General features: G+C 46.8%; 1 protein-coding gene across 5 annotated transcripts; it reads left to right on the top strand.

Moving 5' to 3' along the window:
* The first annotated feature begins 15,925 nt into the window (after positions 1-15,925).
* Positions 15,926-70,573, top strand: LOC141171901 (uncharacterized). 5 transcript variants are annotated; one of them, XM_073655540.1, is made up of 9 exons: positions 15,936-16,007; positions 32,131-32,201; positions 52,545-52,674; positions 58,580-58,729; positions 58,859-59,038; positions 59,123-59,246; positions 59,330-59,427; positions 59,626-59,716; positions 63,446-70,573. In XM_073655540.1, exons 4-9 carry the CDS (start codon positions 58,652-58,654, stop codon positions 64,816-64,818), a joined length of 1,944 nt encoding a protein of 647 aa, XP_073511641.1. In that variant the 5' UTR covers positions 15,936-16,007; positions 32,131-32,201; positions 52,545-52,674; positions 58,580-58,651; the 3' UTR covers positions 64,819-70,573. The 5 variants fall into 5 exon arrangements, with proteins under 5 accessions (XP_073511640.1, XP_073511638.1, XP_073511639.1 ...); XM_073655539.1 differs by lacking the exon at positions 52,545-52,674 and having other exon boundaries at positions 15,926-16,007; XM_073655537.1 differs by lacking the exon at positions 52,545-52,674 and having other exon boundaries at positions 15,926-16,007; positions 32,131-32,217.
* The last annotated feature ends 1,516 nt before the right edge of the window (positions 70,574-72,089 follow it).

Below are 72,089 nucleotides of genomic sequence, written 5' to 3'. Positions count from 1 at the left end.
GTCCATTCGCTACCAGGTAGCACCCCGAAGGGTTCTGGAGACAACTGGAGGTCCTCCGCCTGGTCGGAGGAGTGTAGAGACTCGGGGGTAACTACCGCTTTAAGGTACCCATTGTCAAGCTCACAGGACAGAGCGGACGAAGTATTGGGTACCGGGTGTAGGGAAGTCTCTCTCCATTTGTCATCAAGTGGTATCCCGGAGGATTCAGGAGGTAACAGGGGGTCCTCCGCCAGGTAGAAGAGGTGCACAGACTCGGAGGTAATCACTGCTTCGGAGCACCCTTGGACAGGCTCACCGGTTAAAGTGGGTGAAGCATCAGATACCGGGTGCAGGCAGTCCTCCTGTGTGGATTCTGGGTGGGCAGTAGTCTCTTCGGGCAGGAGAACTGGTGCGCTACCCCCGCACATTACCCGTCGGGGCTGCTTCGGGATACCGGAAAATGAAGCTTCAGCAGGAACCTCAAGGTTGGGATCAGGAGGTCTTTGGAAGGACAGACCCTGGCGTGACTGCTTGCCTCTACGCCTAGCACGTCTGGACTGCCTCTTGAGGTTGGGAGAAGTATTCCGGAGAGCGTAGTCATCCTGTGTGGATTCTGGGTGGGCAGTAGTCTCTTCGGGCAGGAGGACTAGTGCGCTACCCACACACATTACCCATCGGGGCTGCTCCGGGATTTTGGGAAGTGAAGCTTCAGCAGGGGTCTCCGGGTTAGGGTAATCGAAGACCATTAGAAAGGCCACTAGGAAGGCCTGAAGGTCCAGGAGGATAGGATCCTGTGTTTCCCATAGGGGGTTGATCCATTCCAAGGCATCACCCGCTAGGTTAGACATAATGAATCCCACCTTAACCCGATCAGTGGGAAAACAAAGAGGGTAGAACTTGAAGTGTAGCAAGCATTGCTCCACAAATGCACGGCTTTGTTTTGGATCCCCATAATACCGTGGCGGATCCGCAGGAACGAGTGCTGATAGATCCATCTGGACGGTTGCGTAATTCGCCTGGAACTCAGCTGGTAGCAAAAAAAAAAAAAAAATTTCCTCTAGATGCACGTATTCGCTGGAAAAAGTCTCAGAGCGAAGGCTGTGGGGCTCAACGGGAACCATGGCCTGAGCATGCAGTAATGCACACGCCCGGGCTGAGTGGCGTGTGCGTGTGTATGTAGTGATTCCACTGTGCCATGAACCAGAGAGTGCCTGGAGGGGCGTAACTAAGCATCTGCCCGATCCGACCAAGGTCGCACGACGGCATACGACGCCAGTGCACCAGGGAGGAACCGGGCAGAGGGACCAGGTGCTACTCCAGGTCAGACCCCGGACACGGCTGTTGACCCACACAGGGGAATACTGGAACAGGCAGGTTAGGCTGGCACACCGACTGGTGAGTATAGGCAGACACGGCTGGAATACAGACGGGTGGATGCTGGTAAGCACGACTGGTATGCAGGCAGGGAGGTACTGGCAGGTACGACAGGTTGGAGCACCGAGTGGATAGGACCCAGTACAGACTGGGACTCAGGAACAGAACCGCAGACGCGGTGGGCAAACAGCAGAGTGAGGCCGCCCAGAGCGGCGAGCAAGAGCAGAACAAGACGAGGCCGCCTGGAGCGGCGAGCGAGAGAAGAGCAGGACAAGGCCGCTTGGAGCGGTGAGCGAGAGAGGAGCAGGATGAGACTGCCGAAGCAGCGAGCAAAGGGTCGGAGCAGAGCGAGACTGCCGGAGCAGCGAGCAAAGGGTCGGAGCAGAGCGAGACTGCCGGAGCAGCGAGCAAAGGGTCAGAGCGGAGCGAGACTGCCAGAGCAGCGAGCAAAGGGTCAGAGCGGAGCGAGACTGCCGGAGCAGCGAGCAAAGGGTCAGAGCGGAGCGAGACTGCCGAGGCAGCGAGCAAAGGGTCAGAGCGGAGCGAGACTGCCGGAGCAGCGAGCAAAGGGTCAGAGCGGAGCGAGACTGCCGGAGCAGCGAGCAAAGGGTCAGAGCGGAGCGAGACTGCCGGAGCAGTGAGCAAAGGGTCAGAGTGGAGCGAGACTGCCGGAGCAGCGAGCAAAGGGTCAGAGCGGAGCGAGACTGCCGGAGCAGCGAGCAAAGGGTCAGAGCGGAGCGAGACTGCCGGAGCAGTGAGCAAGGCAGAGCAGGCTAGAACCGCCGGAGCGGTGAGCAAGGCAGAGTAGGAGGGACAGGGCTCTGTTCACACAGAACAGACAGGAAGGGAAAGGCAGAACCAGATACCCACAGGGTTCTTGCAGTGAAGTAGCGAGTGGACCACAAACTCATAAACGGAAGTACAGTGACAATGAGCAGTAGTTAGGTAAGAGTTCAGACTCTGCAGAAAAAGGGAAGGTACGGACATAGAGAAAAATAGGAAACAGGCTAGGAGAGTATTCAGACAAGAACAGACACAGCAGCAAGATACAGGAGCGGGTCTAGGTATGCGGCCCCTAGAAGGCGGAACGAACTGGCTAGGAGCGTGTTCAGACAGGAACAGGCAAGATACAGGAACGGGTCTAGGTATGCGGCCCCTAGAAGGTGGAAAGAACAGGCTAGGAGCGTATTCACACAGGCCTGGAAATACAGCCTCCAGGATAGGCAGAAGACAACAGGCTAGAAGATAATACAGACAGGACACAGTTCAGACACGGGAACTGATACCGAAGGCAGGAAACGACCTGGCATATCAGTGACCAGAAGCCAACTGACAGAACACAATGCTCAGGCAGGGTTTCTTGGGAGGAGCTGGGTTAAATACCAGATGACAGACAGCAATAGGCTGAGGACGCACAAGGGGTGTGTCTGCAGCAGGTACAAGAAACAGGAAGTGATCGGGTGCTGCCCTTAAGCAGCAGAAACAGAGGCAAACAGACAGCATGGAGGGAAGCCAGGCTAGCAGACTGGACTGGAGATCAAGTGCGCGCTCTTGCACAGTGGGAGATGGACCACTATGCAAGGACGCCGCCAGGTATGTTACATCCCCTATTTATAGGCAGTTACTGGCCCTATATTTGGATAAATATCCTTTCATAGTTAAGACAAAATGGGAGGAGGATGTGGGTCCCTTTTCTGAGGAGCAATGGGGGGAAATACTGGATTTCACACGTAAATTTTCCATGTCGAAGTCACAAAGATTGTCCCAAATTCTTCTCATTCATAGGGTATATTATATAGATCCCCAAGTATTTTATTTCAAATTGGAATACAAACAGATAACACAGACCCTAGATGTGGTCAAAATGACCCCCACCTGATGCATATGATGTGGGAATATGTGAATATTGACGACTACTGGAAGGGAGTGATCGCTCTTGTACTATCTGTATTTGGGATACAACTTAAGTTGGAACCTAAAATCTGTATCCTAGAAGTCCTGGGAGAGGACGTAGACCAGACTCCCATATGGCAATAGTTAACTCCAGAATATTATTCTAGCCAGATAGTTGTTGGCACTACATTGGATATAGAATTCTCCCCCAACAATAACAGAACTAAAATCCAGGATAAATGTCGCTCTATGCTTCGAAAAGGGAAGCTTATATATAAAGCAACGCTCTCAAGAAATTCATACACATATGGGAACAATGGTTAATTATCCCAGGTATGGCTTCAGAAAACCTTCTCAGAAATACTATACTGGACCGTTTGTCCATTTCCTTACAGTAACCCAGGAATGTATATCCTTATACCCAAGGTGTCAGCAAATAATAATTGTCTCAGTCCACATAATTGTCCCTTCTTAGATATATTCTTTTTCTTTTGATGTCCCAATAGGGAAAAAAATAAGCAGTCAGGAATATTTCAGATATTTACGTAGAAATGTAAAATTACTATACCAAAACATTTTACTATAGAGCAAAATTGGGATTTATATCATTGTAAACCGGTTGTTGTATTGTTACTGGTTTTTCTTTTTTATTGCTTTTCTCACAATGCTTGTATCAGAAAAAACAAAATGTTAGTATTTTTTGTTTTGTTCAATAAAAATGATCTGCTTGAAAATAGAAAAGAGCGAAGGTCTTTAATAGATCAAACGTGTATAAAATACCAAGATCGCATGTGAAGGTACTGATACAAATTGGCAGACAAATGAGGCCGCTCATTGTCATGGAGGTTACATCCATGCATGCAAATAACATACCTATCCAAAATAAAAGGGGAACCTTGGGCCAGAAATTCATAACCCCACTGACATAGAGGAAGCATTTCATTGCTGTTATAGCTCACTATATAATATTCATGGACAATACCATGACGTGTCGCCTAATATTCTTGAAACAAAACTTGACAAACATATTAATGACGCTGCCTTTTTTTTCTTACAGACGCCTGAGCAGGAGCTGCTAGACAAAGCTTTCACTGAACACGAGATAGGGAATGATTTATTGGCTTCTCCTATTGGGAAGAGCCCTGGGCCAGGTGGATTCAATAATAGATTTTATAAGATGTTTGTACCCCAGTTATTACCATTTTAGCCAAAGTGTTCAATAATATCTCAGAAGACTCCCCCTTTGCCCCCCAATCACTTGAGGCTCATATAATGGTTTTATCAAAGCCAGGAAAAGAACCAAATGCCTGCCCTAACTTTAATCCCATATCATTAATTAATGTAGATGTCAAACTATTCTCTGAAATGGTTACAGCATGGCTCTCCCACTACCTACCCTCAATTGTTAGCAATGATCAGGTTGGCTTTGTTAGGGTAGAGAAGCTCATGAAAATACAAATAAAACGTTAAATTTCACATGCAAAAAATGGGATCCCAATGTGCCTTGTTTCTGTCGACACTGAAAAAGCGTTCAACAGAGTGCATTGGACTTTCTTGAAGAGTACCCTATGACAAATTGGGTTGGGCTCTTTCTTGTTATCTAAAATTGTATCCTTATACACTGAAAACTATAGTTAGGGTAAACGGCCTTCTGTCTGACACATTATCTGTTAAAAATGAGATGAGGCAAGGGTGTCCCTTATCACCTCAACTATACATATTGTTGATAGAACATTTACTGTTAGCATTACATAAAAATCCAGATATTAGTGGAATTACTATAGGCTCACTTCACTATTAACTAGCTCTATACGCAGATGACCTGTTGTTCTATGTTTCAAACCCAATGATTTAATTTCCCTCTATATTAAAGGAATTTGAAGAATTTGGCCATGTAAGCAGTTTTAAAGTAAACTACACTAAAACAGAAGCCATGAACATAACTATTAACACTGAACTGACACAACAACTAATTCTAACTTTCCCTTTAAGTTGCAGAAAGACTCAATTACCTGGGTACATAAATTTCAGGGTACTTGGATGATCTGTATCATGTAAATTATATCCTTGTCCTGGTTTTGTCTTATTAATGTCATCAAAATGGCCATTTTGCCAAAACTTCTTTATATATTCCAGACCATTGCTCAGACTTTTTTCTCCCATATCCACAAGATTGTTAACAAGTTTGTATGGGGAACGTCACGGGCTATGGTACTGTGGAGACATGTGGGTCAGTAGGTGCTTTTGTCCGTGGGGCTGGCTGTCTTTAAATAGACTGCATGGATCAGGGCTCATCCCACTGAATGCTCGTACTCCTTCCCCATGGCCATAATACTACTCACACAACAGAGGATGAGGGTAACGTACTGTGGATTAGAACATCTGCGACTTTGGAGCTTCCAGGGCCGACTACCTCAACCAGTGGCACACCATTTTGACGTGCACCCACAGAGAAGAGGTAGCGACAAGCTTGGGACGCTGACCGAGTACAGCGAGGTATGTGGCCAGTTGACCTGACTGTCCCAATCTGGGTTCTCCAAACATCTCCGTGGGTTTAGTGATGGACAGTAGAGCAAATCTGTATTCCTCCAGCTGGAGCCATGGTGCCTTGGCTGTTGTCCTGTAGAGTCTCCCTGGAGAAGGAGAGAGGTCCCTTTTATACCCACAGCTGTCATTGAGGGTATTATCCACAGGTTTGGGGGAAAGTGGAAAGAGATAATCCCTCATTGTTCGAGTGTTCAATTAACCTGCATATTTTGTTCTCCAAGGTTTGTAGAATAACAAACTGCAAGGGCCGATACAATAGGTAGTCAGCAGGCATTCAGCAAATTAACAAACATCAATTGTTTTAATTAACCTGCGTCTTTGTCCTCCAGGGTTTGTAGAATAACAGACTGCAAGGCCTGATATAATAGGTCATCAGCAGGCATTCAACAAATCAATATACAACAAGTCAACCTGCAACAAGAGCCAATGTACAGGCTCATAAGAACGATGGCTCGTGTCCTTGGACCTACTGAATAATACGTCTGGCATAACTAAGAATAAATGCGGTATCATCACAGATACGTTTTAAAATATTGTGTTGTCCCAACAATAAAGGGGGTACTAGTTTGCCCGATCTAAAAAAATACCAGCAATCTGCGATTCTTATAAGATTTGTGGACTGCTTCAGGTCTGTGGAATATAAGAAATGGGTGAAACTGGAAGGAGACCTCTCTCTCTTTAGATACTCACATTTCTACCTTGGTTCGACAAAATATATTTACAAACTAAATAATTATCAATACTCGCTCAACACTTTTTGTAAACGTGGTAGCAAGTGTTAATCTCATCATCTATATCACGTAGGTTGATTCAAGGCTGGAACAAGGGGTAGGCAGGGTAGGTACCCGCCTAGGGCGCTGTCTCATGCCTCACCAAGGGGGGTGGAATTTGGGGAGAAAAAAAAGTGACATGGCTGAATGCCTGCGGGCACACAGGGGAGCAGTGTCAGTCACTGATAACGCTCACCCCTCTCTGTCCTGCACCCCGGCTGTCGCTCCCTCCTTGCACTCAATTGTATTCAAGTTTGTCAGATGCGAATACAACTGATGCGAGTGCTGTGCCACCCGGGACAGGAGAAGAGGAGCTGTAATCAGCTCCCATCTCTACCGGGAACTCCAGCAGAATGCAGGCCACTTCCGGAGACGGCACAGGCAGGGGACGTCGGGTGGCGTGATATGGTGACATCATGCCATCCAGCGTCAATTGCTGTACAGGAAGCAATACGAGACGGCAACCGCTGGTGAGCAGGGATTAGGTGAGTATGCCTTTTTTTCCCCTGATGTTCTGCCAATGAATGGGAGACATAAGACTGGCTGGCTGTAGGAGCTATCCCAAGAGGGGCTGGCTGTGGGGGACATCATATTATATCAGAGACTGTGGGGGACATTATACTATAATGATGTTGGAGCATCATTATATAGGGGGCTGTGAGGGGGACTCCTACTGTATAGGGGGCTGTGGGGGACATCATACTGTATGTTGGGAGTTGTGGTGGACATCATAGTGTATATTGGAAGGATGTTGTGGATATCACACTGTATGGACGGCTGTGGTGTCCCATCATACTATGTAACTGAACAGTGTGAGGGGGGATACGGTTTAAAGAGGACAACGTGGTGGGCAGTATGAGGGTATAGTGTGAAAAGGGGCATAGAATGGATATTGAGAGGGAGCAGTGTAAAAAGGCACAGTATGGGGAGAGGTTAGCATGGTGGGAGGGCAGTGAGGAGATATAGAGAGTCTAAGGGAAAACTAGAGAAGAGACAGCCATGGTATAGGCCATGGTTCATAAGGGCGGATGGTGTGGCGGTTATAGCTGATAATGGCAGACAATGTGGTGCCTATAGCTCATTAAGGTGGACAGTGTGGAGGCCTTATACTATAGGACAGTGATGGCGAGCCTTTTACGGACCGAGTGCCCAAACTGCAATCCAAAACCCACTTATTTATCGCCAAGTGCCAACACTGCAAATTAACCTGAATACTGAGGTTTTAGTTTAAAAAAACAACTCGTACAGAGAGCAGACAAGGGCAGACTAGAGCAGCCACAGATAGTAGTAGGAGTATGAGACCGCAGAAATAAAGAATGTGCTCACCCCCATCTTGTTATATGCCCCCATCCATGTATATATGTCTGCCCTCCCCCAATCCATGTATACATGTCTGCCCTCCCCCAATCCATGTATATATGGCTGCCCTCCCCCAATCCATGTATATATGCTGTTTCCCCACATTCCATGTATATATGCTGTTTCCCCCCCATTCCATGTATATATGCTGTTTCCTGTTTCCCCCCCATTCCATGTATATATGCTGTCCCCCCCCATTCCATGTATATATGCTTTTTCCCTTCCCCCTCCCATTCCATGTATATATGTTCTTTCCTTTCCCCCTCCCATTCCATGTATATATGCTCTTTCCCTTCCCCCTCCCATTCCATATATATATATTACAGACCAAAAGTTTGGACACACCTTCTCATTTAAAGATTTTTCTGTATTTTCATGACTATGAAAATTGTACATTTACATTGACGGCATCAAAACTATGAATTAACACATGTGGAATTATATACGTAACAAAAAAGTGTGAAACAACTGAAAATATGTCTTATATTCTAGGTTCTTCAAAGTAGCCACCTTTTGCTTTGATGACTGCTTTGCACACTCTTGGCATTCTGCTATGCTGTTTCCCTCCCCCCTCCCACTCCATGTATATATGCTGTTTCCCTCCCCCCTCCCATTCTATATATATATATATATATATATATATATATATATATATATATATATATATATATATATATATATATATGCTGTTTCCCTCCCATTCCATATATATATGCTGTTTCCCTCCCCCCTCCCACTCCATGTATATGTGCTCCCCCCCTCCCGTGTATATATGCTCTTTCCCTTACCCCTCCCACTCCATGTATATATGCTGTTTCCCTCCCCCCTCCCATTCCATGTATATATACTCTTTCCCTCCCCCCCTCCCATTCCATGTATATGTGCTCTTCGCCCCCTCCATTCCATGTATATATGCTCTTTCCCTCCCATTCCATGTATATATGCTCTTTCCCCCCCTCCCATTCCATATATATATGCTCTTTCCCCTCCCTCCCATTCCATGTATATATGCTCTTTCCCTCCCCCCTCCCATTCCATGTATATATGCTCTTTTCCTCCCCCCTCCCATTCCATGTATATATGGCTCTTCCCCCCCCTCCCATTCCATGTATATATGCTCTTTCCCTCCCCCCTCCCATTCCATGTATATATGCTCTTCCCCCCCCCCTCCCATTCCATGTATATATGCTCTTTCCCTCCCCCCTCCCATTCCATGTATATATGCTCTTTTCCTCCCCCCTCCCATTCCATGTATATATGGCTCTTCCCCCCCCTCCCATTCCATGTATATATGCTCTTTCCCTCCCCCCTCCCATTCCATGTATATATGCTCTTTCCCTCCCCCTCCCATTCCATGTATATATGCTCTTTCCCTCCCCCCTCCCATTGCATGTATACATGCTCTTTCCCTCCCCCCTCCCATTCCATGTATATATGCTCTTTCCCTCCCCCCTCCCATTCCATGTATATATGCTCTTTCCCTCCCCCCTCCCATTCCATGTATATATGCTCTTTCCCTCCCCCCTCCCATTCCATGTATATATGCTCTTTCCCTCCCCCCTCCCATTCCATGTATATATGCTCTTTCCCTCCCCCCTCCCATTCTATGTATATATGCTCTTTCCCTCCCCCCTCCCATTGCATGTATATATGCTCTTTCCCTCCCCCCTCCCATTGCATGTATATATGCTCTTTCCCTCCTCCCTCCCATTCCATGTATATATGCTCTTTCCCTCCCCCCTCCCATTCCATGTATACATGCTCTTTCCCTCCCCCCTCCCATTCCATGTATATATGCTCTTTCCCTCCTCCCTCCCATTCCATGTATATATGCTCTTTCCCTCCCCCCTCCCATTCCATGTATATATGCTCTTTCCCTCCCCTCTCCCATTCCATGTATATATGCTCTTTCCCTCCCCCCTCCCATTCCATGTATATATGCTCTTTCCCTCACTTCCCCCATTCCATGTATATATTGCTGTTCCCCCCTGCCGCCCCCCATTCCATTTATATATTGCTGTTCCCCCCTCCCATTCCCCATTCCATGTATATATTGCTGTTCCCCCCTCTCGTTCGTTCCCCATTCCATGTATATATTGCTGTCGTCCGCCCCCATTCCCTCCCACTGGCACCGCTGTTCATATATTAAAAAAAAACATAATAAACACTCCTACTCACCTTCCTTCCTCTCCCGCGCCGCATCCTCTCCTGTAGCCAGCAGCTGACTCCAGGGTCCTAGCGACGGGACGCATGACGTCACTGCCATGCGCCCGGCCGCCTGTACGCTGACATCAGCTGCCTCTGATTGGCCAGCAGCGTGTATTGCGGCGCACGGGCCTGGCAACTCATGCGCTGCAATACACTTCAGCTAGATGTGTGTCAGAGAACGCACATCTAGCTGAAGTGGGGACTGGCGTCGGCGGGCTCCGAGTACTCACCTGCCGGGCCAGGTCCTGGTCCAGTAGCGCTAGTGCTGCGGCGATGGCGAGTGTGCCCTTAGCGAGGGCTCTGCGTGCCCCCTCTGGCACGCGTGCCATAGGTTCGCCAGCACTGCCATAGGAGGCTTATTTAGGTCATAGTATGGAAAGATATTTTTATGCAGAGGGAATTTTAATAACACTGTTATTTTTAAAGGGCACCATGTTAAGATTTGCTCCAGAAGATCGGAGAAGAGGGAATATGGAGAGGCGAGCTGTAGATGTGAAAAGTCATCATGGCATCTGGACAAGATGGAGACGAAAAGAGAGAAAAGACTAACCAGAGAAGAGGTCACCTATAAGGTACCTGGATGTAAGTGTTTACTTGTTGATACAGACTGCTTCTCTCCAGAACTGTGGTTTCCATATGGTCCGCAGTCTGATAAAGACTCCCAGCGTCTCCTTACCATTGTTAAGGACATACTGGGAGTTGTAGGTTCATGAGATACAAATGTATATGGGCCTGACTTAGACTTATGACTTAGAAGGATTCAGATAGTCAGTTTTTAATCACGTGATGTTGTAGACATAATGGAAAAGGGAAGAATTAACTGGGTAGAAAGGCAAAATGAGCTAATGTAAGTACACAGTGCGTTATCATATGATGACTGCAATATATTAAGAGAATGAAAATTTTGGTGGGAGAGCTTCTTAAAAAAAAAAAATCATACGTATCCGTATTCCTTTATCCATTTGACAGATTCCCTAATGGAAACTAAATCGACCTCTATTAGACGTTTAGCAATAGCCACTCCCAGCTCCCGCTGCGCTCCACGAGACCCTGCAGCTCTGAATAGCGGTGACGTTATCAACTATACCGCTCATCAGAGTTGCCGGGTCATGCTGCCCTCTGTGAGACCCGGAAACTCTGATGAGTGGTATAGTTGCTGACATTGCCGTTGATAAGAGCCGCAAGGTATCGCGAAGTACAGCGAGAGCCGGGAGTAACTGCTGCTAAAAACCTATGGAGACTCAGAAACGAATCTCCATAGGCTTTTATCACTGGATTTGGGGAACTTTGTGGGAAGCTATGGACTACGTCGGACCTGCGAACCAGGAATAAGTGTCTTGTTTTTGTTTCTCTCTTTTTATGTTTTTTCAGGTATCCATTTGTGGGCCAAGTCAGATTCAGTTGACTACGTTGGACCTGCATGTTTTTTTTGTTTTTTTTTAAAGAAATTGGTGAACCAGGAAAAGTGTCGAGGGGTGTTTATTCAAATAAAGTATTTTTTTGTGTGTGTGCTTTAAATTTTTGATTACTGCGTCAGTAATAGGGGTGTCTGATAGACACCTCTCCATTACTAACACCAGTGCTTGATGCCAGCTGTGATTTTTGACAAATCATAGCTGACATCAACCCCAAGACCCGTTTAAACCGATTGTCAATGCACCAGGGCAATCGCGAAGGCAAAGCGCCATAATTGGTGCATCTGATGTGATGCGCCACTTCTGGGGCTGGTATTTTTAGGCTGGGAAGGGCCCATTAACGAATATCAGCTCTCCGCTGTCTGCTTTACCTTTGCTGGTTACAAAAACTGGGGGAACCCCAAGCCGTTTTATTGAATTATTTATTAGGTTAAACAAGGCTAAACACCCTTTAGCGCCACATGAAAGGCTCTAAAGGGTGCAAATTTATAATATGTAGGGGATTTGGGATGTTATACACTGTGTTCCAAATTATTATGCAAATAATATTTTCTCAGATTTTCCCAAATTACCTATATGAATTGCAGTCATTGTAATTTTCCAGTCAAATAACTATTAGAGTACAATTGAAAGGTTTTTGTACAAACTGCCTATGATAACAGTATATTTTTAAAAAAATAAAACACTCAAACTGCACTCAAAATGCATGTTCCAAATTATTATGCACCGCAGAGTTTTCAACCTTTTCATTTTAATAAAGAACAAAAAAATGGTCACTTTTGAAATTATAAGCATTAGCAGGTTATTACTAACTGAAATCAAACAGTTTTCAACTCAAAACTTTATTCTAGGTGATGTTACATTTGCACATAGGACCCCTTGTTCGAAAGGAGCTTCTGAACTCTCTCGTCCATTGAATTTGTCAGGTTTTGGATGGTTTCTGCTTCAATTGTTTTGCATGAGGACAGAATACCCTCCCAGAGCTGTTGCTTAGATGTAAACTGCCTCCCGCCATCATAGACACTCCTTTTGATGATGCTCCAGAGGTTCTCAATGGGGTTGAGGTCAGGGGAGCATGGGGGCCACACCATAAGTTTGTCCCCTTTTATGCCCATAGCAGCCAGAGATGCAGATGTGTTATGTGCAGCATGAGACTGGGCATTATCATGCATGAAAATGATCTTACTGCGGAATGCACGGTTCTTCTTCTTGAACCATGGAAGGAAGTGCTGTTTGAGAAACTCAACATACATTATGGAGTTCATCTTTACCTCTTCAGGGATCGTAAAGGGGCCGACAATCTCTCTCCCCATGATTCCAGCCCAAAACATTACTTCACCTCCTCCTTGTTAGCGCCGTAGCCGTGTTTGCATGGGGTGTCCATCAACCAGCCATCCTCCACTCCATCCATCTGAACCATCGAGATCATTTCATGCATGATAATGCCCCGTCTCATGCTGCACATAACACATCTGCATCTCTGGCTGCTATTGGCATAAAAGGGGACAAAATTATGGTGTGGCCCCCATGCTCCCCTGACCTCAACCCCATTGAGAACCTCTGGAGCATCATAAAAAGGAGTGTCTATGATGGCGGGAGGCAGTTCACATCTAAGCAACAGCTCTGGGACAGTATTCTGTCCTCATGCAAAACAATTGAAGCAGAAACCATCCAAAACCTGACAAATTCAATGGACGAGAGAGTTCAGAAGCTCCTTTCGAACAAGGGGTCCTATGTGCAAATGTAACATCACCTGTGGGGTCCAATTTTTGGTGTTACCTCGTGCAAAAGTGAGAAATTGTTGGCTAAAGCGAGTTTTTCTTTTTTTTAAAAATGAACTTTTTCATTATGAAGATTTAATGTTATCAAATTCTGTGTCGTACCTGTGGGTTCAAAATGTTCACTATACCCCTGGATAAACTTCTTGAGGGGCGTAGTTTCCAAAATGGGGTCACTTGTGAGGGTTTTCCAATGTAGTTTCCAAACCCAACATCGTGTCTGCTCTCGATTTCAGACAATTTTGTGTTCAGAAAGTCAAACGGTGCTCTTTCCATTCCGAGCCCTGGCGTGCGCCCAAACAGTGGTTTTCCCCCACTTATGGGGTATGGGCATACTCAGGAGAAATGACACAAAAATTGTTGGGGTCCATTATCTCTTATTACCCTTGTGAAAATTAAAAAAAAATGGAGTCTGAAGTAAAATTTTTATGAAAAAAAGTTAAATGTTAATTTTTTCCTTCCACGTTGCTTCAGTTTGCGAGAAGCACATGAAAGGTTAATAAAAATATTGAATGTGGTTTTGAGCACCTTGAGGGGAGCAGTTTTTAGAATGGTGTCACTTTTGGATATTTTCTGTCATATAGGTCCCTCATAGTCACTTCAAATAAAAAAAAAAATGGTTTTGTAAATTTTGTTTGAAAAATGAGAAATCGCTGGTCACATGCTAACCCTTATAACTTCCTAACAAAAAAAAGTTCTTTCAGATATTGTGCTGATGGAAAGTAGACATGTGGGAAATGTTATGTCACACAAAATAGTTAATAAATAGCTCTCTGACTTATGGGCATAAATATTACAATTTTTCATCTGCAAAATTTTTACCAAATTTCCATTTTTTTCACAAATAAACACAAGTGATATCGAAGAAATTTACCACTATCATGAAGTACAATATGTCACGAAAAAACAGTCTCAGAATCAGGGGGATCCGTTGAAGCGTTCCAGAGTAATTACCTCATAAAGTGACAGTGGTCAGAATTATAAAAATTGGCCAGGTCATTAAGAACAATATTGGCTCCGTCACTAAGGGGTTAAAAACGCATTGTATACGGATGCAGGCGAGAAAAAGATCGCACACTCGCATGACAATCATCTGACTTTTCAGGATGAACATCGGAGCGATTTATAATCTACTGATGTGAACGGACCCTTATCCGGACTCTGAATATAGTCTATCAAGGGCGCCCTCCCTGGAAGGGGTTAAACAGACGAGATTTCGGCATTTTAGCTCCTGGTATGGAGTGGATAGCACAATCATATGCCGCCATATAGTAGACGTCCGGGAACTGGTGATAATCACCTCGTGTCGTCCCACGTTACATCCTCACATAAAACTGTAGAAAAGGCGGCGCGGGGTAATTGTGCCAGAAGTGAGGGGCAAATAATGGCGGAAATGTCCCTGACTGCGGAGACGTCGCCATGTAGCGTCTTCACCCCGGATATCACTACAGGAGCCGCGCAGTTCACACTGTGCATCCACTGAGGCCCCACTGAGACCACACGGCTCCGCTCCGTACACCTCGTACACGCGCGGCTCCGCTCCGTACACCTCGTACACGCGCGGCTCCGCTCCGTACACCTCGTACACGCGCGGCTCCGCTCCGTACACCTCGTACACGCGCGGCTCCGCTCCGTACACCTCGTACACGCGCGGCTCCGCTCCGTACACCTCGTACACGCGCGGCTCCGCTCCGTACACCTCGTACACGCGCGGCTCCGCTCCGTACACCTCGTACACGCGCGGCTCCGCTCCGTACACCTCGTACACGCGCGGCTCAGCTCCGTACACCTCGTACACGCGCGGCTCCGCTCCGTCCACCTCGTACACGCGCGGCTCCGCTCCGTCCACCTCGTACACGCGCGGCTCCGCTCCGTACACCTCGTACACGCGCGGCTCCGCTCCGTACACCTCGTACACGCGCGGCTCCGCTCCGTACACCTCGTACACGCGCGGCTCCGCTCCGTACACCTTGTACACACAGGGCTATGCTCCGTACACCTCGTACACGCGCGGCTCCGTACACCTTGTACACACAGGGCTATGCTCCGTACGCCTCGTACACGCGGGGCTGCGCTCCGTACACCTCGTACACGCGCGGCTCCGCTCCGTACACCTCGTACACGCGCGGCTCCGCTCCGTACACCTCGTACACGCGCGGCTCAGCTCCGTACACCTCGTACACGCGCGGCTCTGCTCCGTACACCTCGTACACGCGCGGCTCCGCTCCGTACACCTCGTACACGCGCGGCTCTGCTCCGTACACCTCGTACACGCGCGGCTCCGCTCCGTACACCTCGTACACGCGCGGCTCCGCTCCGTACACCTCGTACACGCGCGGCTCTGCTCCGTACACGCGCGGCTCCGCTCCGTACACCTCGTACACGCGCGGCTCTGCTCCGTACACCTCGTACACGCGTGGCTCCGCTCCGTACACCTCGTACACACACGGCTCCGCTCCGTACACCTCGTCACACGCGGCTCTGCTACATCCACACTGTAAACCCCTCCTGACCCCACACATAAACTTCAGCTCATCCAGCACCATGACAACCAGCACAGCAGAGTCCTGCATCCACTGAGGCCCCTGATCATGTGACCCCTGACTCCTCCCCTCCTGTGACCTCATCACAGGTCCTGTGCGCACACAACAGCCATATATGTGGTGGCGGCTCTGCAGGTGGAGGTATGTGGAGACCCCATTACTGGGTGCAGGGGGCATTAACCCCTTCAGCACGGAGGCTCTTTTGGGGTCTTGTGTTGCCCCTTTATAAGAATCATAAGGTTTCTGTCCTGTTTCCTGTAATAGATACATACGACCCAACTATGGAGACAGGAAGGGAGGAAACGTATTGTTCTCAGAGTACAGGACCCCCCACAGTGTAATGCCCCCATTATGCCCCTTATACAGGATGTATGATGCCCCCCACACACTGTAATGCCCCATTATGCCCCTTATGCTGTATGTATGATGCCCCCACACAGTGTAATGCCCCCATTATGCCCCTTATGCAGGATGTATGATGCCCACCACACAGTGTAATGCCCCCATTATGCCCCTTATGCAGGATGTATGATGCCCCCACACAGTGTAATGCCCCCTTTATGCCCCTTATGCAGAATGTATGATGCCCCCACACAGTGTAATGCCCCCATTATGCCCCTTATGCAGGATGTATGATGCCCCCACAGTGTAATGCCCCCTTTATGCCCCTTATGCAGAATGTATGATGCCCCCACACAGTGTAATGCCCCCATTATGCCCCTTATGCAGGATGTATGATGCCCCCACACAGTGTAATGCCCCCTTTATGCCCCTTATGCAGAATGTATGATTCCCCCACACAGTGTAATGCCCACATTATGCCCCTTATGCAGTATGTATGATGCCCCCATTATGCTTCTTATACAGTATGTATGATGCCCCCACACAGCGTAATGCCCCCATTATGCCCCTTATGCAGTATGTATGATGCTCCTGACGCGCCCCTGGGCCTGTGTCGCGCTGCGTTGCGCACGCGGGAGCTTACCCGGAGCCGGATCTCTTGAGGGTTGTAGTCTCGTGGCGGTGACCCGGTCCGTGCCCAGGGAGTCAAACTGAGCGGCGATGTAACAGCGGTAGATGCAGGACGACTACGCCACCCGTTGAATGCAGCTATGGAGCTGCCGCTGCAGGACAGTCCGCTGAGGCCGGTGGATGGATGGTGCAGCGTAGATGGTATAACCCCCAACGGGAGGGGTATGGCCTCAGGGCAGCAGATGTGGATGATGGGGGTAGCAGGAACCACTCAGAGACGGTGCGGTGTAATTCAGGGTCTTTACTGGTAACAACGATAGACCCTCCCGGAGTACTTGCTAGTGAACGGGGCCTGGTCAGTCCTTGAGCAGATGGGATCTCCCCTGGCCAGGCGGAGTTGTAGGCCTCCCAAACTGACTGTACTCTTCTGGCTACCTTGCTAGAAGCGGATATAAGTAGCCCACGTCCCTGAGTGTACCGTGTGGTGCTCACCCGTATGGCCGGTGACTCGGGGCCTTCTAATGGCTTCCGCTCCACGATGGCGGTGCTGGTCCCACGCGTGTGACCGTGCCTTCGGGTTTCTGGGCCTGAGGACCTGAAATCCCCTGCCGGTCGGCTTCTGCTGCTGGGTAAGAGTTAGTCCCCACAGCCTCGGACGCCGGGTCCGGTAAGAAAGCTTCTCAGTCAGGGCGAGCTCTGCAGCTGCCAGCCCCTGACTCGTAGTAATATTGCTCCCAATGAGCTTCTGCTGTTTCTTCCTATGCTGCTTCTCTGTCTCTACTCTCCTTGACTGCTCACCCTGCTTCAGCCCCGGGTTTATATAGGGGAAGTTCTTCCCCTCCCAAGACTGGGCAGGAGGTGTGGCATGCACAGGATCCCTGACCAAAGGACCTCCCACCTGCTCTCAGACGTAATATCTCTATCACTGTGGCAACCAGACCCCTGGGGTGTCACATTCCCCCCTAGTGAAATTTAGTACTCCGGGACTAAACATATTTTTTAGAAAAACATAACAAGGTATAACAATAACAATACAATAAGAAAAACACATAAGATGGTTGCGGCGTGTCCGCAACCGGGTGCAGTCTTTGAAGAAAGCAAGGTGTCCATTTCACCAAAACAGGGAGACGTAACCAGGTAGGGGTCTGTCCTACCCCGAGTCCTTAACAGTCTCTAGTCCATCCTGGGTTACGCTCCAACTATGTACAAGGATTCCCGGTAAATCCACCAAGGACTCCTAAAAATAACTAGAAACACAAAATTATACACAAGCAACAATACACAGATAAACATAAATAAAACAATTTATACACTTCAAATCCTCCAGCGTGCGGGTAACTGGCCTCTAGTGGCCCTAGTGGACCTACGGAGCTGACTGTCTGGCCCTGAACTACAGGGTGTAGGAGCTGTCAAGGGTAAACTGGGCAGCTGTCTACCGGCTCTTTGTCTCACTAGGGGTACGGCAGGCTCACTATAAGCAGAGGGTTGATCCTCCTGTTCTGCTTGTGTGGAGTCTTCTGCCTCCTGGACCGGCTGTTCTTCCAGCTCTACCTGTTGCTCCGTAGGTGCTTGGGATGCTGGTTGGAGGAAGGTGAGTACGGGTACCACAACTGCACCATTGACTTGAGTCCAAGACCGAGGGAAGTCCCCGAGCACAGTACTAACCATATCTTCCCTTTCCTCTACGGGTCGATGGTCTTCTTGTTCCTCTTCAGGGTTCCTCAGTTGTTCGGGACACTTCTTCAGGTGGTCCCGGGATACAATAGCTGTGGTTTCCCCTCCGTCTTTACTGATGGTACAAACCTTCGGGTTCTCGTGGCTTGAGGGCAGTACGGTGTACGGGTCCTTTTCCCACTGGTCGTCCAACTTGTGGAGCCGTCTCTTCCTCTTCAAGACCTGCTCTCCGGGTACCAGGGGAACAGCGGGAGCATACTGGTTGTAAGTTTTCTCTTGTCTTTCCCTAGCCTGACAGAGACTTCGCTCCACGCTCTCCTGTACTCTCCGGTACTGCTGCTGCCTCTCTGTGTCCCAGTCTGCTTCTGGTGAAGTGTCCTCGGGTGTCAGGACTCCCATTTCCAGGTCAACAGGTAACTTACCAGGTCTTGCCCTCATTAGGTAAGCCGGGGTACAGTTGGTGGAACCTACCGGGATGTGGTTGTATAGGTCCACCAGATCGGGCAACTTCTCAGGCCACAGACTGCGTTCTTCCAGGGGCAACGTTTTTAGAAGATCCATTACCACCTGGTTCATTTTCTCACAAAGTCCATTAGTTTGCGGATGGTAGGGTGTCGTCCTTATCTTCCGGCAGCCATACAGATTGCAGAATTCCTGGAAGACCTCCGCTTCAAAGGCAGGTCCCTGGTCCGTCAGCACTTGGTCCGGGTACCCGTGTGGACGGCAAAAGTGCTGCTGGAAGGCTCTAGCTGCTGTTTGAGCCGTTAAGTCCTTGACGGGGACGACAACCAGAAACCGGGAGTAATGATCCACGATGGTTAACGCGTAGACGTAGCCACTTCTGCTTGGGGTCAGTTTTACATGATCCAAGGCTACCAGTTCCAACGGTTGCCGGGTGACGATGGACTGCAGGGGAGTCTTCTGGCTGGCACGGTCCTTCCTTCTCAGGTTGCACGGGCCACAGTCTCTGCACCACTTCTCGATGGTTCCCCTCATGCCTACCCAGTGGAACCGCTCGCGCAGCAGGAACCCCAGCTTCTTCCACCCGAAGTGTCCAGCTCCGTCGTGGTATGCCTCCATCACCATGGCTGCGTCTCTTCGTGGCACCACTACTTGCCAGAGTAATTCATGCGTCCGGGAGTTAACCATTCTGCGGCACAACTTCCCTTTGTAAAGGAACAGTCGACTCTTCTCTGCCCATAGTTGTTTGGCTTCCTCCGGAGCGTCTGGTTCAAGGCGAGCCTCCGGCCGAGTCAGCATCTCCTTCACCAGTCGGACGGCAGGGTCGCTGTCTTGCGTTTCCGCCCAGTTGTAGTGGGGTAAGGGGTTCAACGTAGCAGCCTGCTTACTCCTTACCCGGTGGGAATACTGGATAGTCCCATGACGGTGGAACGCAGGGAGTTCAACTTCTTCCAGTCCCTCCGGATCTTCTCCTCCGTCCGGCAGGTTGGGCATCCTGGACAGGGCGTCCGCGTTGGTATTGGAGCGTCCTGCCCGGTATTTGATTGTGAACTCGTAGTTGGACAGACGGGCCATCCACCTCTGCTCCAGGGCACCAAGTCTTGCCGTGTCCAGGTGTGTCAACGGGTTGTTATCCGTGTACACGGTGAACCGGGAAGAAGCGAGGTAATGCTTAAAGCGCTCGGTGACTGCCCATACTACGGCCAGGAACTCTAACTTAAATGAGCTGTAATTCTCGGGGTTCCTTTCGGTGGGTCGCAGTTTTCGGCTGGCGTAGGCGATTACTCGTTCCTTCCCCTGCTGGATCTGGGACAGTACGGCTCCTAGCCCGATGTTACTGGCGTCGGTGTAGAGGATAAAGGGCTGGCTATAATCCGGGTACGCCAGGATTTCGTCCCCCGTGAGGGCCATCTTCAGCTGGCGGAAGGACTCTTCTTCCAGCTCCTCCCATTTGAAGGGCGGCTTCTGGTTCTTGGCCTTCCGGGACTGGCCTATCAGGAGGTCCTGCATAGGTGCTGCCTTTTTGGTGAAACCGGGAATAAACCTTCGGTAGTAGCCTACCAACCCGAGGAACTGCCGCACTTCTTTTACGCTGGAGGGGCTTGGCCATTCCTTAATTGCGGTGATCTTATCAGGGTCGGGAGCCACTCCGTCAGCGCTCACCACGTGTCCCAGGTACTGCACCTTTGGTTTCAGGAGGTGACACTTGGAGGGTTTCACCTTTAGGCCGTAACTTGCCAGAGCTTCGAACACTTCCGCCAGGTGTTTCAGGTGGTCCTCATACGTCTTGGAATATACGATGACATCGTCCAGGTACAACAGGACCGTCTCGAAGTTTCTGTGGCCCAGACAACACTCCATTAGTCGTTGGAAGGTTCCCGGTGCGTTGCAGAGTCCGAACGGCATGCAGGTGAACTCGCTAAGTCCCATCGGGGTGGTGAATGCGGTCTTCTCCCGGTCCGCCTCTGCTACAGGAACCTGCCAGTACCCGCTAGTGAGATCCAAGGTAGAGAAGAAGTTAGCAGATCTTAAAGCAGCCAATGACTCCTCTATCCTTGGTAAGGGGTACGCATCCTTGTGTGTGATACGATTGATTTTCCGGTAATCTACACACATCCTCATGGTGTTGTCTTTCTTTCGGACTAAGACTAGTGGAGCTGCCCAGGGGCTACAGCTATCCCTGATCACCCCAGCCTCCTTCATGTCTCTAAGCATCCCCTTGGCGTGTTGGTAGTGTGCAGGGGGTACGGGTCGATACCTCTCTTTTATAGGAGGATGATCTCCCGTGGGGATGTGGTGTTCTACCCCCTTGACTCGCCCGAAGTCTAACGGGTGTTTACTAAACACTCTCTCGTACTCTTGAACCACCCGATAGACTCCCTGTTTCTGATGTGAGGGAGTGGAGTCAGTACCCAAATGTAGTTGCTGACACCAGTCCTCCTTTGTTTTCTTTGAGCCGTTACCTTCCTCCGGGTGAGATGGAGGCAAGGGTTCCACAGATTGTATAGCATTTTGGTTAATGGTATATAATTTGGCTAGCGTGGCATACCGGGGCAGGTACACTTCCCTCTTCCCGATATTGATTATGCGAACGGGCACCCTCCCATGGCGTACATTAACCACCCCCCGTGCTGTCAAGATGGTGGGCCTACTGTCTGAGTAAACTGGTTCTACCATTGCCTGGTAATCTCTACCTCTCAGACCAATAGCTGCCCGGCACCAAATCATCATTTCACTTTTTGGGGGCATGGCAATAGGAAAAGGGTCACACATTCTTACGCTACCAATCTCACCGCCGGAGAGTTCCACCTGTTGCCGTCGCATCAGTGCCCGGATCTCTTTCTGGAGCACCCGCTGCTCGCCGGAACTGGCGTTCTTGGCAACCTGCTGTAGAAGGAAAATCACCTCTGCAAGACAATTTTCAATTACATTAGTTCCTAGAGTTATTTTTGGGTGACTCTCATGTTTGTCAATATCTACAATGATCAGTCCCTGTGCTGCCAGTTCGACTCTACCGATTTTGATGGTCACCTCTTTAAATCCGATCTGTGGCACGGGCTGGCCATTGCTGGCGATGATACTCAAGTCGTCGTCAGGGTAGCGGGTAATATCCGAGTCATTCCAGTACTGCTTAAAGAGCACGTACGGGATGGTGGTGACCTGTGACCCGGTGTCCAGTAGGGCACTCATGGGAATGCCATCCAGTACCACAGGCAAGACTGGACGTCCTCCCACATATCTGTCGCGCCAGTTCGATGGGCCTGGTGATCTTTTTCCTGGGGGTTGGCCCTCTACCCCAGGTTGTGCCCGTTTAAAGAACAGTACCTTGCCATATGTCCAGGTTGATTGCAGCGGCGGCAGATGGGTCGTCCGTCTTCGCTGTATCGGTCACTGGGTCTTCCTCTGGCCGGTGGGGTCCTCCTTGGTCGACGCCACGGGATGTCCTCCGGTCCGGATGCCAGCTGGATCTTCCCTGGGGTGGAAGCCTGTAAAGACTGCACAGTTCGGGTTAGCGCAGCAACGCTCTTAGCTAGCTCTTGGACCTGATGGTGTAGGTCTGGAGCCGGGTCATTGTCCAAAGCCTGCGCATCAGCTCCCACAGGCCCTGCCGACAAGGGCGCCGCCTCCTGGTGGTAAGTGGTAGTGGGGCGCCTGTGGGTCATAACGCCACCTGGTGCCGGTTCTCGGAGCACCCGGATGGCTCTGTCCTTGAACTGTGCAAAGCCCAGATGGGGATCCTGTAAGGCCATTGCCCGCAACTGGGTTCGGTGGGTATTACAATACAGTCCCTCTATAAACTGTTCGGTCAACAGCCTGTCCTCGTTTCCCACTCCATCAGGGTCGGTCTGCTTAATGGCCCTCAGGGCCTCTTGTAGGTTTAGTGCATAGTCCCTTATACTCTCATGCACTCGCTGCTTGCACCCGTAGAATCTAAGCTTAATCTCGGCTGAGGTGCGGGTATCAAAGGTGTCCTTCAGCCGGGTTAGTATCCCTGCGACAGTCTTCCTCCCAGGTGGCCAGGATTTTACTTCCCTTTTGGCTGCCCCGGTTAGTTGGGCCACCAGGATGCTCACTTTTTGCTCTTCTGTGAGGGGGTACACCTGGAAGAGGCTATCCAGCTTTTCTCTAAAGTCATGCAGGGTATGTGACTCCCCTGAGTACTGGGGTAGCCAAGCTGCTCCCGGGATATAGGGCATGGTGAAGGGCATAACTGCAGCAGCGGTAGCGCTGGCGGGGGTTGAGGCAGTGAAGCTCTCCTCCGTATCCGACATCTTCCTCCCCCCTAGTGGACCGTGGCCTACCTTGCGATGATCCTCTTCCGTAGGCCGCGGCTCCGCAGTGGATCGTCAGGGTTGAGGACCTTCCGTCGCGCTCCTGTGACGTCGGCGTCTGCTGGGCTCCTTCCAGGACCTTACGCAACGTCCGGACGTGGGGCGGGGCTTCAGTTCTCGCGCGCTTTCGGAGTCCACGCCCCTCTTCTTCCCGCGCGGCGTCCTCAAGATGGCGTCCAATGGCGGGAAAACTCCACGGATGGCGGGAAGAAGGCAGAAGATGGCGCCGGATGGCGGGAAACTTCACCGATGGCGGGAAGAAGGCTGAAGATGGCGCCGGATGGCGGGAATCTTCACCACAGGTAAGTTTGAAAAGTCTCTTTTTCAGGCACGCAGTACCCGGTGGTTGCGGGCACGAAATCCTGCCGACTACGCCAAAGTTGACGCGCCCCTGGGCCTGTGTCGCGCTGCGTTGCGCACGCGGGAGCTTACCCGGAGCCGGATGTCTTGAGGGTTGTAGTCTCGTGGCGGTGACCCGGTCCGTGCCCAGGGAGTCAAACTGAGCGGCGATGTAACAGCGGTAGATGCAGGACGACTACGCCACCCGTTGAATGCAGCTATGGAGCTGCCGCTGCAGGACAGTCCGCTGAGGCCGGTGGATGGATGGTGCAGCGTAGATGGTATAACCCCCAACGGGAGGGGTATGGCCTCAGGGCAGCAGATGTGGATGATGGGGGTAGCAGGAACCACTCAGAGACGGTGCGGTGTAATTCAGGGTCTTTACTGGTAACAACGATAGACCCTCCCGGAGTACTTGCTAGTGAACGGGGCCTGGTCAGTCCTTGAGCAGATGGGATCTCCCCTGGCCAGGCGGAGTTGTAGGCCTCCCAAACTGACTGTACTCTTCTGGCTACCTTGCTAGAAGCGGATATAAGTAGCCCACGTCCCTGAGTGTACCGTGTGGTGCTCACCCGTATGGCCGGTGACTCGGGGCCTTCTAATGGCTTCCGCTCCACGATGGCGGTGCTGGTCCCACGCGTGTGACCGTGCCTTCGGGTTTCTGGGCCTGAGGACCTGAAATCCCCTGCCGGTCGGCTTCTGCTGCTGGGTAAGAGTTAGTCCCCACAGCCTCGGACGCCGGGTCCGGTAAGAAAGCTTCTCAGTCAGGGCGAGCTCTGCAGCTGCCAGCCCCTGACTCGTAGTAATATTGCTCCCAATGAGCTTCTGCTGTTTCTTCCTATGCTGCTTCTCTGTCTCTACTCTCCTTGACTGCTCACCCTGCTTCAGCCCCGGGTTTATATAGGGGAAGTTCTTCCCCTCCCAAGACTGGGCAGGAGGTGTGGCATGCACAGGATCCCTGACCAAAGGACCTCCCACCTGCTCTCAGACGTAATATCTCTATCACTGTGGCAACCAGACCCCTGGGGTGTCACACTCCCACACAGTGTAATGCCCCCATTATGCCCCTTATGCAGGATGTATGATGCCCCCACACAGTGTAATCCCCCATTATGCCCCTTATGCAGGATGTATGATGCCTCCACACAGTGTAATGCCCCCATTATGCCCCTTTTGCAGTATGTATGATGCCCCCATTATGCTTCTTATACAGTATGTATGATGCCCCCACACAGCGTAATGCCCCCATTATGCCCCTTATGCAGTATGTATGATGCCCCCACACAGTGTAATGCCCCCATTATGCCCCTTATGCAGGATGTATGATGCCCCCACACAGTGTAATCCCCCATTATGCCCCTTATGCAGGATGTATGATGCCTCCACACAGTGTAATGCCCCAATTATGCCCCTTATACAGGATGTATGATGCCCCCATTATGCCCCTTATGCAGGATGTGTAATGCCCCCATTTTGCCCCTTATGCAGTATGTATGATGCCCCCCACACAGTGTAATTCCCCCATTATGCCCCTATAATCAGGTGACCGGATACAAAGCACAGACAAACACAAGGCCAATGTAACCAATATAATTATTTATGTCCCTGATATGGGGGAATTGTGATAACTATAGGAACAGTGAATAATGCAGAACAGGGAAATTACAAGGTGAAATCTACAATATCAGATGTACAATAAATTCTCTGGCTCACTAACTGTAATAACCGCCTTAACCATATGTTACTTCATCCACTGACAAGGGTGATGGTCCCGACACATACAACATTATCTCTTCTGTGAACACAGGACCTACAGGAGGTCTCTGGTACTTCTCGCAAGGCCATAAAGCCCCCGTCTCACATAGCGAGATCGCTGCTGTGTCACGGTTTTGGTGACGCAACAGCGACCTCACCAGCGATGTCGCTATGTGTGACACTTTGCAACGATCAGGCCCCTGCTGTGAGGTCGCTGATTGCTGCAAAGTGTCCTGAACCATTTTTTGGTCGTTGCTCTCCCGCTGGTCAGCACACATCGCTGTGTGTGACCAGCGGGAGCAGCGATCAGGCTGGTAACTATGGTAAACATCGGGTTACTAGTGGCACACGCGCACCTAGTAACCCGTTGTTTATCATGGTTACGAGCCTGCTAAAGTGAGCGGTAACCTCCCGCTCACTGTAGCAGAGTGGTATCCATGATAAACAACGGGTTACTAGGAGCGCGTGTGCCCCTAGTAACCCGATGTTTACCATAGTTACCAGCCTGCTCCTGCTTCAGCAGGCTCGTAACCAGGAGCAGGACATCGTGGAAAGATTCTTTCCACGATGTCGCTGCTCCCCTGATCGTTGGTGAGCCTGCCTGTTTGACAGCTCACCAGCGACCACATAGCGACGCAGCAACGATCCCTGACAGGTCTTATCGTTGTCGGGATCGTTGCAGCGTCGCTAAGTGTGACGGGGCCTTTAGTCCTTAGGCTGAACTCCTGAGATATATCTGGTGCCACCTGGGTTCTGCTTCCCGGCAAGCCACAACCTGTTTCCTTGGGTGCTTTACCATGGTCTTGTACTTGGGCCTCAGATTCTTCCACAGCACACATCCTTTCCTTGGCACCAAATCTGTTCCCTTTTTGGGGCGCTGGTCTTTTATATCAGGAGACTGCGTCATTAAGGTCACCTGACCTGATTTACTTTCTAAACCCTTCCTGAAACTCTCCCTCTTCTCATTGATTCCACAGGGTCCCACCTAGACGGCAGATGGCAGTCTTGTACAAATGCCGCACAACACTGAGAATTCTCGCTTCTTATGGCACACCTTTTTACATCTCTTATGCAGTATGTATGATGCCCCTAACACAGTATAATGTTCCCACAGTATTGGCATCTCTCACACAAAAGATATTTCCACCAAACCACCATTCCCCCGACACAGTATAATGTTCCCACAGTACCATGATCCCCCGACACACAGTATAATGTTCCCACAGTACCATCATCCTACCACACACAATATAATGTTCCCACAGTACTGCCATTCCATCACGCACAGTATAATGCTCCCACAGTACTGTTATTCCTTCCCCACAGTACATTGTTTCCATAGTACTGCTCTCCTGCCACATACAGTATAATGTTCCCACAGTACCACCATCCCCTTCATACTTAGCGGGGGTCCTTATTTTGTGTAGCAGCTTGTGGTGGCCATAATACTGTCTGAGGTGCTGTGGAGGCCATCATACTGTGTGGGTACTGTGTGGGCCATCATACTATGTGGGAGTCCTCATTCTGAGCTTCATGTGTACACAGGAGAAAAATTTTCTGCTGATGAGTCAGATAGCGATAAGTAAGTGAGAAATACACTTGGTCTATCTGGTTGCAGATCTGAATTGATATGGTATCGTTTGTCAGGAGGTAGATATCAGCTAGTATGTTATGAACAAAAGCAAAGATACTGTATAATGGCAGTGGGAATCCGGATTCCAGTCAGGGAGCATAGCAAAGACAAAGAGCAGGGCAAGGTCCTTAGCTCAGGCCAGGAGGCCTACTTAGATGGTTCAGAACTTTGCCTTGAGTGGGCAGAAGGCCTAATTAATGGAGATTAAGTTATGAAAGGATTACTTATTTTAGACAAACAGGATTTAAGCAAACAGTTGTCTATACTAGAGCGAAAGCTACAGTGTCACCAAACTGGAACACAAGTTCTCTTACATAGAGCTGAAGATGCAGTGCCACAGCAAGAAGTGTGTGGACCTCATCGAATGGACTTTGAGAGTACTAGTGAGGAGTCGTACCGATGCACCTCAGTCAGTGAGGTCCTCACAAATCAACTGGGAGCTGAAAGCAGCTCTTAGGGGCTATTGCTGTGGGATTTGTGATTTCTATGTACTCCACTGTGTATAGGATGTGTATAGGATAATAAAGTATAAAAAAGTTGTTATGGGTGTGACTTACCGAACATTGTGTAGTGAGTCTGTTTTCCCTATAGTGATGGATATTTCTTGTTGCTAAAACCTTTTTTTTTTCACATTTTTTAAACAATTCTCTTTAGTGTGGTCATACAACATACAAGCCTCTGATTGCTCAGGTGAAGCATTTTTTGAAGACTCCAATCTTTCTCCTTCTGTAACATACAGGTACATCTCACAAAATTAGAATATCATCCTAAAGTTAATTTATTTCAATTCTTCAATACAAAAAGTGAAACTCTTATATTATATAGAGTCATTACAAACAGAGTGATCTATTTCACGTGTTTATTTCTGTTAATGTTGATGATTAGATTATGGCTTACAGCCATTGAAAACACAAAAGCCATCTCAGTAAATTTAAATAATTAACAAAAAACACCTGCAAAGGCTTCCTATGCATTTAAAAAGGTCCCTTGGTCTGTTTCAGTAGACTCCACAGTCATGGGGAAGACTGCTGACTTGACAGATGTCCAGAAGGCAGTCATTGATACTAAGTAAATGCAAAGGAAATTCAGCTTGAAAAATGTTTTTAAAATCCGAAAAGTTGTCCTACTGAAATGTATGTTCAGTAAATGCACTCAGTACTTGGTCGGGGCTCCTTGTGCATCAATTACTGCATCAATGCGGCAATGTGGCATCGAGGCGATAAGCCTGTGGCACTGCTGAGGTGTTACGGAAGCCCAGGTGGCTTTGATAGCAGCCTTCAGCTCTTTTGCATTGTTGGGTCTGGTGTCTCTCATATTTCTTTTGACAATACCCCATAGATTCTCTATGGGGTTAAGGTCAGGCGAGTTTGCTGCCAATCAAGCACAGTGATACTGTTGTGTGTGGTACTTTTGGCAGTGAGGACAGGTGCCAAGTCCAGCTGGAGAATGACATTTCCATCTCCATAAAGCTCGTCGGCAGAGGGAAGCATGAAGTGCTCTAAAATATCCTGGTTGTAGTATCGGCGTCTCTGCCCCCTGATAGGCAGAGATGCCGTCCCTCTTACCGCCGCGCTCCCGGCCCGGCGTCTTCCGGCCCTCCTGCTGCTGCCGGCACGCGCAGCTTCCCAGGCACTGTGCTTAGGGCGCGTGCTCCCTCCCTTTTAAAGGGGCCGCGCGCTCCGTCCTAAGGAGTCCCCGGCCAATGGCCGGAGAACCTCTCATATAAACGGCACCTCCTCCAAAATGGAGGTGCCCGTGCGAGGTTGTAGCTTTGTGTCCTCAACTCTGCTCCAGCCCTCAGGTCCCGCTGCTAGCCTGACTATCTGTCCAGTCCGCCAGCCTGACTATGTGTCCAGTCCGCCAGCCTGACTACCAGTCCAGTCCACCCGCCTGACTACAAGTCCAGTCCGTCAGCCTGACTACCAGTCCAGTCCGTCAGCCTGACTACCAGTCCAGTCCGCCAGCCTGACTACCAGTCCAGTCCGCCAGCCTGACTACCAGTCCAGTCCGCCAGCCTGACTACCAGTCCGCCAGCCTGATTACCAGTCCTGTCCACCAGCCTGACTACCTGTCTCCGCCTGCCAAGTGTACTCTCCAGCCCGACGGTCTGCCTATGATCCAAACCCGCCAGTCTGTCTATGGGTCTGGCTTGCCTGCCTACCCGGAGAACGTACCAGTTACCTGCCAGCCTACCTGGAGGCTCCTGTCTGTTACCTGCCGTGCCTACCCGGAGGCTCCTGCCAGTTACCCATGGGAGTCACCTGCTCTCATACAAGGACAGGCCCAGAGTAGCACCTGGTCCCTCTGCTCGGTCCTTCCCTGGTTCACGGAGTCGATTGAGCCGCCATGCGACCTTGGTCAGTCCGAGTTGATACCTAGTTACGCCCCTCTGGTCCCTCCTTGCACCACAGCACAGAGGTTCCACCACCCGGATCCATAACACTGGTAGACGGCTGCGCTGACTTTGGTCATGATAAAACACAGTGGACCTACACCAGCAGATGACATGGCTCCCCAAACTATCATTGATTGTGGAAACTTCACACTAGACCTCAAGCAGCTTGGATTGTGGCCTCTCCACTCTTCCTCCAGACTCTGGGACCTTGATTTCCAAATGAAATGCAAAATTTCCTTTGCATTTACTTAGTATCAATGACTGCCTTCTGGACATCTGTCAAGTCAGCAGTCTTCCCCATGACTGTGGAGCCTACTGAAACAGACCAAGGGACCTTTTTAAACACATAGGAAGCCTTTGCAGGTGTTTTTTGTTAATTATTTCAATTTACTGAGATGACTTTTATGTTTTTAATGGCTGTAAGCCAAAATCATCAACATTAACAGAAATAAACACTTGAAATAGATCACTCTGTTTGTAATGACTCTATATAATATTTAATTTTCACTTTTTGTATTGAAAAGCTGAAATAAATTAACTTTTTGATGATATTCTAATTTTTTGAGATGCACCTGTATGTAGCCATAAGGAGTTGCTTTGTGGGTCATCTTGGACACTGATTCCCTCCTGATCCTTTAAACATGACTTTGGGTTTCTGGTTACTAACTGTACAACTGTAGTGCGGTGTATCATCACTGACTGTCAGTGTAATAGTAATGGCCCCATACACATAAAATAAGTGTTGGCTGAACGGTCATTTGGCAGACGCTATCTCTCCCGACACCCCCATACGCACACATATTCCAGCTATTTTGTGGTCTTTATGAGAGAGTCGCCTCCAGACTCCTCTAGCGGAGGATTATCTACCGGAAGAACAAACGGATTAACCTCTGAAATTCAGGATGCCAGATCCTTCTCTGCCCTGACATCATCTGTCGGGAGGCCCCCAAATGCATCATATAGTCGACCAAACCCCCCGAAATCAATGCTTTCATATAACTTTAGTCTAATGTGTATGGGGGCGTTAAAAGGTAACTTATTGGACGCGGCCTCTGGCCCGTCCTAATAGACCTTCGTACAGTGTCGGACTGGGGTGTCTGGAGCTCAAAGGAGGAATTGATCCTCGGGGCCCACCCTACAGCTATATGCAAATACCTGTTAGCCGATATCCCCGTTATAGTGGAGCATAGCCTGTAAATCACAGGCATCTCCTGCACATCTACTGTGCACATACTATAACTGGGATGTACAATTACGGTAGTTTGCATTAAAGGGGTTCTATGGTTAAAACAAGTTATCACCGATCCATGGGCTCTACAGGATAGGTGATAACTTATTGATCGTTTGGGTCCGAACATAGGTGCGTTTTACAATCGGAAGAATGGGGAAGTTTAATCCCTGACAGGACACATCCCCATTTTAAAATGCAGCGGCAGGTGGGACGTCTGACCGCAGCTCCATTCATTCTCTTTGAGGCTGCCAGAAAAAAAACAAGAACAGCCATTGAGGGAATGAATGGATCAGTGGTCAAGTCGCACATGAGCTCCAGTCTAATGGGAATAAAAACTCCACAGTCTACCAATCGGTGCTAGTTCCTGCATTCAGACCCCCACTAATCAATATTTATCACTTATCCTGTGGAGAGGTGATTACTTTTTCTCCCCAGAGAACCCCTGTAAGTGCATCTTGCTCCAAGTATTTAATCACTAATGGAAAAAAAGAATGTTCTCATTATTATCAGAGAGAACAAATGACCGCCATACACAACACAATCCACTATACCAACACCAATAGTACCACATACAAGGGAGAAATACTGCCACACCATGACTGGACTACATATTGCCACCACATAGTGACCGGATAATACTACATGCAAGGGAGAAATACCACTACACCATGACCAGACCACATATTACCACCACATAGTAACTGAATAATACTACATACAAGGGAGAAATACCACTACACTGTGGCCAGATCAGATATTAACAGCATATAGTGTCCAAATAATTCCCCGTCATTTCTCTCCTCCATCTTCATCATTGCTCTCCCCCCACCTTATCTATCATTGCTCCCTCCCATCCCCATTATTGCTCTCCCCCACCTTCTCCATCATTGTCATATTTCCCCCACCTTCTCCATCATTGTCATATCTCCCCCAGCTCCGCCATCATTGCCATATCTCCCCCACCTCCTCCATCATCATTGCCATATCTCCCCCCCCACCACCTCCTCCATCATCATTGCCATATCTCCCCCCCTACCTCCTCCATCTTCATTGCCAAATATCCCCCCACCATCATTGCCATATCTCTCCCCACCTTATCAGCTGAACTGCAAGGGCCCTCCTCCACCTCCGGGCCCTTGCAGTGCGGAGCACTAGCGGCCATGTTAACCAGGGGCCCCGTGCATCCTGCTCTGTGTCTGCTGAGGACCCGGGCCCACCGTAGTATTCTCCGGTGTCCTGGTGCCCCAGTCCGACCCTGCCTTCGTACAATGCAGGCCCAGACACCATTATTAGGCATTTAAGTATCGTAATAACTAGGCTGCCCCATACTATCGAGTACTTGAGGGAGAAGGGGCATTGAGCCGAACTCTGTCAAACCTTCTTAGATGCCATGTTTGCTTTTCACAGCAACAAGTGTCTTGTGTTGCCACTTTATAAGAATCGTAACGTTTTTGTTCTGTTTCCTGTAATAGATTCTGTGGTAGATCTGCTCACTTGGTTGCACATGGAGGTAGATACGTGTAAAGATCCGAGGTCCTGGGTTGTAAGTAATCACTTAGGCAAGTTACCGATGCAACAATATTTTATTATTCACATCCATGGTAATATGGCAATTCCAGGTAAACTGCCAAAATACAGTTCTCTCAGTCCTTAAGTTCCCAACCTGGGATCAATAGTTCCACTGGCTTTGTATCAGGCCGTACTCACTGTCTCCCAACTTTAGGTTGGCCCACAGATTTCGTATCTCCAGCCAGTATAGTCTGTAGCCACAGTCCACGATCCTCCAAACGACAAATAAAATGATGAAAGCACAGGTATCCAGTAGCAACAGTCCTTCAAGAAAGTTTATATCCAACGACGTATCCAAAACTGTAGCATACTTATCCAGCCCAGGCGGTACTGATCTCCATATCCCATCAATCGATTCTTCATCCAAAACCTCAGTTTCGCTCCCATTCCTTCGATGTCCTTCCACACAACTCCGCTAAACATGTCTCTTCTGTCCTCTGGGCTCAGCCCCTTCCCAGGTCAGCAGTGATGACCCCCTCCCCCTTAAGCATTTCAGCTTTTAACTGAAACAATGAAGAATATTCCAGGAGTCTTCACGTGAGACTGCATGTAAGACCCCCTGTGGTGACGACTCCTCTGTGTCCACAATCAACACTCACACAATGAGCCCAGTCACTGTTTGGACAATGACCTAAGGCTCCTGAGATACTGATGAGATTACTGAAATTCTGGACAATTTACAAGCAAAACTAGTGGACATAACTGACTAGCAAGCAGAGCATTAATAAAACACAGCCAGCAAATCTCCAATAAAACACAATAATAATATTGACGAAAATGGTGCTCCGTGCTGAAAAAATGTCTCTTAGTCTTTAGTAAGTGGGCAGTTCCTTACAATACAGAACACTGTCTCTTTAAATTTTCAGTTGGTTTATTAAGCGGCATAAACCAATGCAAAGTTTATAAAAATGAACCCAGCCCATCTGGCATAACGGCAAAACAAAATAAGGAAATGTCCAGCTAAGTCCTTGCACCGACCTGGGTCCGGCCACTCAGCATTTAGTAAAAAACACACGGTTCAGGTTAGCGCAAAATAAACACAACTCCTCTCTCACTGGAGCCGGCCTCAAGTACTGAACAACACCTGAGTGAAAAAGCTGTCTGGTTAAAGCCCAGACCACACCCTGGAGTGGAGATATGGTCAATGGCCTCCCGCCCGCACTTTGTGAATGGCCAATCAAATATGCCCTTTTAAATATGGCTGCTTAACCCTCTCTGCACCTACCATGCAGGAGAAGACTTCCATGTTTCACATCACTGAAGCTAACAGCCTCAGTGAAACTTATCTCCCCTTCAGTATTCTGCCAGTGACTTTGTCACAATACATACGACCCAACTATGGAAGACAGGAAGTGAGGAAACGTATTGTTCTCTTGTTCTCATATTACATGGCCCCTTTCTTGGCCTCACACAGTGTAATGTTACCACAGTACCAACTGAGGTCCTGCAGTTGGAATAAGGCTATGTTCCCACGATCAGGAATCAGCAGCGCTTTGGAAGCAGCGTATTTTCGCTGCTCCTAAAGCTCTGCGTTCTAATCACGCAAGTTAATCCCCATACGTTCATTGAACTATGCGGATTTACCGCATCCTATACATTCAATTGTGTAAATTTCTGTTGCGAAGACTAGCGTCTCTGCAAAAGAAGTTGACATGCTGTGCTCGTAAAGCCGTGCCGCCAGTGAGTTTACACGGCGTCAAATAGAAGCACAGTCGGCAATGTATTTCTATAAATCCCATCCACTGTACTTCTACTGTACAATGCAGCGGTTTGGATGCTGCACAGGTGAGCTGCGTCCAAACTGATGCCATTACGGATCATGGGCACTTACACTAAGTCCTGAGATTTTACAGTTGGAATAATTCCTCTGGAAATGGTTTTCCCTTTTCCTGCTCCCCTCCATGTATACCCTCGAGCATGTATACATGCATGTAGGGGAGCAGCCGGCCTTACTAGATATCAAGGCTTTTACAGTAACATACCAAATGAGGATGGTATCAGAGAAGTAAGACATTTCTTTAAATCGAGATCAATAAAGTGTAGTAGACATAATGACTTCATGGAGGATCTTCTAAAATTTACTCTTACTCATAACTTACTTCTTTTTGACAGGCAGTACTTCCTCCAGCTCAGGGGTACTGCGAAGGGGAGCCGCTGTGCCCCCTCATATGCTAACCAATTCCTGGGCTGGTGGGAGGAAAACACAATATTCAGGGAATCCTTATATTGGGGTATGGTATAGAGTTATTGACAGCATTTTTTTCATCTGGTCAGGGAAGAGTGAACTATTTCTTGAATTTGTGAGAGAACTCAACATCAATAGAGTGGGCCGTAGATTTAAATTGGAGTTTAATTATGATCAGTTGCCTTCTCTGGATGTACTAATCTAAAAAGAACAAGATTGGACTATAGGGACGCTCATCTTCCATAAACCTACAAGCACTAATAAACTATTGAAGTGGGATAGCCACCACCCCATCCCCCTAAAAACAGAAATACAAAAGGACCAATTTTTACGGTTGAGAACTAAGTGTTCTAAAGTCACAGATTTTAATATACAGGCAATAGACATGAACACCAGATTAAGAGAAAAGGGGTACCCACAGTACATTTTGCATTCTGCTCAATCGTTTGCAGAAAAACAGGAGAGACAGATACTCCTACATACCTAATCAAGAGACCAAGAAAAAGATAGGATAACTTGAGTAATAGGAACTTACGACAATCAGTGACAGTATCTTTAATATCCTCAGAAAACACTGGGATGTACTTGTGGCCGACCCAGACCTGAGGGTGTTGTGGGATCTACTCTCACAATAACTTTCAGGGTTGGTCAATTAGGGACTGTTGAGTGCAGAGTTTCTATAAAAAAATCTGCACCCAAGGGGACTTTGCTAATAGAAGAATCAGTGCTTTCTTTAGAGGTGGAGAATGTTGTACATGTAATTGGATGAGACCATGTAAATCTTTCTTGAGTTCCTCCATTGGTTAAACCTTTTTCCAGGGGATTTTTCCAACTGTAAAACCTCAAGACTTGTATATGTGGCCACATGCACCTGCCCCTTAGAATATATAGGCATTACCAAGAGGGAGTCTAGAAGTAGGGTGAGGTAACATTGTACATCGAGGTGAAACTGGAGACATCTCACTTTGTATCTTTGAGGTGGTTAAACCCAATGTGAGAGGAGGTGATCACAATTCAGGGTTGTGGAGTCGGTAAGCCAAACCTTCGGCTCCTCAATTTCCCTGATTTCCGACTCCACAGCACTGCCTCATTACTGAGTGTAACATCCCTGGCGGCGTTCTGGCATGGCTTACCACCTCCCACCATGCAAGACCGCCATCTTACCTATCAGTCCAGGCTGCACACTTTGCTCCAGTACCTGCTGTGTGCATGTCTCTTGTCTGATCGCTTAGGGCGGTGGCGCGGTTACTGCCTGATTCTTATAGTTACTGTGTGCGCACTCCTAATGCGTCCCAAGCCTATTGCTGTGAGTCACTGGATACTTAAACCCTCTCCACCCAGTAGGAGGTGCCTGAGCAACACTATCTTTCAGTGTGTTCCTTGCAACTGAGTTGTCAGGTCCTGTCCTGTAGCTTGTCTGTTTCTGCCACCCTGGGGGCTGTATACCCAGGCCTGTTACCTGTACCTGTGACTTCTAGTCTGTTTCCGCCACCCTGGGGGCTGAGTTCCCAGGCTTGTTCCTGTATCTTGTTCCTGGTTCAGTTCCTGTCTGAACAGTGTTCTATCCCGTTACTTGTTTGTCTCCATGCCCGTATCTTCCCTTTTCCTGCAGTATCTAAACCTGCACCTAACTCCAACTCGTTGTCTCTGTACTTCTGTTTGTGAGTTTAGTGTCCACTCTCTACATCATTGTAAGTACCTTGTGTGTATCTGCTCTGCTTGTCCACCGCACCTGCGGGTTTTACTCTGCTCTGCTTATCCACCGCACCTGCGGGTGTTGCTCTGCTCTGCTTGTCTACCGCACCTGCGGGTTTTGCTCTGCTCTGCTTGTCTACCGCATCTGCGGGTTTTGCTCTGCTCTGCTCGTCCACCGCACCTGCGGGTTTTGCTCTGCTCGTCCACCGCACCTGCGGGTTTTGCTCTGCTCGTCTACCGCACTTGCGGGTTTTGCTCTGCTCGTCTACCGCACCTGCGGCTCTGTTCCTGTAACCCAGTCTGTACTGGTCCCTATCCTGCCTGCGTTCCTACCTGCCAGTACCCACCTGTCTGCACACCAGCCGTGCCTGCCAGTACCCACCTGTCTGCATTCCAGCCGTGCCTGCCAGTACCCACCTGTCTATGCCAGCCTAACCTGCCGGTTCCTGCATTCCCCGGTGTGGGTCAACAGCTGTGACCGGAGTCTGACCTGGAGTGGCACCTGGTTCCTCCCTGGTTCACGGAATAGACTGAGCCGCCGTGCGACCTTGGTCGGACCGAGTTGATACTTAGTCACGCCCCTCCAGGCACTCCTTGGTTCATGGTCTATTGGGATCACTAACCTCGCTCACGCCAGTCAGTCTGGGCGTGTGCGTAACAGTTTGCTCAGGCCATGGTCCCCGTTGAGCCCCACGGCCCTTCGCTCTCGGAGACATTTGAATCCTTGTCTGGTGAATACGTGCACCAAGGAAAAAAATTTTCTCAAGCTGAAGTCCAAGCGATTTACGCACCAGCCCAAATGGAACTATCAGCACTCGTTCCTGCGGATCCACCACGGTACTATGGGGATCCAAAATAAAACCGTGCATTTGTGGAGCAATGCCTGCTGCATTTCAAATTCTATGCTCACTATTTTCCCACTGATCGGGTTAAAGTAGCATTTCTGATGTCCTACCTAGCGGGTGATGCCTTGAATTGGATCACCACCCTATGGGAAGCATGGGATCCTATCGTTTCTGACCTGCAGGCCTTCCTGGTGGCCTTTCTAATGGTCTTCGATGACCCTAACCCTGAAGCTTCTGCTAAAGCTTCCCTTCCCAATATCCTGGAGCAGTCCTGATGGGTGATATGTGTAGGTAGCCCACCAGTTCCCCAGCCTGAAGAGGCTGCTGCCCACACAGAATCCACACAGGATGACAATGCTCCACAGATTACTTCTCTTCCCAACCTCAAGAGGCAGTCCAGACGTGCAAGGCATAGAGATAAACCCGTCACGCCAGGTTCTATCCTCCCAAAGACCTCCTGTTCCCCAGCCTGTAGAGGCAGCTATCCGCACAGAATCCATGAAGGATGACCATGTTCGTCAGGCAAAGCAGAGGCCGGAACTCAGTCACAAAATCGGATTGCGGTACCGCTGCGGTTGTTTGGGACACCCTGACAGTCTTTGTCCAGCGAAGGTTGGGGAATCCCAAGACATTAGGCCTGTAGGAGAGGCTGCCCTTGGCATTAGTGTTTCCTCTCCACAGATGACCATGACTGTCTCCGTGGCAAGTGAAAGCCTTGGATTAAACGGAAGTTTCGGGCTTAAAGCTTTGAAGAGTCGGTGTCTGATTCCCGTCCGACAACTCCAGAATCGGGTTGGGGCATTGTCAGCGAAGCACGAGCCCTACTCAGAAACAGTCTAAATATGTCTGTACAAATTAAGCTCCAGATTGGAGCATTACACATGAAGAAGTTCACATTCCAGGTGCTGTCTGGTTTACCCACAGGTCATCTAGAGCCGAGAGATCTAGTGCCCGCTCAGGTCTGGAGATCCTGCATGGTGTTTCCTGGGGGACTGCTAAGGTACAAGGGGTGTCCAGTCCCCATATCTTCAGGACAGTCAGCAGTGTCTTGTTCTTCACCAGATTTGCTAGTCGCTGACTCGCTGTGCGCTGAAGTCTCCGAAGGAAGGGAAGCGGAGGCATTGTCCCCACACAGTCTCGACGATTGTACCAATGATTTGGCTTCAGGTACCTCCCCGCCTTGCAGACGTGTCATCTCTGAAACCAGACTGAAGTTGGTCCCTAAGCAAGGATCCTCCATCTCTAATAAATCTGGCAATAAGTCCATCAAGGCGGTGGCTACCTCCAAATCTCTGCACCCCTCCAACCAGGCGGAGGACCTCCAGTTGTCTCCTGAATCCTCCGGTGTGCTACCTGATAAGAAATGGAAAGAGACTTTTCTGCACCCTGTACCTGGTACTTCGCCCACTTTATCCAGTAAGCTTGTCAAAGTGTACGTCAAGGCGGTGGTTACCCCCAAGTCTCTGCACCCCTCCAACCCAGTGGAGGATCTCCAGCTGTCCCGTGAATCCTTTGGGGTGCTACCCGATATTAACAAATGGAGACTTTCCTGTGTCCTGTTCCTGGTACTTCACTCACTTCATCTGTTGCTGAGGATGGCTTGATGAGAGGAAGCATCCTAGTCACCAAGATGGTGAGACCAGTTTCGTTCCCTCTAGTGGACAGAAGAGGTAATCTTCTTAAAGAGAAGGATCGGCCTCCAAATTCTCTGCAGAAAATCCTTGCAGGCTTGAAGAAGAGGGGGCGTACGGGGGGGGGTACTGTAACATCTCTGGTGGCGTGCTGGCATGGCTTACCACCTTCCACTATGCAAGACCGCCATCTTACCTATCAGTCCAGGCTGCACACTTTGCTCCAGTACCTGCTGTGTGCATGTCTCTTGTCTGATTGCTTAGGGCGGCGGCGCGGTTACTGCCTGATTCTTATAGTTACTGTGTGCGCACTCCTAATGCGTCCCCAGTCTATTGCTGTGAGTCACTGGATACTTAAACCCTCTCCACCCAGTAGGAGGTGCCTGAGCAACACTATCTTTCAGTGTGTTCCTTGCAACTGAGTTGCCAGGTCCTGTCCTGTAGCTTGTCTGTTTCTGCCACCCTGGGGGCTGTATACCCAGGCCTGTTACCTGTACCTGTGACTTCTAGTCTGTTTCCGCCACCCTGGGGGCTGAGTTCCTAGGCTCATTCCTGTATCTTGTTCCTGGTTCAGTTCCAACAGTGTCCTAGCCCGTTACTTGTTTGTCTCTATGTCCGTATCTTCCCTTTTCCTGCAGTGTCTGAACCTGCAACTCCAACTGTACTTCTGTTTGTGAGTTTAGTGTCCACTCGCTACTTCATTGTAAGTACCTTGTGTGTATGTGCTCTGCTTGTCCACCGCACCTGCGGGTTTTGCTCTGCTCTGCTTGTCCACCGCACCTGCGGGTTTTGCTCTGCTCTGCTTGTCTACCGCACCTGCGGGTTTTGCTCAGCTCTGCTGGTCTACCGCACCTGCGGCTCTGTTCCTTTATCCCAGTCTGTACTGGTCCCTATCCTGCCTGCGTTCCTACCTGCCAGTACCCACCTGTCTGCACACCAGCTGTGCCTGCCAGTACCCACCTGTCTGCATACCAGCCGTGCCTGCCAGTACCCACCTGTCTGTATGCCAGCCTAACCAGCCAGTTCCTGCATTCCCCGGTGTGGGTCAACAGCTGTGACCGAGGTCTGACCTGGAGTGGCACCTGGTCCCTCTGCTTGGTTCCTCCCTGGTTCACGGAGTCGACTGAGCCGCCGTGCGACCTTTCTCGGACCGAGTTGATACTTAGTCACGCCCCTCCAGGCACTCCTCGGTTCATGGTCCAGTGGGATCACTAACCACGCTCACGCCAGTCAGTCCGGGCGTGTGCGTAACACTGAGCATGTACATAAAGTGCAGCACAGATTCATCTCAACTAACAGCTGAGATCCTTAGATCAGGAACAGAACAGACATTTACAGAACTTTTCACAACTTTCCCAAAGTCTTATGAAAACATTTACAGCACATCCTGCATTGAACTACTGTACCTAATTTATTATATATTTCAGGAGTTGGAGTTGGTCCATTTTATACAGACTCCATCTCCTACTCCACCAAAATAGTCCACAACTCCAAATCCACAGCCCTGATATAGATGTATCCTCAAAAAAGAAAGTGAGTGGATTATTTTTTAGACTGGATTCACTAGCCCCTAAGAGACTCAATGAGCAAATTTCCTACGCCTGTCTGTTTTGTGTGAATACAGCCCCATTCTGACTTACATTTTTGAATTGTATACTCTACCCATTGCTACTCAGTTCCCTGTGAATGGGGTTCACATATTGTACTTCATCGAGATATCTGAGCTTTTATATCAGAATTATTCCTTATCAGTTATATCCCACGTATACTATTTAGTCATTAACAAGTGTGGTGATCCTTGATTATCTATAATTATACAATAGGGATCAAATTTGACAATTTAGAAATATACTGTGGGCCATCAGCCCATATTTTGTAGTGATAAAGTAGATCTACATGCCTATTGCATGATGGGAGGATGTGCAATACTTGCTTATAATCTCTCATGACGCTGATCTCAGAGATAGGACTTTTTATATTGGTGGAATGCAATTCAAATCCATTATGCGCCCCGCCGTGGAACAAATGCCTCCGGACATGCGCAATCACGGAACATGACCCTAGATGCCCTGCTGTGTGGAACGCATAACTATGGGCATGTGCAGTCACTGGTATGAGTGACGCAGCCGCGATCCGTTTATCTGGGTTTTCAGTTTAAAGCACTTCCGGACATGCTCACTAGGGGACGGACATTATCGGACCTTTAGAAGTAGCACAGGTGCAGTACATTATTGTAGACAGACTCCATTCTATATGTTTTATGACCGTTCACCTCTAGGAATGGGAATGGGTCTCCTAGTCTGGGGAGTACTTTTGGATGAAGTGGGATATTTAAACATGGGCACCTGGCTATTACTATGCTGAACATCATCAATTACACTGTGTTCCAAATTATTATGCAAATAATATTTTCTCAGATTTTCCCAAATTACCTATATGAATTGCAGTCATTGTAATTTTCCAGTCAAATAACTATTAGAGTACAATTGAAAGGTTTTTGTACAAACTGCCTATGATAACAGTATATTTTAAAAAAAATAAAACACTCAAACTGCACTCAAAATGCATGTTCCAAATTATTATGCACAGCAGAGTTTTCAACCTTTTCATTTTAATAAAGAACAAAAAAATGGTCATTTTTGAAATTATAAGCATTAGCAGGTTATTACAAACTGAAATCAAACAGTTTTCAACTCAAAACTTTATTCTAGGTGATGTTACATTTGCACATAGGACCCCTTGTTCGAAAGGAGCTTCTGAACTCTCTCGTCCATTGAATTTGTCAGGTTTTGGATGGTTTCTGCTTCAGTTGTTTTACATGAGGACAGAATACCCTCCCAGAGCTGTTGCTTAGATGTGAACTGCCTCCCGCCATCATAGACACTCCTTTTGATGATGCTCCAGAGGTTCTCAATGGGGTTGAGGTCAGGGGAGCATGAGGGCCACACCATAAGTTTGTCCCCTTTTATGCCCATAGCAGCCAGAGATGCAGATGTGTTATGTGCAGCATGAGACGGTGCATTATCATGCATGAAAATGATCTTGCTGCGGAATGCACGGTTCTTCTTCTTGAACCATGGCAGGAAGTGCTGTTTGAGAAACTAAACATACATTATGGAGTTCATCTTTACCTCTTCAGGGATCGTAAAGGGGCCGACAATCTCTCTCCCCATGATTCCAGCCCAAAACATTACTCCACCTCTTCCTTGTTGGCGCCGTAGCCGTGTTTGCATGGGGTGTCCATCAACCAGCCATCCTCCACTCCATCCATCTGGACCATCGAGCGTTGCACGGCACTCATCGGTGAACAAAACAGTTTTCAAGTCAGTCTTCATGTATTGTTTGGCCCACTGGAGCCGTTTCTGCTTGTGTGCAGTGGATAGAGGAGGTCGACAGGATGGCTTACGCACAGCTGCAAACCTCTGAAGGACCCTGCATCTTGTTGTTCGGGGGACGTTGGAGGCACCAGCAGCTTCAAAAACTTGTCTGCTGCTATGACAAGGCTTTTTTGCCGCTGCTCTTTTAACCTGACGTAATTGCCTGTAGGAAAGAGTCCTCAATTTTACCTTATCAGCACGCACACGTGTGTTCTGTGAATCAGATACATACTTCTTGATTGTGCGATGATCAGGATGAAGTGTCTTGGAAATGTTGATTGTAGTCATGCCTTGACCTAAACACTCCACAATTTGTTGCTTCTCAGCAGCCGACACATCCTTTTTCTTTCCCATTTTGGCAGAAAATGTAGGCTGCTTAATAATGTGGGACAGCCTTCTTAAGTAGTCTTGCCTTTCATTGGACACACCCGCCAAACTAATTAGCACAGGTGTCTGCAATTGCTTACAGTGATATAAAGAGCCCTGGCACACATCACCATCAATGAGTTTAACTGACAAACAAAAAAATTCTTACCTTATCACTCCTAAACACTTTTTGCATAATAATTTGGAACACAGTGTATAATCCCTGTATCAAGCCTCCTGATGAACCTGCTGGAGAAATGCGTTGAGGCTGATTATTGGAACATTCTCTGATGAGTACCATACCCTTTCCTTTATATATGCCTTGAGACGTATCTGCTCCTATTTAATCTATCAGTGTATTTTTTGATTTTATATACATATATATATATGTATACAGTACAGACCAAAAGTTTGGACACGCCTTCTCATTTAAAGATTTTTCTGTATTTTCATGACTTTGAAAATTGTACATTCACACTGAAGGCATCAAAACTATGAATTAACACATGTGGAATTATATACTTAACAAAAAAGTGTGAAACAACTGAAAATATGTCTTATATTCTAGGTTCTTCAAAGTAGCCACCTTTTGCTTTGATGACTGCTTTGCACACTCTTGGCATTCTCTTGATGAGCTTCAATAGGTAGTCACCGGAAATGGTCTTCCAACAATGTTGAAGAAGTTCCCAGAGATGCTTAGCACTTGTTGGCCCTTTTGCCTTCACTCTGCGGTCCAGCTCACCCCAAACCATCTCGATTGGGTTCAGGTCTGGTGACTGTGGAGACCAGGTCATCTGGCGTAGCACCCCATCACTCTCCTTCTTGGTCAGATAGCCCTTACACGGGGCGTGGCCTAGCTCTTGATGTGAGAGGTCGGGTGGCAGTGCCTCTCCACCACCATTAGCTTCAATTATCCTGCACAGAGCTCGAATCAGCCAAATCCCTTATCAGGAACTGCTGTCTGAGGGTCCCGGGAGTCAGAGGCGAGCTTCTGCCAGACTCAGAGAGACCAACATGGGCCGCAAAAGGCAGAAGGATGCCGGGGCCTGCAGCAGTGCCTCAGCCCAAGATGGCACCGAGACAGAGGAAGAGGCGGGAAGGAGGAACACAGCCTATGCACGGAGGCTGGAGGCTTCAGCACGGCTGCACAGGTATGCGAGGGGCATGGAGGCAGATGAAGAAGGAAGTGAAGGCAGTGAGAAGCATGGAGATGAGGAGGAAGACGGTGAGGAGATGCCTGTGCTACATAATGTACAGCAGGAGGAGGGGGATGGTGACACTGTGCTGGCAGCTGAAAGTTCAGATGAGGCAGAGCCGACTCTGCGAGATGTATTCCAGGCTGTCTTATACTGCAAGACTGCTTTAACTGCTCTGACAAAGCAGGTGAATGGTCTGAAAGCCGACATGGGAGGCATTGAGGCTTCTATGCAGAAAGTTACAGCCAGATTGACTGAGGTGGAGGGCAGAGTTGGCGTAACAGAAGATCATTTAACCTCAGTGCAAAAGACGCAACAACAGCACACTCAGAGGATCACGGTAGTGGCTAATAAAAACGATGACCTGGAAAACCGGTCACGCAGGAACAATTTGCGTATTGTGGGCATCCCTGAAAGAGCTGAGGGTGCTGACCCCACGACCTTTGTTGAAACCTGGCTGCTGGGAAAGTTTGGGTCTAATATCATGTCGAGGGTGTTTGCTGTGGAGCGTGCCCATCGTGTGCCCATGAGACCCCCAGTGCCTGGAGAGGGCCCTCGTACGATGTTAGCCAGAATCCTGAACTGCAGAGACCGGGACACTATTTTACGTAAGGCCAGAAAATTGACAGATCTCACCCTGGAGGGCAAACGCATTGAAATATACCCAGATTACTCGGCTGAGGTGCAAAAGCTGCGGCTACGGTATGGTGAAGTGAAGAAACAGCTCCGCTCTTTGAATGTGAAATACTCTACAATTTATCCTGCTAAATTAAGAGTGGAAGCCTTTGGAAAGGTCAATTTTTTCCCGTCACCGGTAGAGGCCGCTTCGTGGTTGGAGCGGAACCGGAGCAAATTGAGAGAAGCTGAGGACTCGGCACGGTGAATACACGACCCTGCTATCCTGACTACTGGACAGGGTTGTGGTTCTACATTGCTCTGCGAAACCGCAGAGGAGGGGGAGAAACCCCTGCTGGGATCTACGTTTTATAGTTTTATAGTTAATTTGTTTGATTAATGGTTCGGGACTATGCATACTATTGATTATGTGGTGGAGAGACTGCCAATGCTGGAGGAGGACACGGCGCATGTTGATATGCGGTATACTACGATGTTGCTCAGGTTCTTTGAGCTCCCACTCTCACGTTGGGAAGAGAGTGACAAGAGAAGGGTGGGGGGAGGAGGAGGGAGGGAGGGGGGGAGGTGGATGGGTTGGATTTGCGGGAAAATGGGGTTGCTTATGCTGTTTGACCTGGTATGCTGGGGAACAAAATGGAAAGATGTTACTTGATGATGGTGGATTGTTTTTTCTAATGCACAATGAGTAACCGTACGGTTCGGATTTTAAGTTGGAATGTACGTGGTATATCTGACAGGATTAAGAGGGCAGCAGTTCTGAATCACATCAGATCTTGTGATCCTATGATTGCGTCCTTACAGGAGACCCATCTCACTAGAGATACTAGGCACTGGCTATCGAGAGGGTGGATGTTAAAGACATATCATTCTACTTATTCCTCGTACTCCAGGGGGGTGTCAGTCCTAATACACAAAAACGCTCATTATGAAGAGCTGGCAGTGCAAGTAGACAGTGAAGGGCAGTATGTATGGATTGCGTGCAGATTGTATGGACACAAAATGATTTTAGTGGCTTTATATATCCCTCCACCTTATTCTAAAAAGGAACTTCAAGCAGTAATGGACTTGACGGCCAGATGGGGGGAGGCTCCGATGTTGATTATGGGAGATGTTAACAACACCATGAATGATTACTGGGATAAAGTACGTCCGGCAGGTATGGAATCTGGACGGGACGGAATGACTGCATTTGGCACCTACGTGGGGGAGCTGGGGCTGGTGGATCTGTGGAGAGTACGAAATGAGGGTAAGAGGACCTTCTCGTGTCACTCGGCTACACACGGAACACTGTCAAGGATAGACCTGGCTTTTGGGGATACTGCTATGGATGGGATGGTGGGGGAGGTGGAATACCTACAGAGGACTCTATCGGATCATAGTCCTATGGTTGTCACGCTTCTAGTGGGATCTGCTCAGGGTCAGAGGGGAGGTTGGCGTCTTCACCCGACGTGGCTTAAAGTGGTGGATATGGGTGGCATAACCAAAGAACTAGAGCACTTCTTCCAAGTCAATGAAGGGAGTGCTGAGGCTACAGTGGTGTGGGAGGCTATGAAGGCATTTACGAGGGGACTCTTTATAAGTGAGATCTCACTGTGTAAGACCAAAACTAAATTGGCAGATCAACAAATAAAGGATGACTTGACAAGGGCAGAGGCAGACATGATTTTGGCGCCAACGAGTGTAGCTCACAATAGACTAAAATTGGCACAGGAGGCAGTTAATAAACTGCACATGATGCAAGCCGAGAGGAAAGGGGCATTTCAGCAAGCCCAATTCTTTGAGGAAGGAGAGAGACTGGGTCACTTGTTGGCGGTGATATCTGCGGCACAGAGGGAGTCTTCCAGGGTGTACAGGTTGAGAGACCAAGCGGGGACGACTCTGACAGACACAAAGGACATATTGGAGGTCTTTAAGGAATATTACATGGCACTGTACAATTCAAGAGTACGGGACACAGAGGGGGCCGTAGAGGAATTCTTGGAGGGCATCTCACTGTCTAAATTGTCTGAGGAAGATAGGTTAAGGTTGGATGAACCTGTGAGTGTGGAGGAGGTGGAATGTGCAATTCTGTCTATGCCCAATAACAAATCACCGGGTGCTGATGGTCTACCTGGGGAGGTGTACAGGGAGCTGGTGGAACTGCTAGCCCCAAAATTGAAATCTGTGTTTGATGAGGCTTTGGAGAAGGGGGCGTTACCGAGATCAATGGAAGAAGCGGTGATAGTGGTTCTGCCAAAGGAGGGGAAAGACCCCATGGATGCGGAGTCGTATAGGCCCATATCGTTGTTGACAACGGATGTCAAAATACTCGCTAAAATCCTGGCCACCCGGCTCACCGGGGTTGCGCATACTGTTATTCACGAGGACCAGTCGGGCTTTATGCCCAACCGCTCCACGGCTGTTAACTTGAGAAGATTATTTCTTAATATGCAGCTGCCTGCTGATAATGGTGGCGGGAGAATAGTGATGTCGTTGGACGCTAGGAAATCATTTGATAGCGTGGAATGGGAATATTTATGGAAAATCATGGAAATAATGGGATTTGGCCCCGCATTCATGGCCTGGGTGAAGTTATTGTACTCATCCCCAAGGGCGGTAGTTAAGGTGAATGGTGAACGGTCCGGGATGTTTGACTTGCATAGGGGCACAAGGCAGGGGTGCCCGCTGTCCCCGCTATTGTTTGCGGTGGCAGTGGAGCCCCTGGCGGCCAAAATAAGAGCTGAGAGAGGAGTGGTCGGATTTAAATTTGGGAGGCTGGAAGAAAAAATATCACTGTATGCCGATGACATCCTGTTATTTCTGGAAAATGCAGGAGAGACATTGGGGTGCACGATGGATGTAATTAAACAATTTGGGAGCATTTCGGGACTGGAGATAAACTGGCACAAGTCTTATGTCATGGCTGTAGATAGACCAATAAAAGCGGAGGAGATAGATGAGAGGGGGAAGCAGCTCCAGCTGGTTTCACAATTTAAATACCTTGGGATATGGGTGGCGCTTCCATTGACACGATTCACGGATCTGAATTTAGTTCCTCTGCTAGAGAAATTTAAAAAGAAAATAGGCGCATGGTGCCAATTGGCTTTGACGGTGACGGGTAGAACTAACCTGATTAAGATGGTCCTCATGCCACAACTAATGTACGTTTTGCACAACTCACCGATATGGCTACCAAAAAAACGGTTTCAGGGTATTGATTCTATCTTCAGATCCTTGATATGGGGCAAGAGGCAGGCAAGGATTAAATTGGGAACGCTGCAAAATGGGAAGGAGGAGGGAGGATTGGCCGCTCCCAATCCCTGGGTCTATTTCTTGGCAGTACAAGGCCAGCATGTCAGGGGATGGAGAGAGCCCGATTGTGGAGGGGCAGCTTGCCGGGTGCTGGTACATGTGTCGGGGAGACGCCCACTGGTCCAGGCGTTAGAGGATGGTACCTTTAAGAAATTGGGAGCAATATATCCTACCTTAGGCTTGACTCAGAAGGTATGGGACACTATTAAAAAGATCAGGGGGGTGGACGGGCTGACTAAGTACTCACCGGTGTTGGGCAATGAACATCTGCCGGAACTTAATAAGCTGTGTCAAATGGGCAATTGGAAGGCGCAAGGAGTGAGATATGTGTGCCAGCTGCAGAGTGGAACGGACCTGAAGACCTTTGAGAAATTGAGAGAAGAATTTGATTTGCCTTTGGTATGGGGATTTCAATACTATAGGCTTCGACATGCTTCAGGGTGACATTGTACTAGACTTTGTGTGTATGAAGGGAGGGACGAGGGGAGTCATATCGAGCTTATATCATGACCTACTGCACTCCTATCTGGGGGGGAATCACCTCATTGCAAAGAGTAAATGGGAAAGGGAGGTGGGTACCCTCACAACAGAACAATGGGAGGCGATTCTAGAATATGTCCCGAAGATCTCTTTAAGCGAGCAGGCACGGATTTCCCAATTATACATAATACATAGGACATACAAAACACCGCTGCGCCTGTACAAGGCGGGCTTGAGGGGAGATTCCAATTGCCCTAGATGTGGCACGGACCAGGCCGGACTGCTACACATGCTATGGTCATGCCCACGGTTGGTGGCTTATTGGTTGTTCGTTGTCAGCAAAATTGAGAGGGCTTATACATGTACAATTGACAGAAACCCGGTGCTGTGTGTTTTGGGGGAGGTGGATGGAATACCTGTCTCAGAACATTACAAAGTGGCGATAGCGCGATTGCTATATGTGGCACGCAAACTAATAGCACGAAAATGGACAGATTCGGAACCCCCCACTAGGAGGGAATTTATTGCTCAGACACATACGGTAATGCATTTAGAGGAAAGCATTTATAGGCGGAGGCATGGAGAGAGAACTTTTGGGAAAATATGGTCCGCATGGATGGCGGTAATATGATTGTCAATGTTCCCAGGTATGCCCGGCATAAGGAGTATTGGCGGGAGGGGGGAGGGGGGGAGAGGGTTTTGACTGTATTATTACACGTTATGTGAATTGTTATATGTATATTGATAACTGTTTGCTGTAAAATTTTTGAAACCTAAATAAAAATAATTGGTTTTAAAAAAAAAAAGATAGCCCTTACACAGCCTGGAGGTGTGTTTGGGGTCATTGTCCTGTTGAAAATAAATGATGGTCCAACTAAATGCAAACCGGATGGAATAGCATGCCGCTGCAAGATGCTGTGGTAGCCATGCTGGTTCAGTATGCCTTCAATTTTGAATAAATCCCCAACATTGTCACCAGCAAAGCACCCCCACACCATCACACCTCCTCCTCCATGCTTCACGGTGGGAACCAGGCATGTAGAGTCCATCCGTTCACCTTTTCTGCGTTGCACAAAGACACGGTGGTTGGAACCAAAGATCTCAAATTTGGACTCATCAGACCAAAGCACAGATTTCCACTGGTCTACTGTCTATTCCTTGCATTCTTTAGCCCAAACAAGTCTCTTCTGCTTGTTGCCTGTCCTTAGCAGTGGTTTCCTAGCAGCTATTTTACCATGAAGGCCTGCTGCACAAAGTCTCCTCTTAACAGTTGTTGAAGAGATGTGTCTGCTGCTAGAACTCTGTGTGGCATTGACCTGGTCTCTAATCTGAGCTGCTGTTAACCTGCGATTTCTGAGGCTGGTGACTCGGAGAAACTTATCCTCAGAAGCAGAGGTGACTCTTGGTCTTCCTTTCCTGGGGCGGTCCTCATGTGAGCCAGTTTCTTTGTAGCGGTTGATGGTTTTTGCGATTTCACTTGGGGACACTTTCAAAGTTTGCCCAGTTTTTCGGACTGACTGACCTTCATTTTTTAAAGTAATGATGGCCACTCGTTTTTCTTTACTTAGCTGCTTTTTTCTTGCCATAATACAAATTCTAACAGTCTGTTCAGTAGGACTATCAGCTGTGTATCCACCAGACTTCTGCACAACACAACTGATGGTCCCAACCCCATTTATAAGGCAAGAAATCCCACTTATGAAACCTGACAGGGCACACCTGTGAAGTGAAGACCATTTCTGGTGACTACCTCTTGAAGCTCATCAAGAGAATGCCAAGAGTGTGCAAAGCAGTCAACAAAGCAAAAGGTGGCTACTTTGAAGAACCTAGAATATAAGACATATTTTCAGTTGTTTCACACTTTTTTGTTAAGTATATAATTCCACATGTGTTAATTCATGGTTTTGATGCCTTCAGTGTGAATGTACAATTTTCATAGTCAAGAAAATACAGAAAAATCTTTAAATGAGAAGGTGTGTTCAAACTTTTGGTCTGTAATGTGTATATATATATATATGTGTATATATGTGTGTGTGTATATATATATATATATATATATATATATATATATATATATATATATATATATATATATATATATATATATATATATATATATATATATATATTAATCAGGGTTAACTATGGCTTCTGAGGGACACCCACTGGTGAGCGGGGGCGCCATTGTTCCTTCTGGTGCCAACCTCCGTGGCTAGGCAGTATCAGCTTTGTTTAGGTACAGGATCGCGTATGGTAGTGACTATTTCAATTTTTCAACAGCATCATTGTTTACACCTGTTTATATACATCCACAACAAGCCATTCAGCTTGTAATTTTGCTAGATGTTAATATATATATATGTTGTTAGTCATGTTTTTAATGCATATATTTAATAAAGGTTTTAAATTTTACTTCAGGGTTTTCTTTCCCACAGTACTGCCCCCTACACACAATATGGCACCATCCCATCCACTGACTATAGGCCCCGTCACACATAACGAGATCGCTAGCGAGATCGTTATTACGTCACGGTTTTGGGATCGCTGGACAGTCATTTCGTGATCGCTGGGGAGCTGTTAAACATGCAGAACTTACCAATGATTTTGGCCGCCCCAGCGATCTAACTAACGATCTCGGCGGTCGTTGGGACGCTTTCACACAGCAGCTATTTCAACGATCCACACCTTGATAGGGACTGTACTGTGTCACAAAGGCATGCATAAAATTACTTTTCCGTGCACCCTCATCTCCGATTGGTGGACGCTACTGCGTTCTGATTGGGCGGCCTTGGTTTAACATCGCTACTGCGTCTCCGGTCAGATGGGATCGCTACTGCGTCTCTGGTCAGACGGGAACACTGGTGTGTGCATTGTTCCTGTACAGATGTATGGATGTCCATATATTTATATGAATATATATATAGAGAGATGTAAATGGCCATTTATGTGTATGCATATCTGTATGTTTGAGAGTATGTATGTGTATATAGTTATCTGTATACGTATGTGTATATGAGTGTGTGTATATATTTATGTACTTAAAAATATGTATGAGTACATGGATGAATCTGTTTACATACGAGTACACGAATGTATATGTGTGTATGTATGTATCTGTATACGCATGTGTATACATATGTATATATATATATGGACTGCTTACTGCGGTGACTACTGCTACTACTGAAAGAATGAGAAACAAAGCTTTTGCATAGTAGAACACACAGTTTATTAGACACATCAGTACAGAAATGTCAGCAGTGTAGAAACATGAGTAGTTGCCCACTATAGGTTCTGATGCTGCCAAGGAACAGCACCAGGACCGTTAAAATACTGGCAGTAGTTGTCGCAGCAGGTCTTCGCATCATAGGTGTTTCTGCCATGTCCCACTGGTTGAAGGCCTGCAATTGCAGGATCGTTTGCACGCCATTCACTGAGCTCCACTTGCCCATTGGCTAGGTCCACAGAGTCCACGAAGCCAGGCGGACAGTACGTAATTGCATCACGTCGGCGAAGAAAGTTGTGAAGCACGCAACAGGCCAAAACAACAGAGTCTATTGATTTAAGCTTCATGTTAATTGGCGTGTGAAAAACTCTGAAGCGGTTGGCCAGGACAGCGTGTCAGAAAACGTGCTGTGTGGGTGTGTGTGCACGAGACCCCTAAAATATCTGCCCATGCAAAAGCATATATATACAGATAGAAGTCAATCCCTCCCTCTCTGAAGAGCAATGATAGCAGATAATTGGTAGATGTCCTATAAATGAATTAAAAATGGAAACTCATTTGAGACCCCAAACAATACCTACCTCGCGAAAGATGTCTGATTTCTGCAAAGTGGAGTCACAGCCGGAGAACGCCGGTGGGATCTGGAAAAACAAGGACGCAGTAGCGACCACTAATCGGGGACGAGGGGCGCGGGAAAAGTCCTATTTATGCACGCCTACGTGTCTCAGTTCTGAATCGGTAAGGTGTCAAATACAGCGATGCACACTGCCCAGCGGGAGCGCAACGACCCAGGAATGGTCCAGGAAGCTTTGTAACGATCAGCGATCTCACAGCAGGGGCCTGATCGTTGCTACCTGTCAGACATAACGAGATCACTAGCGAGATCGCTATTGCGTCACGAAAACCGTACCGCATCAACAATCTCGCTAGTGATCTCGTTATGTGTGACGGGGCCTTATGCCACAGCTAATTAATAAATACTCACTTAGCCCCATTCTTGGTGCGGACACTAAGGAAACCAGGACCTATGAGATATTTACCTCACAATAGTTGGATAGACAGGGGTGTATCATCCATGGTGGCAACCCATTCGGCCACTATTGTGCCTGTGAATTGAGAGAGTTCAGCATGGTTTGGCACCATGCACCCTCTCCAATCCTCACAATTTCAGTGATAACCACATTCCCATAGAAAGGAGTATTTTACCCGGAGGCTCTCTCGTTGGATGGTAGAGATCCCGATAGTACAAGAGGATTGTTCTTCTTACATATGAACCTCTCTAGTATAGACAATTGATTGTTTAAATCCTGTTTGTCTAAGATAAGGAATCCTTCCTTAACTTAATCCCCTTTAATTAGACCTTCCCCTCCCCCCTCCCCCCTCCTCCAGGGCAAAGTTCTGTACTGTTTAAGCCTCCTGGTGACACGCCCCGGAAGAAGCGACAGCGAAACAATGTCTAGGCGAGGGGGACGTGGCGCCTAACTTACTACCCCTGGTCTATCGGCCGCTTGGCACACAGGTAATAAGACATTTTATAACCATTAAATTGATTTGCCAACTTTGGTATTGCTTTCAAACTCTCACGTGCCAGATTTGTGTCCTTGGTAACTACGCATCTACCAATAGCACAAGTAAATCTAAGTAACCACTTACCTTTATAGAATAACTATGCTCTCCTTTGGCACCGTTCACTTTATTTGTTGCTACTACTTGTCAAATTAGCTTACAATGAAGTTGTCAACCATTTGTACAATGCACTTTATGAATGGACAATGATAGATTGTATTAAGCATTTTGTTGACTCCTCAATTCACTTGGTATTGTGCTAATATACTTCTCAAAAAAATAAAGGGAACACTTAAACAACACAATATATCTCCAAGTGCATCAAACTTCTGTGAAATCAAACTGTCCACTTAGGAAGCAGCACTGATTGACAATCAATTTCACATGCTGTTGTGCAAATGGAATAGACAATAGATGGATATTATCTGCAATTATCAAGACACCCTCAATAAAGGAGTGGTTCTGCAGATGGGGACCACAGACCACGTCTCAGTACCAACACTTTCTGACTGATGTTTTGGTCACTTTTGAATGTTGGTTGTGCTTTCACATTCGCGGTAGCATGAGACGGACTCTACAGCCCACAGAAGTTGCTCAGGTAGTGCAGCTCATCCAGGATGGCACATCAATGTGAGCGGTGGCAAGAAGGTTTGCTGTGTCTGTCAGCGTAGTGTCCAGAGGCTGGAAGCGCTACCATGAGACAAGCCAGTACACCAGGAGACGTGGAGGGGCCGGAGGAGGGCAACAACCCAGCTGCAGGACCGCTACCTCTGCCTTTGTGCAAGGAGGAACAGGAGGAGCACTGCCAGAGCCCTGCAAAATGACCTCAAGCAGGCCACAAATGTGCATGTGTCTGCACAAACTGTTAGAAACCGACTCCATGAGGGTGGTATGAGGGCCCGACGTCCACAGATGGGGGTTGTGTTCACAGCCCAACACCGTGCAGGACGCTTGGCATTTGCCACAGAACACCAGGATTGGCAAAGTCGCCACTTGCGCCCTGTGATCTTCACAGATGAAAGCAGGGTCACACTGAGCACATGTGACAGATGTGACAGAGTCTGGAGACGCTGTGGAGAGCGATCTACTGCCTGCAACATTCTTCAGCATGACCGGTTTGGCAGTAGGTCAGTAATGGTGTGGGGTGGCATTTCTTTGGAGGGCCGCACAGCACTCCATGTGCTCGCCAGAGGAAGCCTGACTGCCATTAGGTACCGAGATGAGATCCTCAGACCCCTTGTGAGACCATATGCTGGTGCGGTTGGCCCTGGGTTCCTCCTAATGCAGGACAATGCCAGACCTCATGTGGCTGGAGTGTGTCAGCAGTTCCTGCAAGATGAAGGCATTGAAGCTATGGACTGGCCCGCCCGTTCCCTAGACCTGAATCCGATTGAGCACATCTGGGACATCATGTCTCGCTCCATCCACCAACGTCACGTTGCACCTCAGACTGTCCAGGAGTTGGCGGATGCTTTAGTCCAGGTCTGGGAGGAAATCCCACAGGAGACCGTCCGCAACCTAATCAGGAGCATGCCCAGGCGTTGTAGGGAGGTCATACAGGCACGTGGAGGCCACACACAATACTGAGCCTCATCAGGAGCATGCCCAGGCGTTGTAGGGAGGTCATACAGGCACGTGGAGGCCACACACAATACTCAGCCTCATCAGGAACATGCCCAGGCGCTGTAGGGAGGTCATACAGGCACGTGGAGGCCACACACAATACTCAGCCTCATCAGGAGCATGCCCAGGCATTGTAGGGCGGTCATACAGGCACGTGGAGGCCACACACAATACTGAGCCTCATCAGGAGCATGCCCAGGCATTGTAGGGAGGTCATACAGGCACGTGGAGGCCACACACAATACTCAGCCTCATTTTGACTTGTTTTAAAGACATTACATCAAAGTTGGATCAGCCTGTAGTGTGTTTTTCCACTTTAATTTTGGGTGACTCCACATCCAGGCCTCCATTGGTTAATAAATTTGATTTCCATTGATGATTTTTGTGTGATTTTGTTGTCAGCACATTCAACTTTGTACAGAACAAAGGATTCAATGAGAATATTTCATTCATTCAGATCTAGGATGTGTTATTTCAGTGTTCCCTTTATTTTTTTGAGCAATGTATAACCTATAAATACATATTTTGCAAATAAAGATACATGGACATTAAGAATTTACTTTGATACCATATACTGCTGGCAGTACCTATTTCAAAGCACCAGGGACAAGTTGAATATATCTGTGTCTCTTGTCTATTGGAGGCCCCCCCCCCCCCCATTTCTATTCTTGTTTTTATTGATTTTCTAATTTTTACCGCGTCATAATAAATTAAATATAATTGTATGCCTCTGTGAGCTGGAGTCACTTTTTATCCCAGAGGCTACTCCATGGCTAATAGGGATCTAAGATATAAGTGGTCATTAACATGCAAACCACCTTCAGGGGTAAAGGGGTTAATATCATGGCCATCTATTTTATATGGATCATATGTAAGATGAACAACTTCCTTGCACTATCAGAGTCTCCACCATCCATTGGGAGCGCCTCCGGGTATAATACTCTTCTCTATGTTCACATGGAGGCACCTGTCGGGCTATCACAAGCATGCCACCACTGCTCTCGGACAAGCTGCACACCACGGATTGAGAACCCCATCTCCTGTAAGTTCTATACTAATGCTGTGCCTATCCTGCACAACCTGCTGAGGTGAGCACATTTAAATTACATCGGGGAGTCGAAAGCTCCCTAATCCACAGTTCAGTCGTCACCTGTGAGTCTGAGACTCCGTGCACTGCAGGCACAATGACGTCACTACATCCCACCTGTAGTACGGAGCCTCAGTACTCACACTGCACGGACCCGAGCAGAGCACCTCAGGAACAGGGTTGGTTGAGTAGTGTGTCCTTTTTTTGTTTTGTTTTTTTAATTATCAGAAATCGTGAGGACATCATATTAAGTGAAAGGCTGTGGGGGCCATTTTAATGAGAGGGGAACTGTGGTGGACTACAAGAGCCACCATACTGAGTGGTGGTCCTCATTTTTTTAGCAGGCTTTTGTGGCCATAATACTCTATGATGGGTTGTGGGCGCCATCATAACATGCGGGTTCTATGGGGGCCATCATAATGTGACCATGTAGCACTGAGCTACATGTTGACACAGGAGAACAATTTCCTGGTGATGAGTCAGATAGGGATAAATAAGTGAGATATACAGACATCTGGCTGGTGTCTGGTTGTAGACTTAAATTGATATGGTGTTGTGTGCCAGGAGAAAGACATCAGATAGTACGTTCTGAAGGGAAGCAAAGATATAATAGCAGTGGGAATCTGGATTCTAGACATTGAGCATATCCGAAACAAAGAGCAGGGCGAGGTCTTTAGCTCAGGCCAGGAGGCCTACTTAAATGGTACGGAACTTTGCCAAAGGGCAGCAGAAGGCCTAATTAAAGGGATAAAAATTTGCTAAGGTGAGCAGCAGGATGAGGAACAACTTGGCTCAAGCCAGGAGACCTACTTAAACAATACAGAACTTTGCCCTGGAGGAGAGGGGGGAGCCAGAAGGTCTAATTAAAGGGGGTTAAGTTAAGGAAGGATTCCTTATCTTAGAAAAACAGTATTTAAACAAACAATTGTCTATACTAGAGAGGAAGCGACGGGGTCGCCAAACTGGGATCTGAGGTCTCCTACGAGAGCTGAAGATGTAGTGCCACAACAAGGAGTGCGTGGCCGTCATCGAATAGACTTTGAGAGTACTAGTGAGGAGTTGTACCAATGCACCTCAGCCAGTGAGGTCCTCACAAATCAACTGGGTGGTAAAAGTAGCTTTGGGGGGCTGTAGCGACAAATCTCAACTTGTATGGTCCCCACAGGGAATGATGAGCTTTCCCATAATGGTTTGCTGGACTGTTGTAGCTGGTAACAAAAGTTTTTTTATCGCTACATGTAACTGGAAAGTTCCTGACTCTGAATGATACAGAAGAAGCATTTATAAAGTATTGTGTCTGCTATCTGATGTATATACTTCTCATCAAGTTCTTGTTAAGATGAAAAATAAACTTTTCTTTACTTTGGTCTCCTTCATTCATGTCTATACTATCTGGTCTGTGCCTGTCAAGTACAACGGCAGTGTGCGGTCTGCAGAGTGGGGAGATATGACTCAGCCAAATATATATATATTTATTTTTCCTTTTGAGGTTGGGGGACCCAATTACAGCTATTGCTGTGGGACCTGTGATTTCTATGTGCTCCACGATGTATATAGGATAATAGAGTATAATAAAGTTGTTATGGACGTGACATAACTAACATTGTGCAGTAAGTCTGTTTTCCCTATAGTGACGGATATTTCTTGTTGCTAAAACTGTGATTATTTTTTTTACTTTTTCAAACAACTCTCATCAGTGCGATCATACAACATACAATCCTCTGATGGCTCAGGTGATGCACTGTACTACTGTAGTGTGGTGTATTATCCTTGCCTGTCATTGTAATACTAATGGCCCCATACACATGAGATAAGGGATGGCTAAACGGTTATTTGGCAGACGGCTATCTCTCCTGACTCCCCCATACACAAATATTCCAGCTTTCCTGTGGTTTGTATGAGAGAGTCTCCTCCAGACTCCTCTAGCGGAGGATTATCTACAGGATCTACATACGGATTAGCCTCTGAAATTCAGGATGACAGATCCTTCTCTGCCCTGACATCATCTGTCGGGAGGCCCTCAAATACATTATATAGTCAACCAAACCCCCCAAATCAGTACTTTCATGCAACTTTTGTCTATTGTGTATGGGGGCATTAAATGGGGACATTAAAAGGTAACTTATTGGACGCTGCCTCTGGCCCGATCGATAGACCTTCATACATTGCTGGCCCAGAAACCATTATTAGGCATTGAAGTATCGTAGCTACTAGGCAGCCCCATACTATCGAGTACTTGGGGGAGGAGGAGCACTGAGCCAAACTCTGTCAAACCTTCTTAGATGCCATGTTTGCTTTTGACAGCAGCAAGTGGTTAAACTGCCAGTGTTTTTGTTGCAGCCGCACCTATGCCATCCCTGCGGTGTTCATCTATGTTCTGGTGCCCAAAAGAGTTAAATTATTTTAAAGCAAATGTTTAATGTGTTACAAAATAAAAAAATATATACTGCTTTTTGCATGTTTTTTTTCTTTTTTGCAAGAATTGTTGGTGCTAATTTTCTTTTGAAGCATTTTAATATCTACTTTTTTCTGGTGATTTTCTTGTGCTATAGGAAAGCCTAAGGCCAGAAATAAACCCCATTAAACACTGTACATGGAGACTTTGGCATCAAATAATTTCTGTCCACGGTGTTTATCCAAACAAAAAAGCTTTTTTAAAAGCCTCAAACTTCTGTGTGTGAATCAGACATGAGATCTAACGTAATAGAAGATTACAGTCCGGGGAAGACTGGAAATATTCATATAGACGGCCAGTGGTGATGTAGTCCGTTACGGACTCTGGCCAAATATGTTTCTAGAGCCGTAGTAGAAGAAGAAGATGTTGTGCTCATCATGAAGTAGTTATTTCTCATATCGTGTGTAATGAATATCTCCTGCAGTATTGCTAATGTCGAATCTAGTGTCTGTAAATGAGACGAGAATCAGCATTATGGAAGATGAGTCTATGAGAAATGTATTCAGCTGCAGACTTCGAGGAAGAAACTCCGTGTTGTCTGTGGCCTAAAATATATAGGTTTTATTACTAGATTTGAAGAAGAAAACTACATTCTGTAAAAAAATCTCCTCATATGTTTCCCTTATTGTCTTCAGTAATTGTATTATTACACAGGATTTTTATGATGTTACATCAACTCCTCTTCTCATTCAGGTTTCTACAATATCAGATCCTTTCAGTGAAGATCTTCCATAGAAGAGAATTTTCCTGATTTACCCATCAAAGATGGATATCGACAGAGACAAGATGGCAGAGAGGATCTTACACCTCACCCTAGAGATCCTCTTCCGGCTTACTGGAGAGGTGAGAGATTCTGATGACGTCACATTACATCGTTCTTATCTATGTTAATAACAGATGGACAGAACTGGAGAGGTGAGGACTCTGGAAATGTCTGTAGTGAGATTTATTAATGTGTCTCTCCATAACCAGGATTACACGATAGTGAAGAAGACCTCTAGTGAGCGCTGTCAGGACCCTGTGTCTGAGGGATGGGGAAGACCGCTGAGCCAAATAACGGGGCCTCCACCTAACCCCCTGATACATGGGGAAGTCAATGACCAGAAGATCCTAGAACTCACCTACAAGATGATTGAGCTGTTGACTGGAGAGGTGACACTGCTGGGAATACTGGGACATTATACAGTAACGCTATGAACGAATTGGGGCCGATGACGGTATCATTGTATATGTCAGGTTCCTATAAGGCATCAGGATGTCTCCATCTATTTCTCCATGGAGGAGTGGGAGTATTTAGAAGGACACAAAGATGTGTACAAGGACACCATGATGGATGTTCCCCAGCCCCCCACATTACCAGGTAATAGACAGGACTAAATACACAAGGCCTATAATTATCTGTATGTAAAGAATGAATTCAATCCCTGTATATGTTTCCTACAGATCTATCCAGTAAGAGGACAACACCAGAGAGATGTCCCCATCCTCTTCTTCCACAGGACTGTAAACAAGAAGATCCCAATGTTCCTCAGGATCAACAGGTAGATGTAGAGAAGGTGTCATGAGATCTCCCCTATGATCTGTAGATGGCTGTGAAGGTCTTGGGCTCAGTCTTGTTTTATCCACCATTATTATATGGTTTATAGTTGTATAATGAGAACGGTGGAGATGACAAGATTAGAGCTGATCATAGATATGACTTCTCCATCTGTCTTTGACTTTTACAATATTTGTTTCAGGGTGAAGATCTGACCCATACTAATACTGCAGAGACATATGTGAGGGGTGATGAGCGGTGTAAAGAGGAGATTAATATAAATGACGACCCAGGTGAGTAGCAGCTACTAAATCCAGAGCCATAGATTCTTCTCAGTCACCGGCTGTGGTGGCTTTATCAGTCATGTAGTCTGGTCGTATCACAATCGTGTGATCACCATTTTGCCTTTAGACCACAACATTCTCCTCCATCCAAAACTGTTCAAATGACTTTGGGCATTGAAAGCCCTTTTCTATAGAACTTACAACCAGGTGGATCCACCTACCCCCTAAAATTAAAAGACGATGACCCTTACCTGCCCAGATCTGTAAACTACAAAGCCAAATGACATTGTATGCTGTTGGCTTCCTAGAACCCTAATATCTTATTGGATGAATCTACCTTCTCTCCCTTCTGTGTGGCTGAATGTGCTTATATGGTCCCTACAAGACCAGGTCCTGTCTTTCTGGCTAAACTTCGCTTTTATGATCGACAACATTAAATATTCAGTGAGGGCCAAGTGTGAATTTCTGTACAATAACAACAGAGTTTCCTTTTAATCCTATCTTTTTAAACCAAAATACTTTAAACAGGATTGCGATAAACTACATAAATAACATTACACCTGTGCTATGATATATCTCTAAGCTGTGCGTGGCTGATGGCTGTAATATACATCTATTCACGCCGGCAGGAGATGTGGTGGCATGGCTCGAGCCCTGGTTTCATGGATTCACTCCACGTCATAAATTCCATTATGTTTTCCTAAGGAATTCCGATTACTGCACAATCGCTCCCTAAATGGGGAGCAAAAATACTTTCTCTACTCTTCTGGACAGAACTGATAGTAGCTGCAATGGTCCACCATAAATGAGTGCAACTCCGATTTAGTGCTGGATTTCTCCCCTCATACATACGTTCTTGTTGGGGATGTAACATGTTTTTTTATTCTATGTCTATTTGTTTACAGTTTTTCATTTTGTATGATATGTGGTGGGATTGTCCTGCCTCACTTACAGTTAAGTCCATATATATTTGGACAGAGACAACATTTTTCTAATTTTGGTTCTAGACATTACCACAATGAATTTTAAGCAAAACAATTCAGATGCAGTTGAAGTTCAGATTTTCAACTTTCATTTGAGGGTATCCACATTAAAATTGGATGAAGGGTTTAGGAGTTTCAGCTCCTTAACATGTGCCACCCTGTTTTTAAAGGGACCAAAAGTAATTGGACAGATTAAATAATTGTAAATAAAATGTTCATTTCTAGTACTTGGTTGAAAACCCTTTGTTGGCAATGACTGCCTGAAGTCTTGAACTCATGGACATCACCAGACATTGTGTTTCCTCCTTTTTGATGGTCTGCCAGGCCTTCACTGTCTGAAGTTTAGTCTTTAACAAGTGAAATGCATGCTCAATTGGGTTGAGATCAGGTGACTGACTTGGCCATTCAGGAATATTCCACTTCTTTGCTTTAATAAACTCCTGGGTTGCTTTGGCTTTATGTTTTGGGTCATTGTCCATCTGTAGTATGAAACGACGACCAATCAGTTTGGCTGCATTTGGCTTGATCTGAGCACACAGTATGGCTCTGAAGACATCAGAATTCATTCGGCTGCTTCTGTCCTGTGTCACATCATCCATAAACACTAGTGACCCAGTGCCACTGGCAGCCATGCATGCCTAAGCCATCATACTGCCTCCGTCGTGTTTTACAGATGATGTGGAATGCTTTGGATCATGAGCTGTACCATGTCTTCGCCATACTTTTCTCTTTCCATCATTCTGGTAGAGGTTGATCTTGGTTTCATCTGTCCAAAGAATGTTCTTCCAGAACTGTGCTGGCTTTTTTAGATGTTTTTTTAGCAAAGTCCAGTCTAGCCTTTTTATTCTTGATGCTTATGAGTGGCTTGCACCGTGCAGTGAACCCTCTGTAGTTACTTTCATGCAGTCTTCTCTTTATGGTAGATTTGGATATTGATACGCCTACCTCCTGGAGAGTGTTGTTCACTTGGTTGGCTGTTGTAAAGGGGTTTCTCTTCACCATGGAGATTATTCTGCGATCATCCACCACTGTTGTCTTCCGTGGGCGCCCAGGTCTTTTTGCATTGATGAGTTCACCAGTGCTTTCTTTCTTTCTCAGGATGTACCAAACTGTAGATTTTGCACTCCTAATATTGTAGCAATTTCTCGGATGGTTTTTTTCTGTTTTTGCAGCTTAAGGATGGCTTGTTTCACCTGCATGGAGAGCTCGTTTGACCGCATGTTTACTTCACACCAAACCCTTCCAAATGCAAGCACCACACCTCAAATCAACTCCAGGCCTTTTATCTGCTTAATTGAGAATGACATAATGAAGGGATTGCCCACACCTGTTCATGAAATAATCTTGAAGTCAATTGTCCAATCACTTTTGGTCCCTTTAAAAACAGGGTGGCACATGTCAAGGAGCTGAAACTCCAAAACCCTTCATCCAATTTTAATGTGGATACCCTCAAATGAAAGCTGAAAGTCTGAACTTCAACTGCATCTGAATTGTTTTGTTTAAAATTCATTGTGGTAATGTCTAGAACCAAAATTAGAAAAATGTTGTCTTTGTCCAAATATATATGGACCTAACTGTATGTGAGTCTGTAGCTCCCTGGTACTCTTTAAAAGAAAGTCTCCATTATCTCTTCCAAATACCTGAGATCTAAATTTACTAGCTATTTGGTGGTGTTAGATGGGAAGAAGAATAGTCAGGTAGCCGGGTCAGAACCAGGAGGGCAGAGAAAATACAAGATCAGAAGACACAAGAGTAGTCAGTAAACGGGCCGAGGTCACAACAGGAAACAAATACACAAGCCGGGAGCTGATCACAGAGGACTGAACCAGAGAAGAACAAGGTTGTATCTGGCAGCTTCCGGCAATATGCTTCCAGCTTTAGTAGGGTGCGGTGCTTTCCAATTGGCTAAAGCAAGGAGCAGATTTCTCTAGCTGGACAGCACACACCCATACTGCCAGACTGCATGGTACTACTGGTCCCAGGCCCCGCAATCTTAGTGGCTGGACAGAGCTTTTGGTTCTGACGTCTCCTTCATTACCAGCACCCCCTGGTGACAGAAGGAAATGTTGTAGAAGCAGATCCCAGAGGAAATTGGATACACCATTTGCAGAAGTCTTAATATGACAAAATAGCAGAAAACCAGATCAGGAGAAATCCCCATAAAGTGACTCCATTTTGGAAATTATAACCCTCAGTGAATTAATGTATAGGAGTAGTGACTATTTTGATTACACGGGCACTTTCCAGAAATTAGCACACAGTGGATGTTTTAGTGTGAATATGTGCCCCGATTGTGCTCCAGGAGACATACACAGACCGTAAATTAAGTTCGTTCTTCTCACTATAGTATGGATATTGCGGGATTGGTTTATTGAAGCCATGTTGCTTTTCAAGAGGCTTTGAGCCACTAATAATGTGGAAACTTCTGTTTTTTTCATTCACAGATGATGGACCTGAGTGGGGAATTGTGTTTTGTGAGATCAGTAGACATTTTTGTTGGTATAATTTTTTCCTACATAACATTGTTTGGGGGGTTTTTACTCCATATTTGGGAGGCAGAATGAACAGTTGAACACCACGCTCCACTGGTTCATCCTATGAGGTTTTCTATTAGACTGTGAACTGTCATTGTCTTGGTGAATAATTCAATATTTTTACATAAACTGTTTGTAAAAATGTCAAGTTAAGTATAAATGTTGAAAAATATAAAATTCAAGGATATTTTGTTAAAAATAATTGGTTTTATTCTTAATAGATGACTTCAGGAGATCAGAGGGACAGTTGACATCTTCAATTTTAATATCAGATGATTTTGAGATCCCACAGGATACAATTGAAGTGAATGCCATTACTCCAGATATCCCATCATCCCTTCCCAGCAAAGATCTGTCATCTGATCCTATGAAACAGGTCCTGTCTTCTGATTCATTACGGACTACTAAGGAAAATCAAAGTCACAAAATAAGCATTAAAAAAGGAAATGCTCCTAAAGCAAATAAGCAATTTTCACGTTCAGAATATGGAAATAGTTTTCACCTTGAAAAGTCTTTTCTTAAACATCCCAAAATTCACAAAGCAGAAATTAGATTTTCTTGTTCCAAGTGTGGTAAATGTTTTAATCAGAAATCACATCTTGTTACTCACCAGAGAACTCACACAGGGGAGAAGCCTTTTTCTTGTTCAGAATGTGGAAAATGTTTTAAACAGAAAGTGCATCTTGATAGCCACAACAGAACCCACACTGGGGAGAAGCCTTTTTCATGTTCAGAATGTGGGAAACATTTTGCACAGAAATCAGATTTTGTTATTCACCAGAGAACTCACACAGGGGAGAAGCCTTTTTCCTGTTCAGAATGTGGGAAACATTTTGCACAAAAATCAAATTTTGTTAAGCACCATAGAACTCACACAGGGGAGAAGCCTTTTTCCTGTTCAGAATGTGGGAAATGTTTTAACCAGAAAGTGCATCTTGATAGCCACAACAGAACCCACACAGGGATGAAGCCTTTTTCATGTGCAGAATGTGAGAAATGTTTTAACCGTAAAGAGTATCTTGATAGCCACCAGAGAACCCACACAGGAGAGAAGCCTTTTTCCTGTTCAGAATGTGGGAAATGTTATAACAAAAAATCAGTTTTGCTTAATCATCAGAGAACCCACACAGGGGAAAAGCCTTTTTCCTGTTCAGAATGTGGGAAATGTTTTAACAAAAAATCAGTTTTGGTTATTCACCAGAGAACCCACACAGGGGAGAAGCCTTTTTCCTGTTCAGAATGTGGGAAATGTTTTAACAGGAAAGCACATCTTGATAGCCACTGGAGAATCCACACAGGGGAGAAGCCATTTTCATGTTCAGAATGTGGGAAATGTTTTAATCAGAAATCAGTTCTTTTTACTCACCAGAGAACTCACACAGGAGAGAAGCCTTTTCCCTGTTCAGAATGTGGGAAATATTTTAAGCATAAATCAGATCTTGTTTCTCACCAGAGAACTCACACAGGGGAGAAGCCTTTTTTCTGTCCAGAATGTGGGAAACATTTTACACAGAAAGCAAATTTTGTAAAGCACCAGAGAACTCACACAGGGAGAAGCGTTTTTCCTGTTCAGAATATGGAAAATGTTTTGTGAAGAAATAATCTCTGCTTAGTCAGCAAAGAATTCACGCTGGGGAGAAGCCTTTTTATGTTCTTAATGTGGGAAATGTTTTATTTGGAAATCAACTCATAATGAACACCAGAGAAGTCACACAGGGGAGAATCCTTTTTCATATTCGGAATGTTGGACATGTTTTAACTGAGAATTGTATCTTCTTAAAGCTATTGTCCGCTACGAGGACAACCGCTTGTAATTCCTCAGGTTTGGCCTCATTAAAATAAAAACACTCATACTCCGCTCCTATTCCAGTGGTGTCGGGAGTCGTGTTCCAGGGGCTCACATGAGATTGGGTGCAGTGCTCATGTTATGTAACAATCAGTGCTGGCTTCACTGTCCCCACCTTCGGTCGATTGAACATCAACAGAAAGCCAAGGCTGCAGCTGTTCTGAGTTCCTTGTAATGTTCAATTTGTCTGAAGGGTGGGGACAGTGACACCCGCTTTGATTGGGTGAAGGGCTCAAATGATGTGACTACTAGTGATGAGTGAGTATGTTCTGTTAACCCTTTCGGCGAGTATGCTCGGGAGGGCACCGAGTATCTTCAGCATGCTCGGTGATATGTTTGAAACACTCCTGTGTGCATGATTTGCGACTGTTTGACAGCTTTAATACATACACTACCGTTCAAAAGTTTGGGGTCATCCAGACAATTTTGTGTTTTCCATGAAAACTCATACTTGTATTTATCAAATGAGTTGCAAAATGATTAGACAATATAGTCCAGATATTGACAAGGTTAGTAATAATGATTTTTATTAGAATAAGTTTCTCCTTCAAACTTGGCTTTCATCAAAGAATTCTCCCTTTGCAGCAATTACAGCATTGCAGACCTTTGGCATTCTAGCTGTTAATCTACTGAGGTAATCTTGAGAAATTTCACCCCATGCTTCCTGAAGCCCCTCCCACAAGTTGGATTGGCTTGATGGGCACTTTTTGCGTACCATACTGTCAAGCTACTCCCACAACAGCTCAATGGGGTTGAGATCTAGTGACAATCAAGCGCTGTCCACAGGGTATGGCATGGCGTTGCAAAATGGAGTGATAGCCTTCCTTATTCAAAATCCCATTTACCTTGTACAAATCTCCCACTTTACCAGCACCAAAGCAACCCCAGACCATCACATTACCTCCACCATGCTTGACAGATGGTGTCAGGCACTCTTCCAACATCTTTTCAGTTGTTCTGCGTCTCACAAATGTTCTTCTCTGTGATCCAAACGCCTCAAACTTTGATTCGTCTGTCCATAAAACTTTTTTCCAATCTTCCTCTGTCCAATGTCTGTGTTCTTTTGCCCATATTAATCTTTTCCTTTTATTAGCCAGTCTCAGATATGGCTTTTTCTTTGCCACTTTGCCCTGAAGGCCAGCATCCCGGAGTCGCCTCTTTACTGTAGACGTTGACACTGGCGTTTTGCGTGTACTATTTAATGAAGCTGCCAGTTGAGGAGCTGTGAGGCGTCGATTTCTCAAACTAGAGACTCTAATGTACTTGTCTTGTTGCTCAGTTGGGCAGCGGGGCCTTCCACTTCTCTTTCTACTCTGGTTAGAGCCTCTTTGTGCTCTTCTCTGAAGGGAGTAGTACACACCGTTGTAGGAAATCTTCAGTTTCTTGGCAACTTCTCGCATGGAATAGCCTTCATTTCTAAGAACAAGAATAGACTGTCAAGTTTCACATGAAAGTTCTCTTTTTCTGGCCATTTTGAGAGTTTCATAGAACAAACAAATGTAATGCTCCAGATTCTCAATTAGCTCCAAGGAAGGTCAATTTTATAGCTTCTCAAATCAGCCAAACCGTTTTCAGCTGGGCTAACATACTTGTGCAAGGGTTTTCTAGGGTTTTCTAAACATCCATTAGCCTTCTTACACAGTTAGCAAACACAATGTACCATTAAAACACTGGAGTGGTGGTTGTTGGAAATAGGCCTCTATACTCCTATGTAGATATTGCAATAAAAACAAGTCGTTTGCAGCTAGAATAGTCATTTACCACATTAACAATGTATAGAGTGTATTTCTGATTCATTTAATGTTAGCTTCATTGAAAAAAAATGTGCTTTTCTTTCAAAAATAGTGAAATTTCTAAATGACTTCAAACTTTTGAACGGTAGTGTATAAGGAATGCTTGTTTCTTAAGCATTCCTCACATGTATTAAAGCTGTCAAACAGTCGCAAATCATGCACATGGGAGTGATTAAAACATATCACCGAGCACGCTGAAGATACTAGGTGTTTGCCCAAGCATGTTCGTAAATCTCAAGTAACGAGCATGCTCGCTCATCACTAGTGACAACCTCACATGAGCCCCGGGAATGCAAGTGCCAACACCCGTGAAACAATGTCTGCACGGGAGGCTTGCATAAGTGTTTTTATTTTAATAGGATCCTCTAATCTTCCCCTTACTATCAGGGTTCGGCAAGGATCAGTCCTAGGTCCCCTCCTCTTCTCCTTGTATACTGCCCTTATTGGACAAACAATCAGCAGATTTGATTTCCAGTATTATCTCTATGCTGATGACACCCAACAATACACCTCTTCACCTAACATCACCCCTACTCTAATACAAAATACCAGTGATTGTCTGTCTGCTGTCTTTAACATCATGTCCTCGCTCTGTCTGAAACGGAATCTCTCCAAAACTGAACTCCTTATTTTTCCTCCCTCTACTAACCTACCTATACATGACTTGTCAATTTTCTTGGGTGGTGCCACCATAACTCCCAAGCAGCAAGCTTGCTGTCTTGGAGTCATATTTGACACACAACTTTCCTTTATTCCCCATATTCAATCACTCACTCGCTCATGTCACCTGCTCCTTAAAAACATCTCCAGAATCCGGCCTTTTCTCACCATTGATACTGCAAAAACTCTTACTGTCGCTCTTATTCACTCTCGTCTGGACTACTACAACTCTCTTCTGATCGGTCTTCCTCTAAACAAACTCTCTCCTCTCCAATCCATTCTGAATGCAGCAGCCAGGGTCGTATTTCTACAGGCCGCTTCACCGACGCCTCTACATTGTGCCAGTCATTGCACTGGTTACCTATTCACCACAGAATACAATACAAACTCATCTCTCACCCATAAAGCTCTCCACAGTTCTGCACTGCCCTATATCTCATCCCTTATTTCTGTCTATCGCCCCTCCCGTGCCCTCCGTTCTGCAACTGATCTAAAACTAACATCCTCCTTAATTCGAACCTCACACCTCCATCTCCAAGACTTCTCTCGTGCCGCACCAGTTTTCTGGAATGTACTGCCCCAAACGATCCGACTGATATGTAGTCCCCATGTCTTCAAACGTGCTTTAAAACACATCTGTTTAGACAAGCCTATCACCTCAACTCACCAACCGAACTCTCCCCTGTCCCCTCCTAAATGTTAACTTAATCTACCCCTGCGTATTCATCTGTTTCCACATCCTCCATGCACCAAATACCAGATGGTAACTGCCCTTAGACAGATACTGGCTGATGACCATGTTCTATCTATTGTCTCCCCTTTTCTATATAGATTGTAATCTTGCGAGCAGGGCCCTCAATCCTCCTGTAACTGTTGAAATGTGATACATTGTATTGTTTATATTGTCTGTATATGTCCCTACTTAATTGTAAACTGCTGCGGAATACGTTGGCGCTACATAAATAAAATTATTCTTATTCTTGTATAATAGGATAAACATGAGGAATGAGAAGGGTTGTCCAAGTAGTGGATGTTTAAGTAGCGGACAACCCTTTTAAACATCAAAAATCCCACACAGAGAGAAGTCATTATCATACCTAGAGTGTGAAAAATGAATTACTGAAAAATCGTGTTTTGTTGACCATCAAAAATATCTTACAGGGAGAAACTATACATGTTATTGACATATTGTACAAAAACATATAACAGACAGTTGTATAATTAAATGAGTAAGGGAAATTACTTTAAAACCTAATGTATTTTTTTGGACTATAAAGGCCCCGTCACACTAAGCGACGCTACAGCGATCCAGACAACGATACGACCTGTCAGAGATCGTTGCTGCGTCGCTATGTGGTCGCTGGTGAGATGTCAAACAGTCAGATCTTCCCAACGACGCAGCAACGATGCGGCGACCCGTAAGGATCTGTATAACAATGCACGCCTATGTGTTTCTGTGTCTGAGTCGTCAACAAGGTCGTTGGTAAGGTGTCAAACACACTGATGCATGCTACCCAGCGGGACCTCAACGATCAAAGAAATGTCCAGACCATTCCGACACGACCAGCGATCTCACAGCAGGGGCCTGGTCGCTGCTAAGTGTCAAACGTAGCGAGATCGCTACTGAGGTCGCTGTTGCGTCACAAGAGTTGTGACTCAGCAGCAATCTCGCTAGCGATCTTGCTTAGTGTGACGGGGCCTTAAGACACACTTTTAGCAAGAGAAAATCTTGTTATTAAGTAAGTGCGTCTTATAGACTGGAGGCCGATTACTGTGAGAACGCTGAGACATTGTCCTTCCTGATCACAGAGAAAACTGCTCTCTCTCCTCCAGCCCCACAATTATCTAACTGTTTGGTGCAGAGCAGGAGAGGAAGGTAGCAGGACCTGCGCAAGAGGCAGCACGTCCTGAGTGAGCAGCTGAAGAACCTTCCACCCAACTATCTGATGGACCTTTTCAGATCATTTTTTCAAAAATTGTCAGGTTCAATTATGAAATGAGCCATTTCTTCATGTTTTTGACCTCCAGAATGCAAATCTGACAATTAAAAATGTTATTGTAGTGATATTCTCTTGCACAACTATCCCACTCACACAGAAAGAAGCAGTACTTTGTGTATCCACCCTGGAGACCAAGTAAGAGGTCAACCACCTTGATGGTATGTGAGAACAAGCAGATGGAGGAGCTCCTGCCGAGCATCTAGCTATTTATCCGATATAGGACATGAACATCATCCTGAAAATCGCCATACATCTACCGGTTAACCTGCTGAGTGTGGAGGTACTTTGCTCCAGGATAAAAAGATAATGACCTGGAAGAGCCACAGAAAGACGGCATGAGAAGCAGGCTCTCAGCTCCAAGATGACATCACAGTTGTCAGTCATGAGATAGATTGAGCAGGGGAGATGAGGAAGAGGGAAGTGGTCAAATAGCATCTACCCTGCAGCTGTGCATGGGCTCTGAAGAGGAGGAGTCGGGTGAGGATGAGCTGAAACAAGCAGCCGCATTGATGGAGGAGCTAAAAAAAACTGCAAAACAGCATGGGACACAGTGCTCTCTGTCCCACACCCTTATCTGCACCAAGGGGACATACAGATACCCGAGGAACCTACTTTAACCCCTTAACAACATTAGACATACTAATATGCGTCTGTGCCCTGGGACTTAAGAGCCAGACCCGTATTAGTACATCATCGCGCACGCACACAGGCTGTGCGGGCGCGATCGCCGCCGGGTGTCAGCTGATTGTCACAGCTGACACCCGGTACTATGTGCAGGGAGCGGTCCCGCACCGCTCCCGGCACATTAACCCCCGCAATGCTGCGATCGAAGTCGATCCCAGCATTGCGGTGGCTAAGAGGAGGTTATCGGTATACTCACCTCCTCTTCCGGCCTCCAGCGCTGTCTGCCGCGGCTTCCCGGGTGTTGCCATGATGACCTGATGTCGTCATGACAACATCTGGGTCACCAGACAGCAGTAAGATTGTTTGGACATGCGCAGTGCATGACAAAACAATCTTATCACTGTGCAGCGCTGACTGCCTGAATAGCACAGGGATGGTGCTCCATCCCTATGCTATGCAGGCGATCAGAATTAAAAAAAAGTGTAAAAACTCCCAGAAAGTGAAAAAAAAAAAAAAAAAATTGTAAAAATATAAAAAAAAAATAATACACTAAAAATAAAAATATAATGTACCCATCAATAAATATTATTATGAAAAAAAACAAACAAACAATAAAAGTACACATATTTGGTATCGCCGCATCCGTAACGACCTGACCTAGAAAACTGTTCCACTAGTTAACCCCTTCAGTGAACACGGTAAAAAAAAAAAAAAAAAACGAAGCAAAAAACAATGCTTTATCATCATATCGCCAAACAAAAAATGGAATAACACACGATCAAAAAGACGAATATAAATAAAAATGGTATCGCTGAAAACGCCATCTCGTCCCGCAAAAAACAAGCTGCCATACAGCTTCATCATCCGAAAAATCAAAAAGTTATAGCTCTCAGAATAAAGCGATGCAAAAACTAGATTTTACAAAATATGTGTCTTTTAGTGTGTGACAGCTGTCAATCATAAAAACCCGATATGATTCTGGTATCGCTGTAATCGCACCGACCCGAAGAATAAAGTAATCTCGTCACTTATACCGCACGAGGAATGGCATAAAAAATAAAAGCTAGGGCTGGGGTTGGGGTTGTGCTAATGTTAGGGTTGGGGTTCTTTTTTTTTAATCTAAAGTAAAAAAAAAAAAAAAAAAAATGACGATATGGCAACTAGTGTTGAATGCAAGTGCTCGCTACTTGAGTTTGCATCGGGTGCTCGGGTATGCACTGAGTATCGCAGGTGCTCGAGTCTCAGCCCCATATGCTTCGCGGCCAAACAAACCTCGCGGGGATTGCCTGCCATGCACGAGCGATCCCCGCATGTTTTTTTGGGGGTGTCTAATAACCGTGAAACATGCGGGCGGGGACTCGAGCATTTCACTTGAGCACCCGTGAAACATGGTGCATACCTGAGTACCTGATGCAAACTCAAGTAGCGAGCACTTGCGCTCAAGAGTAATGACAACTTATTCAATATGATGACCTAATGTTATCAAATTCTGTGTCGTACCTCTGGGTTCAAAATGTTCACTATACCCCTTAATAAAATCCTTGAGGGGTGTAGTTTCCAAAATGGGGTCACTTGTGGGGGAGCTTCACTGTTTAGGCAACATCAGGGGCTCTCCAAACGCGACATGGTGTCCGCTAACGAATTGAATGGAAAATCGTCTCAAATTGTTAGCGGACACCATGTTGCGTTTGGAGAGCCCCTGTGTGCCTAAACATTGGAGCTCCCCCACACGTGACCCCATTTTGGAAACTAGACCACCCAAGGCACCTATCTAGATGCATAGTGAGCACTTGGAACCCCCAGGTGCTTCACAAATTGATTCGTAAAAATGAAAAAGTGTTTTTTTTTTCCACTTTTTCATTTTTATGTATCAATTTGTGAAGCACCTGGGGTTTCCAAGTGCTCATTATGCATCTAGATAGGTGCCTTGGGTGGTCTAGTT

This window comes from Phyllobates terribilis, unplaced genomic scaffold (genome assembly GCF_046119375.1).
Source record: "Phyllobates terribilis strain yellow unplaced genomic scaffold, ASM4611937v1 Scaffold_12__6_contigs__length_324123572, whole genome shotgun sequence".
In the NCBI taxonomy this organism is placed as follows: domain Eukaryota; kingdom Metazoa; phylum Chordata; class Amphibia; order Anura; family Dendrobatidae; genus Phyllobates; species Phyllobates terribilis.
Note: the sequence above shows the minus strand (reverse complement) of the source record. Positions and strands in the feature narration are given on the sequence as shown.

Bases quoted from the DNA above. Each gene is read 5' to 3' on its own strand.
- LOC141171901 (XM_073655539.1), top strand. From the start codon at position 58,652: ATGGATATCGACAGAGACAAGATGGCAGAGAGGATCTTACACCTCACC. The intron at 58,730-58,858 runs GTGAGAGATTCT...CTCCATAACCAG, and splicing joins TCTTCCGGCTTACTGGAGAG to GATTACACGATAGTGAAGAA. The intron at 59,247-59,329 runs GTAATAGACAGG...TGTTTCCTACAG, and splicing joins CCAGCCCCCCACATTACCAG to ATCTATCCAGTAAGAGGACA.